Source organism: Falco peregrinus, chromosome 1 (assembly GCF_023634155.1).
Source record: "Falco peregrinus isolate bFalPer1 chromosome 1, bFalPer1.pri, whole genome shotgun sequence".
NCBI lineage: Eukaryota > Metazoa > Chordata > Aves > Falconiformes > Falconidae > Falco > Falco peregrinus.
In genome coordinates this window covers 10,840,385-10,912,473 of record NC_073721.1, presented here as the reverse complement: position 1 = coordinate 10,912,473, position 72,089 = coordinate 10,840,385, and the positions used below count along the sequence as shown (strand labels likewise).

General features: G+C 39.8%; 1 protein-coding gene across 3 annotated transcripts; it reads left to right on the top strand.

Annotated features, from left to right (window-relative positions):
• Positions 1–17,610: 17,610 nt before the first annotated feature.
• RASGEF1A (RasGEF domain family member 1A) lies at positions 17,611–71,773 on the top strand. 3 transcript variants are annotated; one of them, XM_055795950.1, is made up of 13 exons: positions 17,611–17,797; positions 47,391–47,570; positions 54,010–54,138; positions 59,436–59,573; positions 62,744–62,965; positions 63,255–63,329; positions 63,534–63,659; positions 65,444–65,546; positions 65,839–65,918; positions 66,545–66,736; positions 67,583–67,706; positions 67,936–68,008; positions 69,070–71,773. In XM_055795950.1, the coding sequence occupies exons 1-13, from the start codon at positions 17,780–17,782 to the stop codon at positions 69,092–69,094; spliced, it is 1,485 nt and encodes a 494-aa protein (XP_055651925.1). In that variant the 5' UTR covers positions 17,611–17,779; the 3' UTR covers positions 69,095–71,773. The 3 variants fall into 3 exon arrangements, with proteins under 3 accessions (XP_055651925.1, XP_055651914.1, XP_055651931.1); XM_055795939.1 differs by lacking the exon at positions 17,611–17,797 and adding an exon at positions 44,370–44,813; XM_055795956.1 differs by lacking the exon at positions 17,611–17,797 and adding an exon at positions 44,373–44,813 and having other exon boundaries at positions 63,567–63,659.
• Positions 71,774–72,089: the final 316 nt, after the last annotated feature.

The following is a 72,089-nucleotide window of genomic DNA, read 5'->3' as shown; positions in this document are numbered from 1 at the left end:
TGATCCTTCGCATTGCTATGTGTAGCAGAGAAAAAGATTTCATATATTCAACTTCATATCAACGTGACAGAAATCTTACAGAGACCGCTAAGAGCACCATGGTATGATAATCCTCAAAAGGCAAATAAGATCAGCTTCAAAGGCATTTCTCTTTCCCTGTTCGGTGACTTTTCATACACCCTAGCCTGCAACATTGCTGCACTTCTTCCCACAGACCAGCTGTGACTGAAAGATAGGTCTGTAGCCTGTCCTCCCTCACAACAGTAAAAGGCCCGCGGGGAAAAAGCAAGTCAACAAAAAGCTGATGTTTATTTCAAGTGCTCAAACTCTGTATAGTCCTTTAGGATTAACTTATCACTAGATATTTGAGCAATTGTTATTACATACATCTCAAGTTATATTTCTGAGTGACTACGGCAATCTGAACTACTTTTCAGTAGCTATCGCATCCTACTCTTTTCTCCACCTCTATTGTGATCACCATCAGCATTTCACATGTAAAACCACTGAAGTACAATTGAGATTACGGTAAGCACTATGCAGCCTTTTAAATAATGCAATTATATGTGTGTGTTTGCACACACACACACAAATCAATATCCACACAATTATAACACCACCAGCCAGACTCATCGCACACAGTAAGGCATCGTCCCAATTCAGTGGCCTGGGCAACCTCTGGTTGAATAGTAAAGCCAGGATCAAGACGATACCAGCTGCTGGTACATGGATGGAGAGACTAGTTTGTAGCAGTGTTATTTTCAATTATTATTCTACCAAAAGCATATATATTAACAACAAAGCACTGAAATACCGCACATTTTGCTTAACACATGAACATAGTACTTTTACAACAGTGCTTCCAATTCAAAGTTCTAACTCTCAGATCCTGTATCACTAAGCTGTCACAGCACTCTTACTACCAGTTGAGATATATTACCTGTTTTCATATTATTTTAGATAAACCTACTGTCCCAGCTCAGAATAGTACATGCCTAAATTCAGTGGATGTCAGTGCTTTAGATGAGTTTGTGAACTGAGACCTAAGTGAGAGAATTGACGTGTACATGTCACCTTCTGTTTTCTGAAGTACAAACTGTTTCAGCAATTACTTCTTCAGCAGGTTGAACAATGCAAAACCTACAAAATTACCGAGAGTGACCAAGAAAAATACTATTATGCGTATGTTTAAAATAAATAAATAAATAAATAAACCACACACACACAAAAACCACACAAAAAACTCCCACCAACAAACCAAAACCAAACAACTCAAAACTGTCTTGGTGGGCCAAATCAGACAGCTAATTAAAAATAAATTAAAAATAAATTAAAAATAAATTAAAAATCTCTTTATGAGCTATTCACTTTTACCTTTAAAGGTCATCATTACTCTAGCACAGAAGGAGTAAGGTTTACAGCTGATCTAGCAAATTGAAAACTTGTAACTGTCAAATTAACTTTTCTGAAACAAATTATAAAGGTGATTTTCGGAAAGAATAACATTTAAATAAATGGAGGTAAAAAACATTGCAAGCCTATCCAAATAAAAAATGCTTCTTTTCTAAGCTGACCAAAAAAAAACCAAAACCAAGACATTTAACTACATAATTACAAAAATCTGTGTCGCACAAAGAAATAAATCTAGAGGTGGACATATAGAAAATTGTACTTAGAATTGATGGAGTGTGAATTGAAGCAATGCTCCAAAAGGTCAGCAAATATGAATTTACACTCTAAAAGACAAAATCTTATTTTTAACACCAAGGACAAAATTCCTTTCTTTACACACAATATTTTAAGTAGTAGCTCTGCAAGTTCTGCAGGCTTCTACAGGCGACCCTACCTTGAACGTTTCGTGAAGCACCAGCCCATAAATGTGGGGGGGAATAACGCACAGCGGTATTCTTGCTTCCTAGCATGCTCATCATTATTTTCACAGCAGTCTGATTAATATCTGCATTTTTCTATTAACACTGAAAAATACATTAGTACCCTAGTAAGCTTCCTTAATTGTGATCCTCTGCTCTCTAGAAATTGGAATAATACTATAAAAGCTCTGCACACAAGTCATCACACACATTATTAATGGTTCTGGTTGTTATCCTTGCATAGGAAAATGCTCATCAACAGAAGACAGACTGTGATTAAATCACAGTAGAAGCCCCATTTATAGTAGGCTGATGGCATTTAGGTGGTCTTTAGCCCACAACAATCCTGCTAAATTTGTGACTTTTAACAGGATCTGTTCATGAGAGACCTGACGAAGTGTCCTTTGATATCAAAAGAAATCCTCCTACCAACTTCAAAAGGAGATCATATCCAGGAAAGCCAAATCCAAACCCAAGAGACAAAAGCTCAGAATAACTCACTAATATTTCTGAATGAGATGCTTTGTTGTCATGCTTTGTTATAGTCAGCTCTGGAAACAACAGACCTTGTCTCTTTGGTTGACAGAGCCTCCTAAAAATACAAGTTCTAAATGATGAATTGTACTTGTCTTTATTCAGGACAAGCTTTTTCACAGCAGGCTTGTAAAGAGCTAGGAAGAAAACTGATAGCAACTGTCTACAAATTAAATTCTAAAATAGAGCTGACATTAAATGACACAGATGAATTCTTTCTACAAATGTAACCCAAGAAGTCTGCATCCAGGGAATATCTTATCTTAATGTTTTTACTAAAACTAAAGCAGTCAGGGGGTCATTTATCATAATCTCTAGTCCTAAGATAAATGAAGGTTTTTATTTTGGAGGGTTGAAGAACACAGCTGATAGATAGGAGGCAGTCAGAGGACCTACCCGTTCATGACGCAGGATACCATGAAGGGGTGCAAAAAGACTCAAAGGGTTTGGCTCTTTCAAAAGCCGACAGTTGAATTTGTGATAACACTTGCAAGAAATGTAGCAGATTTCCTGGAAGCACATTCCTGCAACTGCTTGCAAGTATGCTTACTGCTAAGACAGGAATAAACTCTTCAACTTGAATGAAACAACAACAAATTTTAAATAGTTATATGCATTCTTTATAAAGCAGAACCTGAGAAAGGACATGGAGTGCAGCAACGTAGGCTTTGCACAGATGATGCAAATATGGAAAAGGAATAAAGCCCTGGATTCTGAAATTTCAGTTACACCCCTGTTTTGCTCCATGTTTTGTGCATCTTTAGGTCTGAGAAATGCAAATAGATCAGCATCAGTTTCTGTTGTTAGCCATTTTCGTCAAAGATCTTTGGATGTATTTGAGCAACAGCTGTTGAAGTGGATTGCAGACATGCTTCTTTCAGAGGCTGTTGAGCAGGCTGAAGTATATATTTGGAACAGGACTGGAACAGGGCAGTATAGCATGGCAGTTAGTATGTTGGTATAAAACCAGCAAAAGCTGTCCTGTAAACTAACTGTACTGTACCAAGGATTTGTTTTTGAAGTCTGCGTGCAAAAATCACACCAAATTTAGCATACTGGTATTCTGCATGATGTAAAGCCAAAAAATCAGTTAGCTGTAAACATCTGATGCTATCTGATGCTTGTTCAAGCTATTTAATCCTCTAATAGCTGCAGTATTCAGATGAGAAGCTCCTGAGAATCGATATGTAATTAGCTTCCCGATATTTGTGCCAATTCCATAACGTTCTGATTTGTAACCAGCAGAGAGCATGGAAGGGGAGATGCTAGATTAGTGAAGGAAGATAAATGCAGCATTTGAAACGGCGGACCCAGGAGGGACTCGCTGTATTACGTAGAAGGACACTATAGACACACACAAAAAAATTATATGGAAGTTAACTGGCCTAGCGACTAGGACACAGCAGTAGGAGTGACATCTCTTAACTACGCTCAAGCTACTCAGTCTGTCACAGAGGGCATTCTCAAATGCAGCCTTAAAAAGAGTTTCCTCCACAGGGAATCAGCATAAACAGGATCCACAATCAGCTGGATAATCATAATGGAGCCATAGTTACCAGTGGCTTGCTACTGTGTTAGCAAGCTGCCTCCGGTGGGATTATACGGGGTCTGTATTCTGCCCAGTCTACTCAGTATTTTATTAACAACATCAGCAATGACATAAATTACACGTGAGCAATTTAGGAACGTTACCAAAGTGGGAGGAGATGTACTTGGGAAGACAGCATTTAAATTCAGAGTGTTCCTGGCAAATTAGAATTTAAAAATAACTGGACAAAGTTCAAATTAGGCACGCGCACAATGAGCCCGGGGAACGGCTAGCAAACGCGCTCACACACCAGAGGAACTCAGTAAGCAGGAGGTGAAGCCGATCACAATATGAGCCAATAATATAACTCAGTATGACTGCTAAGAAATAATTTTAAGAGACGAGAAAAATGTTATACACAAGCAGTGGTAGTAACTGTTCCACTCTTTTCAAAGCTGGTGTCTCTCCAGCTGGAATATAGTGGCCAAATTTGAGCTCCAAACTTTAAAAACCCAGGAAGCACCCAGGGAAAAGCAAGAAAGATGAAAAATAATGACAAATATCCTACAGGAAAAGGCTGCAATTGCTTTGTTCACAACACACACAACTAAACCTTTCATTAAAACCTTTAAAAAGACATTTCAAAGCCATGTGCCAAGAATACTGCGCACCTTATCTTGGGTGGAATTTATGTGATATCTCAGGTCAGTTCCAGGCCCCATTTCTCTGATGTTCTTCCTGAAATATTTCCAACAAGATAAAACAAACCCCACCACTGAAAGTCTTCATTGGATAAAATAGATGTAAAAGCAGAAAGGTTTACACAATGAACTTGCAAATGATAACTACTTAATGAGATAATCCATATAATTAAGAAGAAATGAAAAACCTACTTAATCTGTACCCAATCTAAAATTAAACTGTATTAACATTCTTCTCAAGAGAAGCATGCACCATAAAATAAATAAATTTAAAAAAAAATCAGAGAACTTTACGTAAAGAGAGAAATCACTCCTAGTGTCCCTACATGCTACAGTAATCAGAGAAACGGGAAAAAAGGAAAAAGAAGGGGGGTGAGGGGGAAGAATTTACTCTAGTTCAGAGATTTAACATCCCATAATTGAGGAAAACCTCATTTTTCAGCCACAGAGAAAATAAAAAGGGTAATAATACTTCTCTTCTAAATCAGTAAGATGTGCTTTAGTATCACATAATGATGACAAGGAAGGACTTAAGATGATTCAGAAAAAATATTTTAAAATATTTTGGCACTCTGGCATTGACCTCAGTGGATGGAATTGTATTAGGCGTGTTAAATGCAGACTAATTGGGCTTTCCACAGGAGATCATACGCCTACATTAACTATCTATAAGAAATTGCAACTCACTTTCATAGGCTATGATTAATTATGAATAAGCTTTACAAAACTTTTTTTTAATGAAATCTCTTTTCAGTTCAGGGAAAGCTAAGAGGTGCTTGAAATTACTTCAGTTGTACAAACTATGCATTATCTCTACTGGAAATTTGCATGAAAAAGAATTCTCCCTCGTACCTACAAAGGAATGATGAAAGGTCAAAGAAAGAGAGACAGTATTGCTATGGGTTTCTTTGTGGGTTTTGTACCAATAAATGAGATGAATGGGTCACAGGACCGGCTGTCATGGGAGCTGGATTGTTTACCTGGCTGTGCCATTAACTCAGAATGGCACCAGACAAAAATCACTAGGCAGAGGACCCACTGCCTTATTGGAAAAATAAAGTTAGCGGTACTGCTTATGTTTTTTGAATGACGTCTGTGAAGGAAGAGTACTAAATTACTGTTATCCTGAGAGGCAAGGGGCACTCCTCCATCTTTGCACCCTATTTTGAGTAACTCATTCAACACCTGGTAGTCAGCAAACCTAGCTGCTCAAAAATAAAGTCCAGCTCCCCACAGTAAAGACCAGCTGGTGGTTGTCTGTAGAACATTTTAGAGTCCTTAGGCAAAAAACGTCTCACAAACAGTTAACACTGATTTCAAAAACAAAAGGACTTACACAAAACTCGTGTTTTGGCACGTAAGAAAAATGGTGAATGTACACAAACAGAAGGATTGGTCAAGTCCCTGAGGATATGACGGAGGCGGGGGATTAAAAACAGCATGTATCTCTGTGAGCAGGGCAGGATAAGCCAAGTGTCTCTTAGCCAGCTGGGTATATGGCAGCTGCCTCCTGGGATCTGCAGATCAAAAACGTTAGAACATGATGCTTGGCCTATGTAACTGTCACTCTGTGGGCACAATGGTAGATCAGAATACCTCTAGGGCTCTCAGGCTGGACTTTCCATGAATTACCAAGTCAGACTGCTGACAGAGAGCAAATTCCTCTGTGCCCTTCCATAGGGACACATTGACAGTGCCTGAGTGAGATTCAGGCTGCAGGTTTCTGGCAGGCGAAAGTGTGGGACACGGCTCTGACATCATCTATTTACATACGTCAAAGTGTATTTTCAGCCTCATTTTCAGCCAACACAATGATTTTAATGGAATTAACAATTAATTTGGCTGAGAATCTTGCACATTGTCACCTTCTGGACCTGAAAGTTAAAAATGAAATGTCATCTCTAATGGTGACTTTGAAGTTTACTCTTACAAAAGTTGGCATTTAGATACGCTTTAGGCTCTGATACTTTCCAGGGACTACAGTAGTGGCCTGAACTACATTATATACCTGGTACATCAGCTCATGCATTAATAAATCAATCAAGTGATGCATTTTTGGTGGCCAGCTCATCATGGCCACCAAAAGCAGCTGATCAGGTTAAATTCCTGCTAAATACCAACACTGGCTTTCGAAGCAGTGTGATCAGAACACACAGACCACTGTCATAAACCTCATGCTAAAATACCAAGCGTAAACCAACACACAGACTTATGAAAATAAACACCTAAAAAAATCAAGTGGGAAAGAAATTGCATTTCTCACCTTTATTCCTGATCAGTTCAACTTGTATTTGCTCATGTCACGCCTACACGTCTTTCCCCTGAAGCATAGATGAACATATGTCAACGACTAGATATTATGCTCCGTTAAACAAGCTCAGTGACACCTACTGGGGTGCCTGTTTGTCTCTGAACTTCACCATGCTACTGCCAGATCGAGGCCGATTCTCTTGAGCAAGGTAGAAACCTGAAGAATGGAAGGGCAAGAGGGATGTACCAGCACGGAGGTGGTCCACAGTGCTGCAAGTTGGCCTAGCTCTGAGGAGCCTTTTCCTTCTGTTGCTGTTGTTGGGAGAAGCATCCCTGGGCACCCAAGTGCTCACCACACCTGAATGCACCTCCCACATCATCAGCGGCAGGGAAAATATGTCTAAAAAGAAAAGAAAATGAAAGAAAAAGGAACAAAGCAAAACCAAACAAACAAAAACCCAAAACCTTGTAGGACAGGAAAAACTAAATGCAAAAAACTGCTAATAAGCACAGGTGACTGGTGCAGAAGGTAATTGCTACAATAGAGGAGAGACTCGGAAGTACAGGTCTTAATAATTTCCAGCACCCACCAGTGATTTTTTGCTGTGTCTCTTTGTGGTGATGACTGTCTCATTTCTGTAATTATCAAGGGTGTCTTTCTTGGTTGTGTTTTCCTTATAACAGCAAGAACATAGTGCTAATAAGAAGGTTTTCCAAGAAATAGAAATATGTGCTGACAGTTTTTCAAACTGTAAACTAGAATGAAGACGTTTGTGTTGCGAGAAAGTCAGCATCAAATCACATGCTACTCTGTCACCCACTGGTTATGAGAAAAGGAGAGTAAAGAGGTGCAGAGCTGCTTGAAGGGAAGGTGACTATTTTTTGTTTGGGTTTTTTTGAAGATAATTTTTAAAACTTTTTTTTTAAATTTTGTCAATAAAATCCCTAAGCTGCTTATAGAAACCTGTGACAGTATCCATTATACTTTTAAACAGTAGGAAAAAAAAAAAAAAAAAGCCAACATTAAACTAATTTGAAGGCAAGGTGTTGATTGTCAGAAGACGTTGTCCAATGAGTAGGAATCAGTAACCTCTCACTACCCTGAATTAGCTGCACATGATCAGTGATTTTACACTACGTGATGTAGTTCTCATGAGTTGCAGGCTATGCTCAGCACAGCATGTTTCCAATGCTTTTTCCATACTTTTATCCAGCTAAATGAGAGATGTAATATGGTGGGTCACAGAGTTTCTAATTCTCTCGTTTTTCACTCTGTGTGATGTTTTGCTCCCAAAGTGCTAGAGCTTAGCCTGCCACTCACTTGTTTGAAATAAATACGTACACAGATAGATAAAAGCACAGCAATACAGTGCGGGATACTAAAACAATCCAAAGAAGGAGATGTTACCTGAGCTTTAGCAAAGAAAACTCTATCCAGACACATAAATTGTAAGAGGCAGAGGATGTGCAGGGGATGATTTTACCAGAATTATGTGACAAAGGAACGCCAAGGCACACGCATGCAAAATATGCTCAAGCAAATGCTCAATGTGATATGACCAACCAAATGAACCCCTTAGTACTGTGAAGCCATGTGCCTTACATTTTCTTTTACTACCTTCTCCTGACATATGAGAATCGTGCTCTTTCTTCTGTATGTAGCACACAGCCATAAGATCGGAATTAGCTGGCTGAGGCTTTCGTGGTGCATTTTGTGTAGAGTGCTGTGGAATGGTGACCAAGATGTGGCTTGCTTTTTTTTTTTTTTTTTTTTTTTTTGGTGTGTCTCATTTGTCACAGCAAGCTTTAGTTATTCATTCAAGTCAATCTTCCATAGAGTGGCCTTTTGCATCACCAGGAAAACAACATGTCACTGAGAAAAACAACAACATAGTGATTCATGCTAGAAGCAGAGTTCATTGTCTGCTGGCCCTCAGCCCAGATCCTGAAGTGTCCACACTCATTTTGTAAGCCTGCATTACCATAATAGCAATATTTTATTAGCAGAGAACTTCAAACCCTTAATGTATATCCGGCTTTTCATGGCTACATAATGTATGCAAAGTCCAAGTTTTTCTTCACTTCTTTTTCAATTCAATCTAACGAAACACATCCTGGCTGCAACCCCAGCCCCCCTTCTTTCCAGAAGTGTTCTGGCACCCTCTTTCTTACTGCCTTTTTCTTGGAATAAAGCCTGTTTCTCAAACCTGTCCACCTTCTTCCACATTATCACTTTCAAACACCTTTTATAAAAATTTTCATATTGTGACTGTATGATCCATTTTGAGATCAAAGAGTTTGGAGTTGCCTGTAAACAAGAAAAATGCTGAAGATTTATATGAGAAACTGTTTGGTGCTTTCCAGGCTGGATTTTTTTCCACATGAGCTACTGGGTTTTTCCTTTCAGAATTAAGAATAGTTGCTTTTTCCACAACTTCTGCTTTGGTCACATGTGGTGACTGTCTGAGGCCTCACACTCTTCCGAGGATCCTCATTCTATTCTGGGACATGCACTGGGGGATGCCAGAAAACACAAGACTGTGGCAACAGTTAATAACTGAAAGCATCAACTCATACACTGATTGCTCTCCTTGAATGTTCTAGCTAAGAAGAACCACTTGAACATAAAGCAAGCAAAACACAGCCCCCACAGCAAGAGAAAACAAACACCACCCCCCTACATCTTAACACAACTTTTCAACCAGAGAGCGTTCAGTAACTAGAGACAAAGGATGGTTCATCATTAATGCAAATATGAAGTGATCCACTTATTTTTACAGGAAATCAATGTTCCAGTGAGTATCTGAGTATAAATATTTGTGCTAAGAAAGATGATCAAAAATGGAGATAAGGGTCCAGGAATGGAGACAGGCCACTGAAATTTTGGCTCATAACTTGCAAGTTTTGAGCCCATGCCAAGCAATCTGCTTCACCAAGGAAATCCCCAGTAAATAGCGTATTTTCTGAAAAGCATGCAGCAATTCTACAGCCAGAAGTTCCCCTTCTGACTTGCAAATAGAAATGCTCTTAAACAAAAAAAGCAGCAGAGTTAGTACAAGTACTTTAAGCCCTGCATTCAGCATCATAAAAAGTTCTACACAATGAAACAGTAAGGCATAGTGCAACCTTTGCCAACTAGTTGCCCATTTCCAGTTTGAGTTACTGAAGTAAAAGTGTTCATTAGGACACGGAGATGAAACTTGAATTAAGAAATGGAAAAATATATATTTGATCCTCCACTTCTCCAAGAATGCTTCAGAAAAACAAGAGTCAACACCAACATAGCCATGTCATTATCAAACGGAGACAAGGGAGCTAACACACTTGCTCACAAAGCAATCTACAGCAGAACCAGCAAATGGACTTTGTCCTAACTTGTGTGTCTTCAGGCACTCCAAATACTACATTGGTTTAATCAGGATTATAGTACCGGTATATAGCTAAACTGTCAGCGTGCATATATTCTTACTGCACGTTCTATAAATATAATGGGTAGCAAAACACTGAATTTCTTTGTAAAGGACCAACGTTCTGCTGTCATCTGTTGCAACAGTTCGAGAACAGGGGACTGTAGCCTTTACAGCACTGCCAATATGGGTAAAACTCTGTCATAGGTAGCACACCGTTGTTCCCTACACAGATGGCAAAAACTTTTATTGTTACCCTGAAAGCTCCTCACAAATAGCACCTGTCTAGTTATTTGTAGCATGGCTGTGCTTGGTTCATACCTGTTGGGCCCTGGCAGAGATGGGACCATGCAGATTGTGCCCTAAGGTCTGCGTCTTTATTTTACACGATGTACTTCTGAGAAGTATTCTCACTGTAATAAAGCCATTTAATACCATCTACATCAGTACGACAAGAATCTCTTCAGATTGCAGAAAAAGCTATGGGAATGGACTTGACACAGTGTCTTTGCTTAACAACAAAAGAAAATTGCTCACAGTGAAACCAATACAGAAGCAAACATTTTATTATGGTCTGTGTCTCTCCATGTTTATTAAAAATTCTGTATGTAATTGAAGCGGTATCACAGGGAGGAACAAGGGCTGGGAGTCTACGAGCAGCTTTTTGCATGAAACGAGAGTTATGGGTAAACCCAGGGGTTAAAAATAAAATAACCCAGGATGACTTTCCAAAGCACCATCAAAAGAAGCAGGATACATGTGTATAAAATAACCGACAAAGTGAGTTTTGTCCAGTATGTTCTGCCCATTTTCTAAGGGTCTAAACATTGCAATTAGCTCTACAGACCTAAGCCCCACTCTCTGGTGCAAAGCCTTGCCACAGTATTGGGCTAATGCCGCTGCACTGCTGCCATACGTAAGCGCACGCTTCTGACAGCATTGATCTGCACCACATGCGGCAGCGACCCAAGGCAGCACAGCCTGGGGTGTATCTGCCTGATTCTCCACTGCGCAGCGAAGGCGTGCTCTTAAAGACTTGTAAGGCTGGCAAAAGAAGTCATAATTCATAATGCCTGGTACGTGAGGGATAGCTAAAGGGAAATTCATCTCCATTTTAAAGGAAAAATCAAAGATAGTATCAGTCATAATCTATATGTTTTCCTGACATACTTCCAAGTCTATTGTATTTCCAAAGTTTAACTGGCAAACAAAACATAATCAAATCTAGCTTCCGTCCTGTTGTCATGATTATCAGAAAAAATGAAGAGGCTTTCTTTCAAATAGGGAAGCTGGTTTCAAGCACCAAGTTTCTCTTTCTCACCAACACTCTCTTAAACAACAACAAGTTGTATTGGGCAATCAAAGACAAACTTCAGAAAGCCACAAATCAGGCATCATGCAATGATATTCTGGGTCTTTTCTTAGAGCGCTTCCTCTTTCCTACTTTAAATAAAACTGTAAGGGAACACAGTTTTATTCACAGTAGATGAGGAAATAGTTCAAAAAGCTACTTCCTCAAAATCTTCACTACTCGATAAATGACCTAAAATAAAAAAATGTAAAAATTCTTGCATATTGAAAAATCATGACTGCACTTTTTCACTTTCCTTTTAACTATTCCAAGTTGATATTCAAAATATAAGTTTCAACATCAAAAAAATGCTTAGTCCCTGCAATGCTTGCAAATCCCTTCCTAGAGTAATAGAATAGTGGATTAATAACCACCTTTTCCAGACCAAGTAGCTACCCAACTCATACCAGACCACACCACCCAGCATTTTCTCTCATGACTAGCGTCTTCTCCCCTTTGGCAAAACAATGAAAATCCAGTAATGGCTCCTGTTCCAGGCCATTATTTCCCCAAAGCAGTCACTGTCCATGGCTCTGCCAGAGGGTCCCGTAACAGTCACTACAGCAGAGTCCCCAGTGCCTCAAAAATGCCACAGATGCAGCCAGGTGCCAGACAAGCCTAATTTCTCCATCAGCACCACAGTGCTGACACCACTGAGGTTACTCGCCTGTGGCCCAGGACTGAAACGCAGCAGGTAGCCCCGAGAGGCAGCCAGCTGAAAAGGTCTCAGCACTATTTTCCATGACTACTCGACCTCAGATGCCAGCCAACCTGCTAGACTTCCAAGAATTCATACTATGACAACTTCCTACCTGGCAAACAATATATCTTTTGCTGTCCGACTGCTCAAGGTCCTCAACTCACTGGAAATAAACTGTTAAACTCTCTGGATATCCCATTGTCCTCTTCTAAAGTTCCATCTCATTAGCAGCACAATCAATGGCACCGATGAATGATAATAACAAAGCATACCACACAAGGGGAGACATCAAGACAACTTCTAGAACCGTAATGAAGTGCAAGTCAAAAAAAAAAGCTGCTATGCAGGTGCAAAAAATTAAAATTAAATCTAAATCTATATTCACGTGTTGCAGCAGCGTTAGCACTGCTTAGATGTAACACTCCATCAAAGCTAAGCTGCAGTAATAACATTCAGAAATGGATTCTGCTGCCAAACAGCTGGAACCAATCTTCACATATGAAAAATAGAGCAGGAAAACTGTCTCCTTCCAAAGTCAGAGACTTCCAATGACAGAAGACGACTATGTCTGCATTCACAATTAAAAATATTAATCACAATCCACCCACATAAGACATGTCTTTTGTTCAACAGTGCTCTTACGGCTTTCTTGGGAAGGAAAGAAATTAAACTAAGAAATTAGTGCTTCTAATTCTAAGCCTGCAGCATATATAGGGGGTTTATATTAGGAAAAAAAACCAACTGTCTTATTCAACAGTATTATTCAACTTACTGTCCAACAATAAACAGCACTTAACACTTAAAAACTATAGTGGGGGAATTATGTTAGTATTATCATAATATCTCCACAAGCAAGATGCAGCAGAAGACACATCACTGCTGTATTCTCTAATGCCAAGTATATATTCTCCAATACCAAATTCTGCAAAACTACCCCACAAAATTCAGTGATTTCTTTGGGATTTTATTATCTTTTTGGGTTTTTTCCTCTAAACCACTGTATACAAGTAATTGGGTTGATGATGGGAAAAAAAAAAAACCACACATGAGAAGTTTTTAGTCCCACAGTAGTTTCCCCACTTCTCCAAAAATAAACATCCTATTATGTTTTTACACTTTCTGTAGGTTCCACTACATAAAATGTTGAGGGGGATGGGGGTTTCCACTTCACATACAGAGTGGTAGATTGCAGCAGCAGCGCTAGCAGGAAGCTGCTCCCTTTACAAAAAGGGAAGCTGCTGCCTGCAGGTTTTCTGAAGTCACAGCCTAGCCTAGCCCTATATGGGCACATCCACCTTCCGCCACCACCAAGCCCATTCAGTCTTTTCAAGTGTGACATGTGGTTACAAGAAGCAGAATAAGAAGTGACGGAGTAAGTGTTGATTGCACCCATGCGTATGCCTAACCCATAGTGCAGCAGCTACAAAAGGTCACATCTTGCTAATGCTGAAGGTCAAGACAAACTGCCGGGTAACTGCACGTGGATCACATTTAGGCTATGGCATTAAAAGGCTTTCTCTGATTCTCAGGAGAGATGATGTGTGTCCCACTGTAGACTTATTTGCCATCCTCACAAGTAGGCAGAGAAGCAAAAGGAGATGCCCTACAATGGGAAATCTGTACCTTTGGCATTAGAGCACTTTAGGCTTTACTGCAAAGAAGAAATCCTTACAAAAAAGCTGCATAAACATAGCTGGCTTCCCAGTAACCGTGTTTACCAATAATACCATCTAAATACAATTATATGCCTCTACTGTGTTACGTTCTGATGGCATCTGCAACAGAGCTTGGAAGGCCTGCCAGAAGGTCTTTGAATTATAAATAGAAAAGTCATCTTCACCCTCAAAGTCATTGGAGAAGCTCTCCTAAATCATGAACACGGTTATTGATTTTAAAAACAAAAAAAAAAAGCAAACAACCACTCAAAAGTCCAAATAACACCACCTTCAAACAAAAAAATATTTTCACTTCAGTTCCATGCAAAATCTGCAGCAGCATTTCTTCACTGATATTAACACGGAAAAACTTTCTGTCCTATAAAAGTAACAACGTACATCCAACTCAAAACTGCTTTTCATGTTTCTTCTTACCTCTTCTGTTTCCTTCTGTTTCTATAATGAAAATCAAAGAAATTATATTTTGCTTTGAAAATAGACAGTTACTTTGATTGAAAGTAACCCATAGGTTAATTGAGACCACAGGAGCCCTAGAAGATTTTTAAAAGTTGGTTTAAACCAAGAGACTGACCAAGCACTAACTGAAAAACAGATTCAGTGGTGACACTGAATCCCTTTGGAAAGTTCAGACTTGAAGGTACAAGCATATGAAGATTTTAGTCCTTAAATCCTTATGGCCAGGAAGTCATTATCGCCCTCATAACTGACTGTTAACCTGCTTGGTGTAAACTATTACAAAATATTTATACATTTAGCCACATACCAATTTTTTGTGCAAATAGGAGTTATTTTTTAGTCTGATTTTCAAGGGAAACAAGCTTTGTGTGCTTATTCCACTTGTCTGTCAAGCTCCTCCAATATTTAATTCCAGTGAGGAATTCAAATCTGAAAAAGGTAGAGGTTTTGGTGCTAAAGAAATACCTGCTCAGAGAAGAACGACTCAGGTTAGTGCCATCACTGAAGGAAAAGAGCTTCAGCTATAACAGAACTGTGGGGCTGGCACCAGCCAGCACACTCATAGCTCTCTTTTAATTTCATATTTAGGGGAAAAAAGAAGCCTTGAAATTACGAACACCTGCACCCAACTCAGTGGCACTAATCGCAACATAAAGTTCAGCTTAGTAATGCAGCAACAGTAAATTTTCTGTCGGAAAAAAAAAAATAATGAAAAACCCCAAGGACTACTAAAAGCCTGTGAGAGTGTTTTGAAGGTCTGTGGTGCATTATCTCTGTATTAATCATAACTACAGTGTGTCTTGAAACAGCTCAAACCTGGATCCTCTTCAACACTTTTTATCTTAGGTGTCAACAGAATGGTTGCCAGTTTCTCTATATTCTTTATTTTTATGTCACATTTAAGACAGTTTAGTAGGTATTAAACATATAAGTTTAATGATTTATCCATCATTTGGGTGAGATATAAATGTGCTGTCACTTTCCTTTATACTACCATAATACTCTCAAGAAGAAAAGAAAATGTATTATTCTTTTATCACCATAACTGCACTAAGGAAAAAAAATTCTAAATTCCAAGGCTTTTGTTAAACTGTTTTCAGCACGCAGTTTAATACCCGGTCAATTTAGCAACGCAAAAAATGTTGATATCTTACTAGGTATTGCTTCTTAATGACTTTTACAAAACTACTGTCATTGGGGGACTGGGGTGGGGTGCTTAACCTTTCCAACTCCTTTCCCATTGCCCTTGTACCTAGTATTTAAAATTCTGCCTTTTTCCCCTTTTTATAATACTGTAATTTGTGCTATTTTTGCCTTCTTATGACCCTCCCCTCTCTAAAACTATGCACGTCAAATTTTATTCTGATACTATAATGCATTTTCAGTGGAAAATAACAGTGTGTTCTGAATAGTAATCCATTGCACCCCTCATTTTAAGGGGAAGGAGGCAAGACACATGACAAAAATCATAGAGTGAAATAGCTGGAAGTCCACCCACTGGGAAAGGCTGGATGGCAGAACCACTGGGTAATGCTGCTGTAAAGAAATGCAAAGTAAGTATTATTTTACTTTTTATGATTCTTATGGGAAAGTTTCTTTTTTATTTGAAAGCACTGATGTAGGATAATTTATAGTTAGAGATTTACATTGTTCAGAAATCATACTGAGCAGCCTTAGACTTGAATAAAACTTAGTTCAGACATTAGAAGACTCTGTAAGCACGTGTGGAAATGCAGGAAAAGACAATGAACAGTGGCAACAGTTCATCTTAAAATTCAATATTTTTGATATTTGCTTTCAAAACCCTCTTACTCTCCCCCCCCAAAAAAAAAACCACACACCATCCTTTCCCTCCATTACTTCAGAGAAATCTCTGATTAAAGAGCTCATTATGTGCTCCTCAGTCATCTACTTCTCAGACCTCACCTAAAAAGACACATCACTTATAAAAGCCAAGTCCTTCCTATCCTTTACTATTGTTCATTTTGGGTGCCATGCCCCATGCAAGAACAAATTAGATGTATTCCACTAACCTCTTCCAAATGTATTTTACTAGCGGATAATCACATCCATGTCGTGTTACCTTCCTTTTCTAAACTATTCCTCCACATTTCCGCTCTGAAAATGCCAGCTCCATTTCCATAAACATACGCGATTGCTTTTTGCAACCCCCTTTATGCTTTTCTTCATTACCTTTGCCAATTGCCTAGTTTCCCTAGTCTCCTTTTTCTACATCCTTATTTAAATTTCTGTATTTTTATAGAAAACCCAATATAAAAATCACCTCACCACTGCCACGCTGTCTTCATTAACTACAAACTAACATTACCTACATGGAAAATTCCTTTTGCTTTTTCCTTATTTGCCTCTCTTAGAAGATTTCACACTGTAGACATATATGGAATAGAGAGAATTCTTTCTTCCTTATTATTTTATTTATTGAGGATATAATACCACTTGGGAAACCAATTCAGGTTTCCAACCAGAATACGTCTAGTATTTTTGCTGTATGATTTAACTGAGCTTCTGAAGAATGTTTGGTATACTGTGGACATTACTGTGCAAAAAACAAGTACAAAGAATGGTTTAATGAAAACTGACCTTTAAAAAAAAGAAGTTACAAGCTAAATTCCAGCATGTTGGTTCCTTGCTGTCAGATTTTCATAGAAAACATTGTAAACAATTTCCAGGTGACTTTGTAGGAATTTTATATTAAATATATATATATATATATATAATCAAATTAAGACATTTGAGAGATGCTCGTCTAAAAATCATACCAAATCAAAACCAGAATTTTGGAGAAATTTTAGCAGCAGTGCTAAATGCTAAAAAAGATTATTAAAGATATAAAAGATTTAAAAAGATTATTAAAAAATGCTAAAAGCTTTAGCCAGTTAGAAATGTCCAAAACCTACTTCCTTTCCTTTGCAATATCTGTACACTGGTCTTAACTAGCATGTCAATTCCTATAACCCTATATGTAGAGAAAACAGCAAAACAGCCTTGGTTTCGCTGTAGCTCAAGGAGTGGAAGTTCCCAGTCCCCGCCCGGCAGCTCAGCACATGACACCTACGTAGTGGAAGGCTGAGACTCAGAATTTCCTCTTGTGCACTACCTTCCGCAGTACTTTCAGTTTTTCTGGGGTATAATTGTAGCGGAAAACACAGGGCTCACCACAGTCCACAGCACGCTTCGCCTGAACGTAGACGTGTAAGAGGAGGTGTGAAGCAGCTCTTCGCTTCCACAGCAGCACAAAGCAGGGACGCACTCCAGCGTGCAGGGTGCCCCAGCTGTGAGAAGACATGATCCTTGAGACCTCGGTAAGTTCTGCACAGTGCTGTGCCCTGTTCCCATGCGCTACTTGTGGTTTAGGAGGCATATATGCCTCTGGGCAAACTACAGCGAGAGCATCTCTCTGCTAGGTATTGCTACTGCAGTGATGGCACAGTTCAGCCATCAAGAGACATCTAGCCATGCATGGTTCAGTCAAAGTAATTTAATACTACATTACAGAGAAAGCACATCTAAAAGTATGATGCAGTTTATAAATTCACTGTTTATTCCATGTTTTATGTCATACTTGGATCGTATATAATGAATTGGTACCATTCACAAAGAAGATTACGTGGTGGTGGCTTTATATAATGCTGTTGTGGAGAAATGGAAACAGGCTGATATTTCATGTTATTTTGGTACACATTTTTTTTTTCCTCTTGGATGGAATACTAGAAGAGACACACATCGATTTGAATGAATATTCACCACGTAAGTTGGTTTCAGTATTGCGCAGTCAGGTTTAAAGTGATTGCAGTACACCAAGAAGCCCTAAACACAGTTAACTCTCCAGGGATGTTTGAATTTGGGGTCAGCCCATCCCAGACTCAGGTGGTGCTCCCCTCGACATCAATAATCATGTTGCAGATATTTGAGTCAAAGGTCAGTATTTTGTCTCAAAGATTTTGTTCTCGGTCCCCTTTCCTCCAAGTTAATTAAACAAGCAAAGAGTAAGAACACTGAAATGTCCAGAGCAACAGGGCATTTGAATTGCAACATACACCTTCTGTTAGCTTACTCAACAGAATAAAAAAATGTTTTCTGTAAGCTTGAAAAAACAGCAGGATCTGGTATATTACAAATAAAAACAATTACAATGTGAGAATTCTTGTTTTCAGAAACATGGGATTTGCCATCTCCAGGAAATGTGGTTCAGGTGTGTTTTCAGTACAGCTTCTGCTAGATCAAAAAAGCTGTCCTGGTACTTTACAGAGAAATTAATGTTTTTGCTGCAGCAAATAAGATCCAATCCCACACTGAATTTCTCGGTCTGGTGAATTTAAGCTTTAAGTAGATTGTTAGGGACCTGATGCACATAAGCCATGCAATCCCTTGAGAAACAATTTTCAAATTAACTAATAAGATATTGCACTGCTTACAGCTTATTAGAAAGAAACAGTGAGCAGCAACAGCACATAGCCACTATGCCTGGGATTTAAAAGTTGGATTTAGCTGTCAGGTTCATAATTCTTACTGCATTGGTTATGTAAAGGAGTAGGTGAGAGGAGGGTTTAGTTTCATATTAAGGAAAGTAAAAAGGCCCTACAGAATGTAATTGCAGGATTAATAAAAAGTATAAGGCATCTTTGCCCCGCTATTTACATATCAAGGCAATTTATGGAAATCCTCATAAATAAAACTTTAAGAATTGAAAATGAAATTCAGAAAAAAATTGCTCTTAAATTACAAGCAATATAATTTTTTATATTAAAATATTATGAGTAGAGAAGAAACTGGTAATTTTTCACAAGATAATGTAAAGGTTATCTCCCCAAGGAGAAGGAGTAAGATACAAGAGCTTCTTGACCAACGTTGATAGTTAGGATAGTAACATCTCTGCAAGTTTCCAATATTGAAATGATAGTGAGGATTTCTATGCACGAAAACATTTTGATAGTAATTACCACTCATCCTGATGTGGAAAGTAAAGGCTAAAGCGACAGAGCAAGCAAATGCCTTGAGAGTAACCTGGTAGAGGTAGCATCTCGGTATGTGGAGAACACTTCAGAAGAGAGAAACTATAAAGACAACAGATAAGTCAAAACATGAATGGTCTCAATGATCTCAGCTGGGGAGAGAAACTAGAGTGATTAGAACTAAGCACAGAGACTGTTGAGTTTGGTAATGATATCTGCAATCCTGAGCGCAGAAGATGAAGTTATCATAAAAATAATCTTTAGCAAAGCTGCCATCTCAAAACTAGTATAGCACAAAAATTTGAGATTGCACACCAGAATGGAACAGTGAAGACTACCAAGATAGCAGCTAAATTTAGGACCAAGTACTAAAGGAGCAAAGTACAGGACAGAAGAAGTAAAAGTCATTTATTTTAGTCTCATAGGAATGTCATGTACTGGTGAAACAGGTGATCTAGTTATATGTGATTGCAAAAAGTGGCAATTCAAAATAAAATACAGAACCATTACAGAGGACTGAAGTGAAAGTGCTTTGCTTGGAATAACATCTAAAGCCAGTGACTACTGCTTTCCAGCTTCTGAAACCGGTTTCAGAATCTTCCCACTCTAACAGAAAAAGGTACCATCTCTTTTAATATAGATGACATTAGAGGAGCCGAAAAATGTAACGAAGTGCATAAACGGTTCACTTGAAAATGAAGGTTATTAAAGTAACTCTGTTTGATGTATAAGTAAGGACCTCTAGTTTCAACCTTTAACTGCAATTGCCATGGAGTTAGATTACTCTTTGTCACACAGCTAACCTTGCACAAGCCCTTGCACAACTTCTCTTCTATCCTAAGTAGACAGCTCAAACTCACTGTCACATCCCATTAGGAGCACAGCTGATAAAATGTTCTGGGATTCCAAGGTGACATATCCTCTTAGGTTACGTTTGTCACAATATTGATTAGATTAGGTCTGAAGCCCTTCTTTGGCCTGCTACCGACCCATCACATCTCCTGGGAAATTCTGCAGAGTAGGAAACAAAATTGAAAATGACTGGCACAATAGAGATGTTCAAGATGGTTATAGCTCATGGGACTCACATAGATGTGACAAGTGCTGATTTTTGCTAACTATGCATCCTAATCCATTAATCCCAAACTTGACAACTAAATATTATATTATCTTCTTCACAGTAGTTAGCCTTTAGGAGCTTCGTAACACGAAAATAACACATCAAATACTTTTATTTGTTTCACTGGAGTAAGTAACAGCATGGTCAAAGTACCACCTAGCCCATCTTACCCACCAAAAATTTAGAGTAAATAAAAAAGCGGGTAGGTTTGCTCCTTGTGGAGCCTCTATCAATTGTCTTCTGCGGTATGTTTGGGTTTAGATATTACACTCATGCAGAATAGCTGATGATGTTACAATTCAGAGAACTGTGTAACTGAGCTGTATGGCATTCAGCTAATTGTAGCATTCAATAGCTAAAGACCCCTATACCTGTTCTTACACTTTCAACAGGCTTTACTTATTGGCATTAAACACTTCTGCCGTAATACATGCCCTTCACTGGTGCAGCTTTTCTGTGTCACAGAACTGACAGTTCTGAAGGCACAAAGGATTACTCTGAGTTTCTAAGTATGCGTTTTTTTAGACAGAATGGAGGCTAGAAATTCCCCACCCACCCATTTTAAGTATAAGGTCATTTTTTTTTTTTCTTTCACACATGGGCTACTCTACAAATACCATCAGCAGGCACATTTGATCTACAAGGAGCCTGAGCAATAAGTTCAGTAATGTCACTCATTTTCCGTACGCCTTTACCTCCCACATACAACTCCCACTCCTCTGACAGTACCAAAACTATAGTTTGATTCTTCCTTTCTGCCAAGCATTCCCTCCTCCTCCTTATCTTCACACAGCTTTGCAAAATACAACAGCTACGCAATTAGCATCCTATAAGTAAAATAAACATTCCTATTTGCCATAGGGAAATTGTACTACATCTGTCACACTCAGTAACACCACCTGAGACAAGATGACACACTCTGTGATAGCCTAGGAACCACAAGCTCTCATAAAACATGAGCTTCCACATTAGTTTTTTTGCATGTTTTCAAGGATACAGCAACATGAAGCAGAACAAGAATTGTGTATTTCATTCCAGTTTGGCATAATAGAGCACTAGATCCTGTATTTACTTTATTTCACTGGGTGTAGAAAAAAAATGTAACAAGAAAAAAAAAAGAAAGAAAAAAGAAACCTAGGATTTTCTTCTATATAAATGTTATTACTGTTATAAACGATAACAATTAAAACAATTGTATTTGGGGTTCAATCAATTTAGGTTGAGAAACAATAAGCACAAACAGCGCTGGGTGGGCGGAGAACTCAATTAGTTCCACCACACGCACACCTGAGTCCTAAAAGCAGCATCTTTTATCCCTGGATCTTGACCAATCTCTTCTAGCCGGACGTTCGTCCTGCTCTTTCCCCACTGGGTCGTTAGGGTACGCCTTCTCCTCCTATTGGCTCTCCTTTGGCGTGCTTTTTCAAATCTCAAGGTCTTTGTCTCCTTTGGCGGGCCTTCTCCGGCATGGTTTCGGGCCTTCCCTGGTGTGGTTTCGCTTTCCTTATCTCCTTTGGAGGGCTTTTCCAAGCCTCGATTGCCTCAGGGGAAGGGGAAGCCATCACATTGTCTTAAAGGAGAACCACACATGCCCACTCACCACAACTGTGATACAGGTCCCAGATTTACACAGGGTACAACAATTACACCTATCACAGTACATTCTATTTTTGACATGAATCATGACTGCGTTTATCACATTACCTATATGTAACTATGAAAATACATATTCCAAGTTGCTACACTTTGATCCTTTTCACAACTGCTGAACTTTTCTTCAAAATTAAGTCCAAGAGCTCCTTTCACCTTGTTCTTAAATAAGTCACGCTTCTTTTCACACAGAAAAAAAGGAGTAGAATTTCTTTTAATATAATCCTAGCGTTTTGGTTTTGGTTTTTAAGAAACTTATTGTATATTACTGCAAGATTCAACAGGGTAATTAACATTCCATTGAAAAAGACTTTAAAAATGAAAGGGGAGCAAGGGAAGAACAATAACTGATTATGGAGTCAGTTTTATTAAACTTGCCTTAAATACACTCTAGGATACTTACGTTGAAAGAGATTCACCTATCTATAGCGATAAAGATTACTCCAAGCTTCAAGAAGCTCAAACAATGTATCTTCATGCTTTACAGAATCTCTTCTGTAGGTTATTACCCTGCAGACTTCAATTAAGATTGAATAACAGCCTTTACACCCAAAACCTATGGTTTGCACCTTGAGAACGTGAAAGAGCTGATGATCTTAGGATTGCTCAAGAATAGGAGATTGGGGTTTTTTATACTCTAAGGGCTGAAAAATCTGCAGGGGGAGGTTTCAGCCAGAATTAGAAGATCTTTTCCTTGGAATGGTAGACATCGTCTCCCAGAGAAAAATATCTAAAAGGTCCTTTCCTGGATTTCAAACAATATTCTCTAGTGGGTTACATCCATGCCCTTGCTCATAGCAACATTAAAATAAAAGTGGTACAAGAGCTGCACCCCTCAACACATTATAAAATAAGAAAATCCTGAGCACAGGCCAAAAGGGAAAAAAATTATTGTTCCTCAATATAATGTTCAACTGAAAAATTAAATAAGCAATTTAGTTGCACACAAATATTTTGGTTTTAAACACAGCCATTTATTTTCAACCAGAATAGATCGCACAAATCTAGAAGGACATTTGCCTTGGAACTCTGTGTTCATATTAACATGAACCTTTCCTTCTTCCTCTAAGAAAGTAATATGCAGTACCCACTTGTGGAGAAAATAACTTTTGACAAGTTTTAAATAGCTTTAATGCTTTAAGGTCAAAGATTACTGCACACCTTACTCGGTCTTGCCCCACTACTTTGTTTCTATCTCTTCACCCTCTTCTCTGCATTCCCCCTTCCAGGTACTAACTTTCCCAGCTCATCCACATCTCCCACTGTCCCCCCAGCACATACCTGCTCTCTGCCTTGTTCCCTTCTCCGTACTAATCTGGTGATGTGGCCCAGCTGTCCTTTGTAGCATTCTTAATTACATTCCTCTCCTATCAATTGCTGGCCTCTTCATTACCACTGCTGGGTTTCATTACCAGGAGTAGGATTTATTCCCATTCCCTGCTTCCCTTCACCCCCCCATCATCTTCTGGTCTAAACAAAGAGACATGTTAGACCCACACACACAAGCCTTCAAGAATCTCCAGCTCTGTCACCTGGTGGTTTGTAACTCAGAAAGAAGAAACATTGGCTGAAGGTTAAGAGTTCTTGTACTAGATAGATCACAGATTGCAACAGAAACAGACTTGACATAGCTGATTTTGTTTGATGGTTTCTAATGTCTCTTTCCACTACAACAGCAGAAAGCTAAGGCATCCTAACGCTGGCTCTCAGCTGCATGAGTTTGGTACTTTGCAAACTTCAGAAGGAGGTCACAAAAAGAAGGTGGCAATGCAAAAAGCAATCTCATTCTTTTGGATTACGCATTACTTGCTTGTGCTGGGGTGCTTTCCCCTCCCCAGTGACTCTTTCAGCCAGAGCCTAAGGTATAAATGTGTCCCCTGCCTGCACTCCCTTCTCACCTGCAGAGAAAGAGCTTGCCAGACAAATTTGAAGAGTACTGTAGAGCAGGTAAAAAGAGGTGTACAGGAACCCACTTCTTTGAAATTTCTGACATTTTGGAGGATGAAAGAAGTTTGAAATCTCCAGGGCTCCAGCCTCACAGGCACTAAAAAAAGCAACCAACCAACCAAACAAACAAAAAAAACCACAAAACCAAACAAACTAACAAAAAACCCATGAAAAAAACACCACTACGAAAAAAAAATCCTGGAAAGAAACAGAAGAAAAACTGCCTATCTCTGTATTTAGGAGTTAAATATATTTAAGTCCCTTGAGGAAGGAAATAGGTTAGGAAACTGACAGTGAAAAATAACAGATTGAAAATAAGTCTGATTTTCTGGTAGAAGTTGTAATTCTTTTTTTTAAAATGAGAAACAGTTCTTACAAAGAAATAACCTGCAGAAGCAACACCGATACAATTTAGCCACCAAAGGGCAAAAAGTTAGGAAAATACAGGCTAGGAATAGTCTGGCCAAAATTTCATTTGCTTTCAGGGACTGTACATGTTTATCATCAGCAATAGGCATCCCATTACAGCTTTTGCCACCAAGCAATAACAGAAAGGAATGTTACTTCTTTTTTTTTTTTTAATCCAAGTCATAGACTGTCTTATAACACAGAGTAACTGAATCCTAAAGCTGGTACTGTAAGCTGCTCAGTAATACACACAACCGTTTTAGCCAAACTGGATTTTTGAGAATAAACTAGAACAGCCGTTAACACCTTGAGGTGTAGCATTATTTACCTCATGTGCAGATGATGTCTGCAGAGGTAACACTGAATAACATCTGCTGCTAGCTTTGATATCATTTGAAATGAGAAGAGTAAGTCTGCACTACCTGTAGAGAAGGACCTGTAGAGAAGGGAGATGGGCAAGTTAGGACAGCAAAGCAGCAGCCAAAGCTGAGGTGGGGTACAACCAGACCCCATTTATCTCTGATTGTGCCCAGGTCCCTGGGAGCCACAGAGACTATGGACAAATTAGAGCAATTGTCCAGTTTCTCTGACTTGTGCTACGGGGCATCTGTACGTGTTTCAGGACTACAAAACAGATGGCATAGTGAAAGCTTCTACATTCTAACCAGAATCTAGTTTGGACACATTATTTTATATTACCTTCTGCCACATCTTTTGACCTTGCTTTTGCCACAGAGAAAAAAAAAAAAAAAAAAAAAAAAAAAAAGCTTTGAAAACAGTGTTTGCATACTTAAATGAGAGAAGGAACTGGTATCCCCTTACATTTTTCATTTCTGAAGGTCTTAAGGGAGGACTGAGGGTGCAGAGAAAATAAATAGCTTAAGTTTAAAGAATGGACTGTAAGCAACTAAAAGCTTTGCCTCTTGCAGAACTACAGTCAGTGTGATTAATGGTTCAGGAATTATATTAAAGTGCAATAGCTTTCCCTGTAGACTGGTGATACTCAGGAGAAAAGAGTCTCTGCTTTGAATGAGAACATGAAATTTGATTTGCGTATTCTAGAATAATAAATAATAATCTCTTAATTTAGATAGATCTCTTTACAAAAGCATCATCATCTTCCTGTTTTGATCACATATTAAGCAAGAAAAAAGGAAATAAAGAAGTCAGGCTGAGTGCATGAAAGGGGAGAACCTGCATGAAGCAGTCCTCGCTTGCAATTAATAACAACAAATTGACGGGCATTACATCTGCTCAGCACCTTCCAGTATCGTCACTCAGACCTGTGCTGTAGGAGTTGTACACACTGCTAACAGCTCCTTTCTTAAAGGCTATTTGTGCTAAAGCAAACTTGTCAGCAGACTGAGTAAAGCAGGATTTAGAGCTTCAGTCACTGCTGGGCAAAGACAACACCTCAGATGCTGTTGGGGTTGCGAGTTCACCCTAACTCCTTGGTACTTTCTCACCATTCAGACCAAGCAACAATAATCAAGCATTTGACGGCTGACCTTGATTTTAAGGGAACAGACTCTAGCAAGCTACTGCCTTGTTAAAGGATCCAGAAAATTCCATAAAAATGAAGGCTAAATACAGACTACACACGCGCGTGGATGCGAATCAGCACTAGATCAGTGCTCCAGGCGGAGATGCCCTCTCCAGGCTCTCCCCCTCACCCAGGCTTGGTACGACTGGCTCTTCCCAAAGGCTGCCTTTCCCATTCTGTTCCCATGACAGCAAGCTCCTATTTCACCACAAGTTTAGCAACTCTTTTCTGCACCATAGTCACCGATTAATGCCCTGACCCTTGACTCATTAACCTCAGCAATAACAAAACAGAAGGCAAAGGCTCACACAGCCCCAAATTTTAAATTGGTTTAAGGACAGACCTTCCTGTGTGGCAATGCTGGATTTGCAGAGTTGTTTGTGTGAATAAACACAGGCCTTCTTTACCCTCTTTAGCCTTTTCTGAAATCTAGTAGCAATATAAAAGTAAATAGGTAACTGTTCCAACACAACCTTAAATAATTCAGAGGACCACATTCTTTGCCTACCTGAAAATCCAGAGCAACCCACGTAACAGTAAACAAGCTTTTAATCGATTCTAAAACAGTAAGGATATAGAAGATAGATGACAGTATGATTTAATTTAGTTTCTATTGGGCAGAATTTAAAAGAGCTTGAACACTCCTCTCAGAAAACTGAAATAGGAGCACAAGTTTTAAATAAACTTCTTCTGGGCACAGCTGCAGAGAACAGTTCATGATCAGCAGTCCTTGAAATATTCTCATGCCATTTGCCGTGGGTGCAGCACAGTTTTAATCACTGCAAGGAGCTTCAGCTATGCCTAGGAGTTTTGTTTTTCACAGTGAGCCTAACTGGAAAAACCCTGAAAAAAAAGAAGGTCATTGCACCACAGGGGCTTGAACGATTGCTGTGCTTTACAGAGGGGGAAGATCAAACAAGGCTGCAAACTGGAAGTCAAATGCTCAGATGAAACCTGGGGCTTGGGAAGAAGGTGGCAACTGGTGAAAGGTCCAGGCCACCCCAGCTCTCCTTCCAGCCCCACGATTCATCTAGTGCGTGACCCAGGCCAGCTACTTCCACGTCTGCCTTGCTCAGCTTCTCCACATGCAACACCGCAACACCGGGAGGCCAGGGACTGCCGCCCTGATGCCTCTCTGCTGCCTTGCTTTGGCACAGCTGCACGATGGGGCCTCAAGGCACTCCTGCAAGTGCACGTGCACACACACAAATCAGTTGGTGATAGGCGTGTTGTGAGAATTAACCCAGAGTTTCAGTGCTTGTTTGAAGTACAAGGGAACACTAGCTACATTTCAAAGCAATGCTAGAGCCAAGCAACGAGAAAGGAGGAGGTTTGTGCTTTAAAAGCTTTGATTTCTTAATTTTTCAAAGGGCAGGGAGTAGCAAGCAGGACTGCGATGCTGCACAGCTGGCTGGGAAGCGTTGTGGCGCAAGGCTGGGCAGGGAGGCTGAGCTCCCCAGGCAGGCAAGAGGAGCACACCAGCCACCCCAGGAGCCTGGTTACAGGAGCAGTCGGGGGGCACACCCTGAGCACAGTCCTGGCAAGCAGCAGCTCTGCTCCCTTCCCTGGTTAGAAATGATGGCAAGGCAAGAAATGTTCGCTAGCACAAAAACAAGCCCCGAGAGCAAAAGCAAATACTTCCCCTCTGCTGCGTAGGCAGCTACGGAACGTGCCAGCAGGCACTGCCGCTGAACAGCTGGAAGAGTAGGCACAGGCAGGAGCACAAATATGTAGCCTTAAGGATATTCACCACTGACACCAGGCACAATTGATCGGCTGTTCGTGTGCCAGTGACTGAGTCACAACAAACTGGCACGCTGGTAGATTTTATAGTCGCTTGCTGCAGTGACGTGCTTTGCAATGCACCAGCATCTGAATTTACTGCTACATTACTACTGACCTCCACTTCATCTCTATATTCTGATCCAATTATTTTCAACTCTCAATTAAGTTACTTTAGGCATGGGGAAAAAAAACCCAACACTGGAAAGGGAGAAGATGGAAACATAGTTGGTCATGCCTACAATCTTACAGCTGTATCTGTGATTCTAATCACAAAGCATTCTTTTACATGATTGCCAGGGAGAGAAAGCTACTGCCAGCACTTCATACCCTGGTTTTGAGCACTCACAATATCTATTTAAATTAGCAAGCAATCAGCACCCACAGCAATTAACATCACATACACGGCACTCCAGTTGTGCATTCTCTAGTCATTCTTTTCTCCCATAGAAATCTTTATTGCACAGGGCTTGTTTTGACAAGTTATGTCTTTTTTATTCAAGAATTCTAGGTACTTTTCACTCAGATTTTCAGTTTCATTTAGTCACTATATCCTCAAGGTGTACGTACTATAAACATAAAATAATAAACAGCTCAAACACCAAAAAATTATTTCCTCTTTCTTATGTATTATGACTTTTTCTCCCAATTCCACCAGGGAAATTAACAGAAATTTTTTCACTGTCAGTTATGCCTTAGTAGAAAAAGGTAACTCCTGAAGCGGAATGGATCTAAAGACCAACAGAAGTCTAAATTTGGCCAATTTAGTCTGAATTTTGACAATAACCGTTGCATATTTTAATGAGAACTGAAACTGCCTGGTGTCAAAGACACTATCAAAACCAAAACCAGTGCTCAGCTACATTGAATCTATAAAGCATGAATTTCTTATCAATTCCTATTCCTTTTCAATTCACATTCCCACACACAAAACATTTTCCCCCTATACTTGTAACAAGCAAAGTCATTTATATTTACATATGTGATCATAGCAGGAGTGCTACCAAACATCGGTCCCTAGACCAAAGTATTACATGTGACACCATCCATAGAATAACAACTGGATACTTATTCTGTGCCAGCTTGGGAGCCATCCAGTAGAAGTCATATATGATGTCTTTCTTCACTGGTTTATACTCTCCATTGACAGTAACAATTCCTTTACCATTATAGACATAGCACAGATACAGACAATAAAAATGTTCATTTTTGAAATAATGACAAAGAATGCCTTTCTATTTCTGACAACATGTGGTATGAAAATATACAATACCTGATGTGGTGGGGTGTTGAGGTGATATTAATATTTATGATATAGAATTTAGGTTTTGGTTTTTTTTTAAAAAAAAAGCTAATAAAATCTCCCAAACCAAGCAGGTATCATGCTAGGTTAATGAGGTTTTCACCAAACCCAAGCTAAGTTTCAGGAGGTAAGGATGATTATTTTAGCATTTTAGGTGATAACATAGTTTGGACAAAGAGAGAGAACAGCAGCTGTTCAGCGGAGCTTTGCATTTGAGTTTCCAGGGCTCGTTCTAACCCCTACAAACTCAAAACAAAACTCAGCTGGTGTGAACCGAAACAAGAGGTTTGAGTGAAAAAACCGAGTGGAAACCTCTGAGCCTAAGAATCAAAACCAATGTTTGGACCTGCACTTAACACACGCCTGCAAGCCTGACACAAATGCTAGTTTTCCTCACATATAATTCTAAGCCCAACTAATTTTTTTCACTGAAACCAAGGTTTTGGGGTCCAGGGAAAGAAGGGAATTAATTTGAAATGGCATCTCCTAATGAGCAAATAAAGCTCAGGAACCTCAGGATCTACTCGTGCGAGAGCAGGAAAATTACCTTTGCATGTTTGGTTTTCAAGAGATGACGGAAAGAAAGAGAGAAATGGAAGTGTGGGTGCAGCCGAGAAATTTGAGAAATGCAAGTTGTGTGGTTCAGGCAGCGCTGAAAGATTTCAGAAGGTGAACAGATTCCTTTCTCATTAATGAAGGGGCCCTGACTCTAGATCCGCTGAACTCACTTCGAGTGGAAGGCTATTCAGCTCTCTCCTTTGATTGAAAGCATGAGCCTGTTACTTACGAGCTCTTGGTAGCTTTCCTTTTAATAGGAAGTTGGGGGAAGGGGGAAGAAGATGGCTGGAGGAGGGGAAGGAAAAGATGGGGTAGCAAAAAACACTGAATGTCAGACTTCAAGGGATTTGCAGGACATGCCTTTGGGAAAAGATTAAAAGCTTACAAGGTAAGCCATGCCTTTCATGGGCTGACTTTTCTTTCCTTGTTGTTCACCAATATGTTAAGAATAAAACTCTGCATCTTCAGTCCACCATTACCCTCCTACTTTCTCATAGACTTACCAAATCATTTATTCTACTAGCCTGGAACTAAAAAAATTGCTGATTTCCAATTTTTTTTTCTGGTGGTTATTGGTAGTATTTGAATAATGCTAAAAATATTTAAAAATAAAATCCCAATCATCTTCACTGCTGCAACAGGGAACACGCAGCTTGTTGTTGCAAATTGTACACAGCCATGAGCTCTCGTCGGCCTCTGTGTGGGCTTGAAATGTTCTTTTAGCCCTTTGTGGCTGAAAGCTGAACACAGATGATCACTAAAAGCATATGAAAGATGATGTTGGGACATTTGCCATAACTATATAGGAACACTCCTCAAAGTGATCAGAAGTGTGAACAGATTACTTAGCTCGGGTTTGAGGACTGTATTGCCAGCTAGCTGTTTCTGTTAAAGCTTAACTTTTTCTATTAAAAAAAAAAATCACCAAAAAACAACAACAACAACAACAACCCAACCACAACCCAGATGAAAAATACACTTGAAAGAAATCCACAAATTGCAAATGCCCATGATAAGTACCTGCTTGTAGGTAAAGGGCAACACAGCAACAGTGTGTCTAAGACTTGGCACGTACTTTAAAGGGACAGAATCTAAACTTCTGTTCAAACAATCTGGATATTAGAGCCTTTACTGAATTTGAAGATATTTAAGCATAAAAAAAACTTTTAAAATGTGAAATATCATTATAATTATTATAGCAGCAGAGTAAGTGCACTTCCTTTGTAAAGTCAATTGTAAAATACCAAATTTGAAAGACTTGATTGATGGTTTTAAAAGACAGACTATTATTAGTAGTTGAATTAGTATCTAAATCTTTCAAAAACAATGTAGTTACAGCAAATACTTTAAACTCGTTCCTTGTAGCCAAATTTGCTGAAGCAAGAAGGCTTTATCTGTTTCACTGTTTGGAACAATCCACAGCTGTAACTTCTGGGAACGGCTATTTTGTTCCTCAAAGGCAAACTCAGATTCTTTTATTCTACTGTGACATTCCATACAGATTCTCAGACCAGAGTTCACACACCCAACTGAGGGTACAATTTCATTTGTATTCTGAAAAATCAGGCATGAATTTACCTGTAACCTCCCCAGTTAGCACACAGCAGCACACTGACTTGCAGCATCCTCTCAGACAAGACTTTCACATAAAATCCAAACTATTAATTACCAGAACTCTCTGGCCATACAGATGCATGTGTATTCAGGATACAGCCCAAAGTCTGATAAAACCCAAGATGACACCTAATTTATGCAAATGCAAACAACATCACAGAAAAATTAGAGCTATCGCCCTCAAAACTATGCTTGGGAGCATTTGAGTGTAATGTACTTGTTAAACATCTTTCCTTTTCGGTTTTAAATACTTCATTGTTTCGGAAATCAATTGCAAAAGAACTCATTTTGGTCAAAATATAAAATCAAAGTACTAAAAAGGAATAAACAAACCCACCTAATAATTACTTTCTAAAACTACCTGGCTGCCCAACAGGCACGGTATAAATCATTCTTTGGGAGGGAGAATTTATTTATTGTTTTTTAATCAACATCACTACCATTTATTTATCAACAATATGAAAAGGAAAATTGAAAGGCACCGAAAACAACTGCTATCTATTTATAAAGCAAGAGACTAGCTTTTCCATTATAGGTACTACTCTTGCTTTTGTCTATGGATGCCTGAATCCAGTCCAAACTGTATTTTGCTAGTTTTTACCTGTTGCCAGGATAGATAGATCAACCATTTGCAGTCTGTAAGAACTTTGGTTATCTTCTAAACTGAGTAGAAATCTTGGTAGGAAACTGAAAGAGCATCTTCAAGATAAATCTAAGTACTACCTACGCATATTGACTTGGTGCGTAACTTCACTGCTGTAACATTTGGAGTGCTACAATCTCAATCTGGTGGAGCTCCTAGGTGTGTAGAATATTAATAGTCACTTTGATGGAGATAGTATAACCAGACTTAAGAAAAAACATTAACAAAATCTTTTGGGTTTTGCTCTTGCTAGGCATGTTAATGAGACAACTTCTATCTGTGTTTAAAACACAATACACATGCACAATCTGACTTTGAAAGTCAAGTGTATCATCACAATAAGGAGGAAAGGATTATAAGGAAAAACAGTAATAAAAACAGATGAGGCGATTTAGATCAGTAATGAAAACAGTGACTTGTGATTGTAGAAAAAGGCAATATGGCTTATTGCAAATTATACAGTAAAGAACTTCAGTGCTTAACATGTTAATCCAAAAAAAATAGTTTTCATCATTTTATACACTGCAAATCTCTATAAACATACGCTAGTGAAAGGCTGTTTGTAATTGCATCTAGCTTGCAGGGAGAAAAAGGCACTGTAACATTTGTGAGGTTGCATGAAGGTTTAAACAACTGTAGGTATCATGAGATAGTTGCAAAATTTCATGCAGGAATTAGGCACATGATGTACTTGAACCTGTGCAAGTTTCCTTCATTTGATGTGATCAGATTCAAACCAGCTGAAATGCAAAGCAGCTCCTGCAGCATGCTTTAACCGATCTAACCCCTGCTCTCCTCATCTTCATCAAAGTCTCAGATACTCAGCAACTCTCCTATTCCTGCAGAACAACCCACGTGTCTTACTACATTCTGTTTCTTAAGAAACAGGCATCATTTCAAGCCATAAGCTTGTTGTGCACCAAAGGCCAATTCTGCAAAGCAGGACCTTGCACACTGCATCCTCCCAAGCAGTACTCAAACCTACCCAGCAAACCCCACTACCTGAAGAACAAGCATCTTCTGACTTTTCCTGTACTCCTCACCAGTGCCACCTGAATTTGGGTTGAGTTTGGAGGGGGAAAAGAGGAAAAAGGTACGAGTAGAAGAAAAGAAAATCAAGGGTACCTAGGCTACCTGGAAGTGATGATTTCTGCATAACGGTCTTTCAGCACTTTACCTAAAACTTGCTGAAGTCACTCAGACAAGTACTGTTGCCTCCAATAAGTTTTGTTCTAAGACCCAGATCGGTGGCATTGGACATGATAACTTATGAAAGACCTTCTGCAAGACCATTATGAATTTATCATCATTTACTTTTGAAAGAAAAATGGGGAATATCACATTATCAATAGCAAAACAGTATCTCCCCACTCTTTAAAACACCTGCATACATATACCACAAGAACAATGCTGAGTGCTGATTTGATGCTCTTTGATGTGTGAACATATAAGACAATTGGAGACATTCCAAATATCTCCAGTTCAAAGTTAGGCCAAAATTAGAAACAGTTATGAATAATGTGTTAGATTTTAATAGAAACAGCAATGCTGAGCAGAATAAAGATGAGAGTTTAGCTTAGCTGTGGATACCTGAAACAGGTAAGCAACACTGCTTCCTTAAACAGACAAGCTGGAATTGCACATCCTCCAAAGTTCAATTAACAAAACATATGTCAAAACAGTTTTGTGACAGACTATAAATTGGCCTTTAGATGCAGTTATGATGTTTTCAGGATAATATAGGAAGCCAAAGTTTTTGGTGAAATTTCCTCTAACTTCAACGTGAAGCTTTTTAGGAGAAATAACCGTGTCAAAACCATTGTCATTTGCCATAGTAGCCTAGGACTTGGTTCCTGGTCAAAAGATGTATCTTGGAAGGTTCATTAGCCAACACACTAGCTCAGATCCTCAAAGGGTGCTAAGCAATCAAGCAATCTGTGTCCATTCATTTCAAAAAGCTTTCCAATTTCCTGAAAATATAGCATTTGAATTAAGGAATAAACGACTTGCAGGTAGTCATGCTTCTAGTTGGGTAAGCTGTTCTTGCTTGGATGTCTATGTTACATTCCAGAGAAAGATGTCCAGTGGGTTATATTGCCTTATATTCCTGCAATTCTACTTTACTTTGTGGATTTTGTGGGGAAAAAAAAAAAAAAAAAACAAACCACCAAACTGATCTCAGAAGATGATCATGATAGTGCAGATCATAAGAACAAGAAGATACATAAGGCTGCTTCTACTTCTTAAGATTTTTTTTGCACTCTTTTCAGAGACCTGTTTTCCGTTACATACCCAATATCTTCCCAGCCCTTTGCCACTGTGTGCAACCTGAAGTAAACCTTTCTGGTTAAGCAATGGCTGGCGCTCAGGGCTCAGTGCCTTGTTATTGACAGTTTTGACAAGGGTAACTGACAGCAGGCCAGAAATTATTTTTCATGGTTTGTGCGTGAAGTTATTTGTATTGTTATTTACAGATGCCGTTGCCAAAATCCTGTTCTGCCTTCCTTCACTGACTTCAGTTGAAGTTTGCTAGTATTTTGCAAACCATAAAAATGAAGTGACTACATTAAACAATACTCTCTAGACTTCTAGTAGCAGTAAACAAGCTTCAGCAGCAACAAAAAATTGTCTCACTCAATAGACTCACTAGGAACTACAAAACAATAGAGCACATATTTCAACAAATACACAGAACATATGTTATAGAAGTTAATTAATGTACTAGCTATTATGAATTATTATCTTTTATGTCATGCAATGCTAAGGCAATTCCAGGCTTTCATTTACTTTAGAAAATAACTACCAATAAAAAGCATTAGCATATATTATGCTTTTCATTTCTTGCTTTAAAATTAAATTCCATTTCCTAGAACCAACTGCTTCATTTGAACAAACGCCTATTTACTTGAAAAAACATGGGTGTAGGGGGGATAGGCATTTGACTTCATCTACCAGGGGCATACAGCAGGATTTTGCTCAATTTGCAACAGAGACATCTGAAATCCCAACACTTGAGTACCTCTGTAATCTCAAATTTCTCCTGCATCACCCAATTTTTATGCCAGTGAAACAGCAGATCCCATAAGAAACAGGGCAGTAGGTACCTTGTGATTTTTCTCCTTTTCTAAACTAGTCTTGCACAAAGTAGAACATAGTAAGACATTTCTCAGCCTACTTAGCGATGCAATGCAGACTGGTGTGTAATCACAGGATAATTTTGTCTGTAATGTTTAATATTATGCTCATTATTGGAACAACATAAAATGATAGAATATAGTGTCTCCAGTTAGGTAGAGAACTCTCCTGGTTAATGTACGTCTATAAAACATTTACGTTGAAAACACACAATAAAGCATTTTTAGATCTCACAGATTTAAATTATGCTAGACTTCATTAATGAATTTGAAAGATAGTTATTTAAATAGCTTAATGCATTTGCAACACTTCATGTCAACCAAGCTGTATTTTTTTTTACTTCAGGATTAGCCAGCCTGATTTCCTTTCAGTTAAATCTATAGCACAACTAACTCCCCGTGGGATGCCTTGTAAATTTAGGATTTCTAGCTCCTCTTTGCTGTGCACATGTTCCGTGGGAGCTGCTAATGACAAAAAAGGAACTTATGTAATGCTCATAAAGAATTGGTCTCCTACACAAGAAAAAAAAGTGAACCTTCTCAAAATTATCCATCAATACTACAATATTATTAAGCCATTACTATTAAATGGCTGCATTTGAGGCAAGGCGCTTTGAAGTTATTTTCCTGCATGTAGATGTTATAAAAATATAAGAGTAGTACCTGATCAAAACTCCTATATAATTAGGAAAGTTAAGGGCATTATGAATAGACTGCCCGGGAAATCTGCCATGACATAGGAGAAAGCTTTTACTTTTAAACCACCAGCTCAAATCTCAGACAGTAGGTAACTGTGTTCAGGATATATACCAGCACTGGGCAGGGGGAAGACATTCACTTTCACTCTTGCTATCCAAAGTAATTGAATTATTTTTGTTATGTGTTTTAATTTATATGTAATATGTGTGTGTATATATAAATAAGCATGAGCATGCATAATCATGCCAGTTTGTTTCGAAAGTTTACAGAGAGAAAACTAAATAACAGAGTTGGCTATATTTTCCTGGACAAGCGAAGGCCACTCTTCTGAACAGCACTTAATAATTCTTCGTTAATTTTTATCGCAGCCTTTTTTACAGATGACTATCCATTTTACAAACCCATCCTATATGTCTCTATAGCTTCTCTCCTCAAATATACCTACATCTGGACCCATTTCTGTGCTGTCTAGCTCCGGAGGAAAAAGGTAGTTAGGAAAGCAGGAAATAGGAAAGGGAAAATAGATTCAACTACAGGAGCACTCTGAATTCTGCAGAGATTACAGACTCCTGAGCTCTAGTTTCAAAAATCCTTTACCAACATGACTTTTTATTTTAGGAAGCTTTGGCATTCCCACACAAACAAAAATAATTTTTATAAAAAAGGTAAACAGAGATAAGCTTTAAAAAAAGTCTCCAAACCTGAGCTACGAGTAAAACTGGCTCTGCTCATTGTAGGCACAGCTTTTCTGCACCCAAGAAGGTAGTCTAAGGGGAAACACAAGTGAGCACCAGAAGGAACAAGCTTCCCCTGGGGAAACAGTATCAGCTTCACATTTCCCACACGTTGGTGCCTGGGGAATCCCCTTCAGATTTCCTAGCTCAGGTGACATCTGTTTCATGCCACTAGAGCAAAGCAAACAGCAGTGGTAAAGTTGAAAACCCAGACACATCAGAACATACCCAGCTCTTGAATTCACTATATTTGTTTTATACTGTTTGATTCTTCTTCAGGTGGGAAAGGGAAGAATATGAATTGTAATGGTTAAGTAAAATAAAAATAACCTCCTAAATGATCATTAATATTAGTGCAATTAACTTGAAAAAGGCAGAGAAAAGGACAACAAATTCAATATTTATTATCCTACCGACATCAAAATAACCAAGTTCCAAAAAAAAAAAAAAAAAAAAAAAAAAAAAATTCAAATAGAAATTATTGAAACTTGGTATCCTGTGATATAGCTAGGTTTCAGATGAGTGCCAGTCCTAAATGGCAAAGCCAAAGATGTTCAAGGTACACTGTTTTCTCCATCATCAGTTATTTGAATTGTGACTTGATCAATACAGAGCACAGGGAACATGAAAGCTCCAGAGGACACTAAATTCTTTTTTATTTGTAGTTCACTTACATTTATTTCCTTATACAGATATTGTCATAAAGGGCTGGGCTAAAGTAGCTCAATCATGTTAATCCTTTGACTGATTTATGTTTTGCTTTAGCAAAGCAGAAAACTAATTAATTTTTCAGTTAGTTTCAGAAACATACAGGTAACTCACTGACTTGTTGTTGTTACTGTCACCATTTATGCGTATATAGCAGGGAGTTTGTTCACCTGCAGATTAGTCCTCAGCTTAATCCAGTGCAAAGTTGGCTATATACATATAGAGTCATAATATTTAGTGTTTCATGTTCAACAGTTTATGCTTGGTAATCTGAGGCTGTGTCCTAGGATATAAGATAAAACAAATACACATCAGACATCATCCTATATTCTGTCCTACTCAGCATCAACTCAATATACATTTACATTTGTGTATATATATTCATATATTGTATTATTTATACAATTATAGACATACGTGTATATATACAGTACGTGTATGTTGTATAATGTATATACACTTATATACTGTAGAGGTAGGCATACAAATGTATATATAACTGTATATATTTTCAATATAAATGTATATACAATATACATTTGTTTATTCACTCTGTGATACAATGGTGCAAGTCCTTCCCAAGTAGCTCAAACTATGCTGAAACATTGTAGCTGATGGTCTCATCTACACGCACATTTCGAAGTAGGCTTGGAGGCTTATCATCCCTCTGCTCACTACCTCTTGTTATTCATCAAAATGCTTTAAAAAATACATCAATTTTTGAATACTTAATTTGGTGACTCCTTGCTAAAATTAAACCATATTTAACTTCATTTTCTCAACATTCCTCCATATTTTTCGCTCAAGATATTAAGGCTATCATATCTTGATTTCTATTCCAAATACAGTCAGTAGAATTAAACCAACCAGCTGTTAACTGCCCTGTAAACCGAGCAGATTTTAGCCTGCTATAAAACTTTCTTAATAATTGCTGCTGAACTTGGCTGTGTCAGCAAAAAGAATCCAAGCAATAGATGTGTACAGGAACTGAATTACTTGCAGTAATTCAGGTAAGACAGACACATCACAGGTTTAACAAATTTGTTTGTATACTAGTGCAGCTGCAAGTGAGTTACTGCAAATGAGCTCAGCATTTCTCACCATCAGCTGTAAAATAACATTTGTAAAACCAAAGAGATTGAAAACAAGGAGGAAAAAAAAAAAAGGAAAAAAAAGAAAGAAAGAAAGAAATGGATTCCATCACTGACCTTAATGTATCTTCAAAAATACCTGTGGGAATGCTTAACAATGTTGTTGTCATAGTTTCTGCTAAAGCAAAAAGGTTGACCAGTCAGACTGGCAATTTTGATCTGCTAATTGTGATGCCCTGAGGCTTATAACACTGAAAATAAACCTATTTTTTGTTGAGCTGGTTAAAAGAAATAGCAACCCACGTGCATTTACAAAAATACCATATCAAGAAGATTGACATCAGCAGACACGCAGATTTTTCTTCCCCTGGGCACCAAATTGCTGATGTATGTACATGCTCCCTTCTTGGCATAATTGATTTTCACTTTCTGCAAGGTGGCATATTCTTGGAATAGCTGGTGTCAAAGCAAGCACGAATATGCAAGTGAAGGACACACTAGCGGGGATAAGACCAGAACCCCTTCATCTTGAACCCAGGCTTGAACCCAATTTAAAAGAGTATCAGTTCCTTTTAAATATTCAGCTTAAAAAGACCCTAAATAAAATTAACAAAATGACTGCATATTACATTAACATACCTCTGTTCTTCCACATTATATTCAAAATCAGACTGAATCACAAACATTGAAACTAGCTTTTCAATGATTTTTTTTCTGCCCTTTTTTTGGAAAACAGGACATGAGAAACAGTGAGCAGACTCCATCTCCAGAAACATATAACACGTATAAGAATGGAATGAATCTAAAACTATAGTAGAAGCAGCTGTTTAACTACAGCCTGATTGCCTGAATTGTCATTTATGCATGACAAGTTGTAGCAGTTCCTTTAAGCAGAACAGGCTAAGCCAGTGATCTCTTCCCAAGATCTTTTCATTTCATTCACTCTGACTAGCTCTCCTACACATTTAAATGATCTGAGGTCCTCAGACCCCTGTAAGATGTTACATCATTGATTCAAATGAGGAGTACCCTTTTTATTTCGTTTTTTTTAAAATAATAATAAAAAAAAAACAAACAAAAAAAAAACCAACCCAGACACACAACACCCAAAGCTAATTTGTCCACAACAATAGAGAATATAATAAGGACATCCACAGTCTACTGCAGTGCTGTTTCCCAACTGGATTACCTTAAATCTTAATTACTAGGCAACATCACTCCTAAAAATTACAGAATTCTGTGACCAAATTATCCATGAAAATCAGGAACAAATCTGACTACAAGTGAACTTCAGGCAGCTGTGCCAAAAAAACCCCATTAAAATCTCAGTCGCTAACTAACAGCCACAACACCAGTATCATAGGCAACTTGTGTCAGATTATGCTAAATCTCTTATTTTGGCAAAGACACAAAAACCTGAGGATTAGCACCACATCCTCTCTAAATCCTGGGGAAGGGCTTTCCCTTCAATCCAAGGGGGAGCTACAGTACTGAACATCAGTGAAAAATCAGTTTCACACTGCTCAGCAGTTATCATCAGTGGTGTCAGAGGGCTGACCACATGCCAGTGAAAACATAGCTTGCTCCAGAGATACGTAACGGAATTTTCACAAGTAATTCTCCCTTTCAGGTAGAACTGAAAACAGACATAGTGGTGAACCACATCTTAAGTCGTTCTTGTATTTTCAGCTTGGTTTGCTCTGAAAATTGCTGGATATCTCAGTGGTAGACCTGGTCAAGACCTCATCAGCAAAACATTTTAAAAATGGAAAATGCCATTTTCAAACTACAACATTCATTGGCTCTGACATAACTATTAAGTGGAAAGATCTATCGTGTCCCAGGTCAGAGACAGCAGCAAAGGCATGGTCAATAATAAACACAGACTGATGATTAGTGCATTTAACCTTACTTCAAGTCTCAAGCTTAAAAAGCTTTACTCAGTTCAGAACCACGATTTGAAACTCTTTTCTCCCACTCCCATCTGCTGACAAGTTATTAATGTGCCACCATGTTATTCTGTGGCATGAATCTCTGAAATTTAGAAATCTTCATAGTAATCTGAAAGCGGTTTGAGAACAGCTTTCAAATCTTAAAATTTGTATGCAACAAGGAAGCCTTGAACATCTGTGCAGCCCTACAAATAAAACCAAAAACCTAACATCCCCTAAAGATATTTCTCTGAGGCTTTAAAGCTCTACATTCTACTCCTTAAAGTAGAAATTCTTACAAATGATCCATACTAGCTTGTGTCCATGCAAAAGCTTCATCTGAGGCCACTGTTGTTACTATTTGTGGAGTTAAATGGCATTTCCTGGACAAATTATTTATTTCAGGTCCAGATAATAATAGTCCGGTCTGTAACCAAGGCCATCAATCAATAAAATCCATGAATATAATTTGCAATTTTAATTCCCATTTTGTTATATAATCAACACTATGAGGAATGCCAAACACAATCAAGTTCACTTTCCAAGCTGACTCCTCTGCTTTTCTCCCTCTTTGCTGCAGATACTGGGACTTTAAATCATGTTGACATACTCTGTTAAATGAAACCAAATGTTAATAATAACCAGGTCTATGTGGAAGGTGATCAACAAGTGATTTGAGTAGCTTGACAACGGAAGCTCCTAAGACAGCATTTTTAGGAGAGTTCCTTTATACTTGCAGTTTTTAGCATCAGGTCAGCATTGATGACATCTGTAATTACTTGCTTTTCTTAAGTACAGTTACAATTCAAAACATACACACAAGCACATTTGAGTAAGTTGTATCCAAAACGTTGTTTTCTAAGACCAGTGGAAAAATCTCATTTCTTCCTCCCTGACTCTTACATCTCTCTCAAATTGATTTCTCCTTCACTTTCATCCATTTTTCTTTGCTAATATTCCTTAGTTTTACCAAGTTTTTGGCCAGCAACTTTCCACTTAAGAGGAGATGTAAATGTATGAGGAAATTAAATTCAAACACAGTAAAGCAAAAACTTACTGTCCAAATATAAAAACATACACAGTAAGTGCAAAAGCATGAAAACATCCTTATCAACATCTCACAGATGAATACTGAGGCACAGTGGGATTAAACAATTTGTCCAGCAAGTCTGTAGCGCAGGCAGGAATAGAACCCAGACACTGCAAAAGCCAATCCAATTCATTAATCCTAAGATAACAGAACATGTTATACTGATGTATAGCCAGTATAAGAGAGGCTGAAGCAACCTTCAAGACTGAGACAGTCATGACGTGACTGCTGCTGACTCACTCTGCAGCAAGATCCTCCTCTGACCAGCTTGATTGAACCACAGCAGTGTTGCCTCAAAAGAAAGCTACAGAACAAGTACAAGCTCTGCTGATTAAACTTGCTCTAGGGTCCACCCACCAGTAAATGTGGCAATGGCTAATGAAAACCTCTCCAAAGTGCAAGCAATTTGTTGAGGAAGAGAACTTACATAACTGCAAAAACAATTGGACCTTAAAGAGTTTCTGTATCAACAGATTTCAACACTCGAAATATAGATAGCTAAATGTCATCATCCACACTCTACAGAAAGAGAAATGGAAATAAAAGGGTAACATGATTCATCTGTTATAGCAACTGAATTCAGGTTTTTAGCTTCTTTGACTTTTAAAGTCAAAAAAGGCAAAAAGTTGCCTTTCCAACAAAATTGCAACACTACTAAATACAGCAAACCCAAAACTAAGCATCATGTATGCTAGAAAAGAAAAGAAATCCATTTCCCTGAATTTGCATTCTTTAATGCACACCCCATCATTTATATATACATACGTAGGTATGTATATAAACGATATATATGCATACCCCTCTGCTTATACATGCATACAAAAAAAAAATCTAAATAGAACATGCTGGACTGCAGAATGAAGAACTATGGAAAACACTTTGATATGGTGCCAATAAGCACAACATAAGGAACTGTAGAGAACAGGGTAAGTCTCAGCCATTTGCCTCTGCGTAGATTACTTTGGGTTTTTTAATCCAACTATGGCAAGAATCAGTTCCTATGCCATCTGTATTCTGAGGAAGAAGTACAGTCCATCAGCTATTTCAAACCTTGGTCGAAACCCTAGATCTCCTCACGGTGCTTATTGTGCAGTGGTATAACAGGCCTTTACATACAGAGCAGAGTGCAGGTATATGGCTCTGGGTGGAAAGCATCCCTAACTATTATAGTTTTCCTTAATTCTATTAGAATGTTTCTGAAGTCCTAGGTTTCTTAGTTCCAGTAACAGGATAGATCTAATTACTGACATCAAAAAAACCAAAAACCCAAACAAACAAAAAGATCAGGGATTGTTTTTACAACAGATTGGATCTGTGGCTAGAGCTCAATTACCTATGTATGTTTTGCTAAGATTAATGGACATATACTTCTACAAGTCTCAGCAAATGTTTGAGTAAGGTGGGAAAACAGATTAGTACAGAAACAGAATGAGATCTGATACTTGTTTTTCATGCACACTTAATCTGTAGGCTTGCTGGTGGTGTTCTTAGCAGCAAACGTTAGATGAGTTATTAAGAGGTGTTTGTAGCCTTGAGAAAGGAATATTATTATATTTATTATACAGTGTTAGGCCATGAATTCCTACCTCCTGCTTTCGATAACCCTACAAAGATCTTAAAGATGTCTGAACAAGACTCAACAACACTTGTCCCTCACGCTCCCCTAGCGTTACACACTAACGTCCCAATAGGGTACTGCAGCAGGTCGGACCACGGCTGGATTCAGAGCTCATGCCTCCTGGGACTTCCTTGGTACCCAAGGCAGGCAGCATGCTCTAACTGGGGAGAGCCTCAGAGCAAATGGGTATCAGATCTGCTACAACACCTGCACGCTCAAAAGGTTGTAGTGCACAGCTGAGATATGGGAGTGAGATTAAGAGCAAAGCAGATTTAGCAGGGATGAAAAGGACCGACTTTTTGAGCTGTCATTTAAGAGAAAAAGCTCACTTAAGATCAGGAAAATAAACTCTCTAGCTGATCTGTCAAGATGATCAAGAAATGATGAAGGAATTTAGTAGGCAAACAGTAAAGATTATGAGTAGCTACAAATCTTTTTAAAATTACTGCGTGTTTAGGATGGATGACAGTGCTTGTCTTCACACGGTGAGCAAATACAAATGTATTTCTTCTTATGCTCTAGAGTATGTGCATGTTCCCAAATTGGTTTGCCCTGCCCACCTACCTAGACTGGCATATTTACTTCCAAAAAGGCTTTTCCCACATTAATCACCATGGAAACCAGCAAAGCCTTCTGCTGCATATTCAGAGCCATTAAATCAATAAGTTTAATAAAAAAATAAAATTAATGAATGCCTGGAGACAGCAGGACAAATACTAAAACATAACAATTGAAGTAAAATGAGAAAAATATGCAGGAAGGCTGCAAATGCGAGGGGGTTTGTGGGACACGCAGATGTACCCACCGGGCGTTTCCATGGGAGACCAGGCTCTAGATACACACCTGAGCCTGCATGTGGGACAACAGGGCTGGTCCAGCGCCAGCCCCAGGGTCCAGGACCAGCCCAGATGACTGTGCTCGGGCTATTTGAAAAGAGAAACAACTCCAGCAGAAAGAAGAATATAAACAATTATTAGCAGGGAGGGTTGGGCGGCATCCCTCAGTAATTACAGCGGGTGCTGCCACGGGTGCCGGCACAAACAGTTTAACAGGGTGAATCGTGTCCCGAACCTCTTGGGCCACGTCTCCCGCCCAGCCTCGCACGAGGCCATGCCGCATGAGGAGCGTGGCCCTCAGGACCCGCTGGCTGCCTGCCCCACGGCGGCCTGCCCCACGGCACGCTGCCCGGGTCCCTCCGGCATGGCAGGGGGGGCCCCACGGCAGGTGGAATAGCGCACACAGGCGAGGAGCTTTTGGAAATTCACGGAGCGCTTGGGGCATAAAAAGCGAGCAGGCTGGCCACTTAAGAAAAAAAAAAAACAAAACAAAAACAAACCAAAGGAAAAAAAAAACCCAAAAAACAAACCAACCAAACAAAAAAAACCCAAACCAAAACCCAAGCAAACAGAAACAATACAAATAAAAAATAAACAAACAAACCAACCAAAACCAACCAACCCCCCCTGAAATATCAAGTGTTTTAAAAATAACAAGCCGCCCTTGCTACAAGCAGCAGCCCCCGGAGCAGCGCTGGCCCCGCTCCCCTCGCCCCGGCGGGGACGCCCCCCGCAGGCACGCGCCCCCCGCGCCGTTGCCCCGGCTCCGTTTGAACCGGCCACGCTCGCGCGCAGCCAACGGGGCGCCGCGCTGGGCCGTGACGTCACGGGCGGCGGGCGCGGGGCGGGCCGGCGGGCGGCAGCGCGGGCACGGGCGGGCAGAGCTGTCACAGCCGCGGGGCCGCCGGCGCTGCCGCCCTGCCCACGCGCATGTACACGTCGCCCAGGAAAATGAGGGTAAGCGCGGGGGGTCGGTCGGTCGCTGCCGCCGCGACACACGCGCACCCCACCCGGCGTGCGCAGGCACCGCGGGGGGGGGGGGGGGGGGGGGAACACGGACACGGGGAGCGCGCGGCAGAACCCCGGGGTGGCGGCGGTGCGGTGCGGTGCGGGGGAGCCCCCGTCGCGGTCCGAAGGACGGGCGGGCTCGCCTCACAACTTCCCTGCGGCGGGGCCGGGGAGCGGCCGGCGGGGGATGCCCGGCGCCGCGGGCACGGCTGGGCACCGCCGCCGGGGGGGGGGCAGGTGCTGCCTGAGGGCGCCGCCGCCGAGTAGCCGGGGTCTCTGCCGGTGCGGAGGGTCCCCAAGACACGCGGGGGTTCGCAGGGGCCGGAGCGCTGCGGCTGCCGCCGGCGGTGCTGAGCGCCCACCCCCGGGGGGCTGCGCATCCCCGGCGCGGGGGGGACCCGGGGGCAACGGGGGGGGTCGGCACCGGCGGGGAGCGCTGCGGCTGCTCCCAGCAGGGTCTTGAAAGGAGACCCGGTGCGCCCGTGAGCCGCTCACAGGAGTTCAAACACTCGGCGGCCCCGGCGGGGTGAAGCACCGTTTCAGCGGGGGCTCCGCCGGCCGCTGTCCTCCCCGAGAGCCCGGCGCAGCTCCCCGTTAGGAGCCGGGAGCGCCCGTCACAGCCCGTCCAGCCCGGGAAGCGGCTTTATCGCTATGGCCCTTAAAAGGGAAAAAAACCCCAAATTACTGGCGAGTTACATAGTGTGCATAGCAAAGCTGGCGGCTTCGTGTGCGCCAGCGGCTCGTCACGGCGCCGCGCAGCTCAGGCCTGACAGATAGGTCTGTGAGGTACGGAGTAGCCTCAACGCCAGTTCGTGCGGCATTGTCATTTTTCATTGCTTTTGATACACTATTAGATCCTGCGTTTTCTGTTTTACGTGACTCTATGTCATGAACTTCTGAAACTGAACTCTGCTCCTCAGAACAGCCTCCTTGGTCACCGTGAAACAGCTGATACAATTTAACTTAACAGGGAATTACGCTTCCCTTGTATCTGTATAACATACTAACACAAAGTTCTGCTGGTTAAAGCCACAAGCAGTTCTGTTTACCAGCCTGACGTGTAACTAAGCCTGTCACCTTGATGAGCAAGTACTGTTAATGCTGGCATTTTTTCCGTACCAGCACACCTAGGATTCATCTGAGCTTAAAACCAGAAAAAAAATGTGTATCCCCGGTTGTAAACATGAACAATGACTTTTGCAACTTTGAGAGGAAGACGTGCCTTGTGTTAAAAGAATACAAAGTACCGGTTTGTTCTGCAATTGTTTCAAGTGCTGCCTAAAAATATTAAAAAAAAAAAAAAAAAAACAACCAAAAAACCCCAAACCTACAAAACCCCTTACAGCATTTAAGATTTTCAGTTCTTAAACTAGTTTTTGAAAAATTACTGAACAGAAAGAAAGGACTTTTGTGTAAGACATGCGTGCTGATAGGACCAGCTGTCAAGTTTAAAGGTAGTGGTACCGGCCTAATCTGTTTTCATCTACACAAGTGCGTTCCAGAGCACGACAATGTTTGTTGCATAGAGGGTGAGACAGCAGCTAAAGCATCACGGCTGCCTTCTCTTCCCTGCACCTTCTGAGCAGTCTTAACTGTTTCAGCAGCAAGGGGGGACTGTTTTGATACTGATGCAGAATAGTATTTTCAACCTTGGCAAGCAGTAGTAAATTGTTTTGTTTAGCCTTCTGCATATATTTAAACTGTAGCCAGTTTAAAACAACCAACCCACCCCCACAGTTTACTCACAGTTGGTAACTAGGGTATTACTGAGAGCTTGTGGCCAAGGGAAGGGAGGTGGAAACCCCAAACCTTTGCGTGGTTTTTGTGTTGCTAGAGCAGGTTTGTTTCTTAAGCAAAAATCTCCAAAGAGACTGTTATTGGCGTTGTATATTATATGTCACAGCATTCGGTTCCACCCAGTTCATGGTTTTGTGTACCAAAAAAAAGGCGGTTTTGTTCAGATGGTATGTCCCCCACTGTTAGCAGTGGCATCTGTGTGCAGGAGATGCACTTCTATCGAGACCTGGATTACGTCTAGCTACAGAAGCAGTAAAGGATTTATCATCACAAGTGAAGTATTTTAGCCAAAGATCTGACTTCAAAAAGAGTAAAAAGAGGGACATTACAGCACAGTATTTGTTTGCTTGTTCAGTAAAGCACTGCTTCACTATCTCAGAGAGCATTTTGCATTTTCATCCTGGTATGATTTTATGCATTAAAAGCCAGGGGAAAACGGACAAGAAAGGAGAAATCAAGTACAGCGAAGAAAATTCTTTCAGCTTCTGCATCTACAGCCTTGGTGACATAGCTTAAAGTGCACTTCAAACCCCAAGCCAGCTTACAGATGTGTGACTGCTCGGGTTCAGAACTCAGTTCAAATACCCAAGCTGCGTTCAGTCAAATATGTAATTGTGTTTAATGTATGCCTCTGTAAAACCCACACATAAGACATCCTGAAAGAAAGCTTAACCCTCTCTTTTTTTTTTTTTTTTTTTCTTTACTTTTATTTTCTCTCCACTTCTACAGGAAACTATGCCCCAGACGCCAATATTTTCCAGCATGCTTGGTTCCAGTTGTAGTGGGCAAGTGCAGCCAGATATGGGAGAAAGGTGTGTGGACCCTGTTTATCAGGATGGGAACCTTGTTTCTGGATCACTGGAGGCCTTGATAGAGCGCCTGGTGCCCACTATGGACTATTATCCAGATGTAAGTAGCCACTGAAGGGTTGGTTTTTTCTTCCCATGGTGGTTTTCCTGCATTAGTATCTGGATTGGTGCTTCCTCAAGAAATTCTACTTCCATCTGATTCAGGAATGAAACATGCATTCATTTTGCTTGCAATATTCATTCACTGAAGATGTTGCTCGATGGGGGTGCTCTCCTTTCTGTTTTTAAACGAGAACACTTGTTAGAAAGGTGAAGCCCTGTTGAACCCAAACGGGTGCCTTAAGAACCAATTAAAAGCAGCATTCGCCACAGAATTTTCAATCCCTCTTAAGCTGCTTTAGCTCTAATGCAGCCAAGATTAACTACTAACCAGCTTCTACCTAGGGAAGCAGACCCAAAATCAGCTCTAGTATTATTATTTTTTCCCCTCAATTTTCTATGCATCTCCTAGTTAGGCCATCAGAAAAAAAAAAAGGAAAAAAAAAGCCCCCAAAATAGATTTTAATTAAAATGCTTTCTTTCTCAAGACATTTTAATGGGCCAGTACTGTAATAATATATGTTCTCAAGCCTGAAAATGATTTTGCAACTGATTAAACATCCTCAGTGTAGTCCTCTGAAGTAAATACTACTTGTAACTCCAGGGCATGCAATAAGATTCTGAACCTAGGATATTATTAAGAGATCACTTTATCACTTGAAATTACCCCTTGTACCCATTAATGAAAGATGTTATTTAAACAAGTTGCCAAAGATCAGAGAGGCTGTATACTATATTCTGTCTGAGCTCTGAAAAAGTGGCAGCTATGGCAGAAACATCCCAGGTCTTTGTGAAGACTAGCAACGGGGTGGGAAATTGCAATTGCTATTAACTTGTATCTTGAACTTAATGTTTGCAGTAGTGGGCTGTGCTGTATCTTGCTGTATGTTTCCCACTAATTCATGTGGAACTTCTTACTGTGGTTTCACATCAGTCATGATAAAGTTGCTCCGAGCTCCCACGCATACACCACCCATCTTCATGATCGCCATGCACAAAAAAGGGACTCCCCCATATGACAGTTCAGTGGGTAGAAGCAGCAGAATTGCCAACGATCATCAGTGGAAGATCAAGAAAAGCAAACCCAGGATGTTTTAATATTCCAGTTCAAAAGTAATCCTAAACCTTGCATTGAAGTACAGCTAACATACAACTGCACTACCTTTGACAGATGTTTAGTACCAAGTCCTTTCTAAGGGACAGGGATAACCATCATTAGACATTAAAGCTCTGCTCCCTGCCCCCAAATACACCTTGTAGAACAGACGCGCAGAGGAAAGCAGCAGGTAGGGCTGTTGCGGCGTACCAGTGGAATAGCTTTAGGCTACTGTAGTTAAGGCTTCCACGGAGTCATTTCCTTGGCTTTTGTGTGACACTAGAATATAGTTACTTGCTGCCTGGATTGCTGAACTATAGCTAATTTTTTGCAGCAGCTGCTAACACACATCACACATCCCTTATTGTAACTTGTAACCTGCTATTCTGTTTATAACACAGCTACTCTGAAAATGGTTCCATAAAGTGAGCATAAATTAAGGGGTCTACAGCTTGCTTCGGAACTAGCTGCTAGTTTCCACGGCGCCATCCTATACCCCGTGCGAGGGAGCACTACAAACCGAGCGGTCATGGACCCTGCCCTGGGAAGCTGCAGTTTAAATAGACAGTGAGCTGACAGCTGAGAGCTATGCAACAGAAACAATCAAGGGAACTCCAGGGAAAAAGAGATGGAAAACAGCATTAAATCAAATTCATCTCCTCTACAGCAGGACACGTTCTTTCAGTTAAATCAGATCACCCAATTTAGCTGAAAGGATTAATTATAAAATAAGTAGATAAATAAGCTTTGAACAACAAAGAATGAACTGGATTTGAGTCATCTTCAGATCAGAGTTTTCTATTGCGGTTCAGTTGTGTGTTTATACTTTATTTCATGCTCATTTCTATTTTTAGGAAGATTGACACAGAGGGTTAGAGTGATAACCATTTACACTGATATCCTGTCAGAAGAGTCACCAACACTATGTTCAAGAGAAAGGTATAAACACCTCTCAGTCTTGGGACTCTGCCTGTACATGCAAAGAAGGGGAGTAAGGCATCACCACTTAATTGGCACCAAGAGAAGCGATCGGTAACATTAGCAGAGATAACCTTAGTTTCAGTGATCTATCTATAAGTCGCAGTACTAATCCAAACATTTGGATGTGACAACAACACTTAGAAGGCCTTTCTGTCTGTGTGGACATTAAGCTAAAGATCACAGCAACCTTCTGGACAGGGAAGAAGAAAAAAAAAAAAGAAAGAAAAAGAGGGTGGGGGAGAAAGCAAACACAGAGTATCTTTCTGTGCTGGTTGCAAAGGCAAATTTGCCATGTTGGCAGAACATGAGACAGGCAAGGGAGGACAGGGAAGATAAGGGCCTACGTTTGTGCACTGCTCTTTTGAGGCTTGTTTGTGTACAGGGACTTGTTCAGCACATAGGAAAATGTATACTCATGAGACGGAGGAGTTCGGAAGGTTAGGAATGGAATGTACCAGTCTGCAACCCTTGTGCCCAAGCAAGAAAATGTTTCAAGAAAATATTTCATAAACAAGAAGTTACAGAATGAGCAGTAAGCACACAAAGAAAATATTTTTTTTTCCCCCTCCTTGAGAAGACATCAGTGCATTCTTGGGTCAGAGAGTAACAATTCCTTCTTTAGTCTTGTGCACTTGCAACTTTTTTTTTTTTTCTTAAATATAATTCAGCTCATCTCTTAGCAACAACTTTAGGCATTAAAGGAATCTGGCTTCTTATTCTCTTGTAAGCACAAGCCCCTTTTGTGTCAGCTTACGTTGTTCCAAGTGCAGAAAGGATTTTTTTTTTCCTCCTCCCCTCCCAAATACCTGTCACTTTTGTAGGATAAATGGAGCTTAACTTTCAATCTCATAGCTTATGAAAGCATATTTTAATCGTTCCTTGTCAAACCAGCTAGCTTCATAGCTAAATTTCCTTCTCCAAACCATCGTCTGCATGATTAGGGGACGGCCTATGCGACAGTGTAGGTTTTTTACAGTTATAACATTTAGCATGTATGTGTATCGCAGTACAGGTGCAATAAGTCACAGAAATCCTTGATTTAGATAAGGCATGTGACATTAGTATGCAATATTTCTTATCCAAAACAACTGCGTTGCTAACCCCTGAGACTTACTGCTAAGCTGAAATGTATGGCTTCATTCAGCCACAATTTTCTTTATTGGATAGGGAGCGGCTGTTAGCAGAGAGGCAAGGAGATGGGGGGGGGGGTCAACACTACTGTCAGACCTATCATTTTTAATTTGGTTCTTAATTGCATTATTCCTTGTTTATAAGCAATAAAAGCATCAAAACACACCACACCGCCCCCCAATTAGATACCAGTATCTCGTAAACCAGCGTATCTTGATTGACCATAATGGAACAATTTCGTTTTCCAAAGTACCGAACCTAGTTCCAGTTAAGTGACTTTGAAAACAAACAAATAAACAGAATAACAATGCAGCAGATGGGTTCCAGAAGTAACAGTCATTTGTTTCTAAAACCTAGTAGTCCAGTGTTGCCTGGAAAAGCATTGCATTGGTCCAGTACCGATACTACTGATTACAGAGGCACATCAGGAAGCCTGAAACTGCGAGTATGTACTTTTATGGTCATGTATCTTCCTGCATTTTGCCAGTCTGGCACTTTTCTGAACATCACATAAAACATTATCAAAGAAACCAAATAAAAGCACAGGTCATCCAGGTCACACTTTTCTTACAGTATAACAATAGGGAAACAATACTCTGAGTGGGCCTTTCTCAGAGTCACTCTGGATAAAACACTGTCCCACACCACACAAACTTCCACCAAGGAGACCAACACTGGAATTAGTACGAGAAGCAAAATTACACCTTTCCTTAAAAAAATGTGTTCCAGCTTATCAGAGGAAAGGTCACTGGCAGGGCAGTGTGGCTCAAGTTGTGGTTCCCTGCTAGTCAATTACTTAACTCCCCCCAAAAAACGTGGCGAAGGGATGTGAGAGGTGCTTCATGTTTCCAGAACAGAAATTTTCACACAATCCAGTGACAGCTGACATACGCAGCAGCTAAATTCCTTTCCCTCATAATCCAGACTCATAGTTTTAAGTTCAGGGACAACACTGATAGACATGAACACAGAAGCTGTCTCCAAAAAGTAACAGGGCATAACCAGCCATAGTTTAAAACACAAACAAAATAATCTCACAACCCAACACTATTCTTTTGCTTTCATTCTGAATGAGGAGTGTGCCAGTTTAGGGATCGTGCTCACATACGTAAGAATAAAAGATCTGATGTGTTTTCCCATAACACAACCAAGTCCCCTTTTGTGAATCAGGTTAGCTCTTCAGCCTCGTTCTAGTGCCCATAACACACCGCACACACTACTATAGATTTTTATAAGGCTTCTCCAAAGCTGACACTATGTCATCAACCGTTTCCAGATGCAGGTGTAAGAGCTGCATTGAATATCTTTTTTAAATTAATGAACTTCAAGTTTTTTGTCATTGTAAATGTAAATATAAATGCTGAAATTCTGGAGACATACATAAACAAAATACCAAACAGAAGCCCATTTTCTTAAGTTTTCCCAGTGTTCACTTGTGTGGGATGTTTGCAACCATGCCATCAAGAAGAGAAGCCACACTGTCGGTATCCCGCCGCTGCCCTGGCCACCTGCTCAAAGTCACCAAGAGCCCAATTGTTAGGTGGCCCCAGCTGTCCATCTTCTGTAGGCATCAGTGGAAGCACCACTCAAGAACCTGACCCAAACTGTCCATCCAGTTAACCCTTCTCCTCTCTTCTTCTATTCATAAACAACAGGCAAGGCAAAGACTATGGATTATCCCCAGGTTTGATTGTACAGAATTAGTGCTATTGCTAATTTAATACATGAACCACCGTGCTAATAAGAGCTTCAAATCAGAATGAGCATTTCAAATATCTGTGCTGTGTCACACTTCACTCTGTTCTTTCATTAGCTCAGGACAGAGTTGGATGCTAAGTAGATATATATATATATCCTTAATCTATTACACTCACTTCCAGAACCCTGTGACTTCTAGTTAATTTGTGTTTTTTTTAAAAAAAGAACCACCAAAAACCACATTCCTTTTTACCCTTCTGATATTTAGTGGAGTTTAGTGCTAAATTTATATTATAGAGCACACTGAGTACTTTAGAAGTAGAAACATTTTTCATTAATAGCACGTTGTGTTGTGATTAGAGAGATAAACCCCATAACCTTTTTTGGAGTCCTAAAGATACCATTATTATTTTACGATGGGCGTTTGTTAGAGACTGCAAGCAGCAGAATTCGGTAGATTAGCCAGATATAGCTGATACTAGAGATGCCACATTTTAGACAACTGGTCTCAGGTTTTTAGATGTCTCAATTTACTTGCCCTGTCCAAAGCGGTAGATGCGCACATTGACTGTTTATATGCACACTTGGCTATGGCCTACCACATCGCATTTCTAAAACCACAGTGTGAAGTAACAGTGCACACTGCAAACGTAACAAAGGTTAATTGAAATCCATTGTCAGGAAGATCCCCTGCTATTTCCTAACTCCATATTTTGTCACAAAGCCTAGAGGAAAAACAGAAGTGCTTATGAGATGCTACTGTCATTACTGCAGCAATCACATTCAAACGCAGAAGGCAAGTTTCAAACACTGAACCAAGACTAAGACATGAAGGCATTCTCACCTCGACTAAACTGTCCAGAGTACGATTCAGAATGGGATGCATTACAGCTTTTAAAATACAAACGGAGAGGCTATTTCTTGTGAGAAATAATAATTGTTGGCATTTATTAGCAGTGTTTTTACTCACAAGACTGTGAAACAGGCCCCAAATAAGTAAAGTCGAGCTTAAAACTAAATTATTGTCATATGGCCCCAATCTAAGCTAAAGCTTGTGTCAGTGATTGTGGGAAAAAGGAACAAAAAAACCCTGTACATAAAGAAATTACAGCTGTGGTTTGGAATACACATGAAGTGGTTTTCTGCAGCTCAGTGAAAAACAATCACTCTTAAAGAAACAAAGCAGCAGAAATAGTAGTGCTGGAGAGGCGTGACGCCCTGCATTGGGCATATTTCATTTGTCTTTTTGGTGAGTGATGACTAGTTTAGCATATTAAGTTTGGCATTTTAAAGGGAAGTGATTTGGCAATGTGAAAACACCACATTAACAGCCTTGAAACCTACAGCATTTCCTTTTAACACAGCTAGAAAAGACCACCACGTCTCTGGAGACAGGAAAAATTATAAAATGTCTTAAGTGAATAGAAGTTACATTTGTGGTTTATGGAATAGTTTTTTCAAAAGGAAGACTTTTTTTTTTTTTCCCTAAAGTTATTCACTTTTTTTTTTTTTTTTTCTCTCTCTATTTCCACAGAGGACTTACATCTTCACTTTCCTGTTGAGCTCTCGAGTCTTCATTCACCCACACGAGCTCCTGGCTAAAGTGGGGCAGATCTGCATTAAACAGAAGCAGCAGCTAGAAGCGGGGACTGAGGCAGAAAAGGTAAATGAACCATTATGTCCTTCAACTAGCTGCGCTACTGCCATTTATTTCCCACTTCCTCCTTCCCATTGTAAGTCTAAATAGATTGATAAAGAATAAATTGAAGTTGTAATTGGCATGTGTTACTGGATGCTCTCTTATTTGGGTCTTTTCCCTTGAAGTACCATTGCTGCTGTGCTAGCCACAGACACAGGGTATGTACTACCTTACCAGTCAGATACAGCGGCTGGAAATAAAACTTTGCTTATGAGCTGCAGCTCAGTGCGGTGCACCGGAGCAATGCGGATCTGCCATGAAACCTGCCCAGCAAGTCGCTTTGCGCTTTCAGGCTTTCATCAAGTTAGGTCATCCTTGAATCCGATTCCCCTTTCTCCAGTCACCCTTACCATCCCCATCCTATTAGGGTTGAGTGCTTTGCTGTAGGTTACTGGTGGGGTGTAACAGCAAATCAGGACGTTCTCTCTCACAAAAATTAAGGGGTGCACTACTGAAAATGGTAGCCTGTGCTGACTGACACATGTGACCACGTGGTTTTACAACAAACAATTAAGCCAAACTGAGTCAGTTTGTGATCTGCACTTGAATCCATCTAAGTCTTACCATTGTGGAAAGTGGTATTGAAGGACTTTTGACTGAAATTCAAGTACCAGAATAGTCCAAGCTGGGATGCAAATAAGAACATCAGAAAAAAGGATGAAATCAGCAAGTATTTAAAGACCTAAATTGTTCAGATCCTGGGCACATTTTGGATCCGTTCTTCTATGGTGAGGAGTTACTTACATTCCTAATCTCAGCATGTTGATAGTCCCATCTCGCTTTCTCTTTGTTGCATCAGGACTCAAGTGGGGAGCACAAAAGGTAACCCTGTGGTTTGGTAATACAGGGGTTTTGACAGCAATGCTGACCCCTAAGGGCTTCTTTCTCCTGTACTGTTCCTGGGGTGCAGTCTCTTATTATAGCACAAAATGACTCCCCAGGAAAAACTAACCACTTGGTGCAAAATTACTTTCATCCAGGTCAGTCCCCCAGTCTACTCACCAAATAGCTATACAACTCATCCTGTAGGTGCTGGGGAGTTCAAGGGGTCAGGGAAAGCAGGTGCAAGAACTGCTGCATCCAGCTTTACACACAGAGGTGATAACCATTCCCATGGCCACTGCTGAACTAGCTTGTGACTGAGCAACCTCAAACCGGTGCTCTGTAAATCGCAGTGGTTCCTCAGCAACACCTAACTGAACAACAGAGGTAGGGGCTTGTAAGAGATGCTGGGACCACCCACAACATGGATTGAGTAAAGCTGATCTATAGACATATGAAGACAACGACTGCTGTAAGTAGCTAGTGTCAAAATACATGCATGAAATACTTGGATTTAAAAATAAGATGTAAAAATATACGATGTAACTTTTGTGGATAACAATACACTTAGGAGATTTTTAAATGAAAACAGTACCTGGGGACTAAATCATCTGGCTGTTAAAACACGAGATATTCGCTCTAAAGTAGCATTATTCTGGCTTTTCAGCATATGTGTTAAAAAAGATGATATCATGGCTTCCACACTGAAATGAAATAGCATTACATCCTAACAACAGGATATAAAATATAGAAGCTCATATTCTAAACACCCACGCTCTCACACCTTGTGCTGACAGTTTGGAAACGGGCCTACAGGTAAACCAACAAGCAGCAGGGTGACAATAAAACATGAGTGTTTCGGAGGCTGCTTTAACGTACATGCTTTGCTGGTTGCTTTTCCTACTATGCCCCTTGATCCCTGCCTACCCCCTTAATATAAACTGTAATTTTTTCCCCACCCACTAAACACAAAATTGTTGGAAAACACCACAAACTTTTGACATCCCTCTCAACAAATGACTCTACTCTACAGGCCTCTACTGCAAGCACCTGAACGTTTTACAGAACAGTTTGGCCACTAGCATTTGTTTTTCTATCTGGCCACAAATAAAAACTCAATTTACACGCAGCATAGGAATTCTCAACTCAAGACACTGTGAATTCACAGTCATAACCCATTAACGTATCATCAGGTACCAACACCTTCTAATTAAGCGGCTCCGTAGCGAGAAATAGCTGGCAAAAGCAGTTAAAGCAGCTCTGATCATTTCTGATAGTTTGCTTATGCAAATCTTTTAAGACGAGAAGCTGGCTGACTTGTTGCCTGAATAGCGTGCGAGCCGAAAAAGTGGCAAGGAGCCAGGTTTTGAGGTTACACACCACAATACTTATCATTTCTTTGTTTTTGACATTACTGGCTAGCTGGCTAGCCAAAAACTCCTATAGCAAACAACGCAGAGAAAAGTGGATTAAAAAGCGAAACAGTCAGGGACGCCTTGGAGCCTGCTCAGAGTCCTTTTGGACACTCACAAAAGGGGGGGCTGTATTATTACATCAATTATAATATACAGGGCAGTATTTAAGCTTGACCATAAAGGATAAGATTTAACTCTCTGTAAGTGCATTAGTGATTTGAAAGACCCAAACAAGATTGTCACAGAAAAAAACCACTTGTATAGTATTATTCAGTGGAAAAAACTGTTGTTAAAATTGTGGCGCGTTATTTCTGCAGCTTGGGGGTGTTTTTTAAATCAAGAGTTTAAAAAGTAATAAAGATAAGTTCATTTCTGTTAAGCTTGTCTTGTCTGTCTTGGAATGCGTAAGTCGCTTCAAAAATAATGAGTTCTCTTTGGTTTTTGTCACCAGTAAGTTCTCCTTTTTAAAACCAAAAATCACAATACCCTTAACCAGGTCGCTGTCATTTTTCCTACAAGCACATACTGCTTTTCCCTTTCCTGCAAGCACATACTGCTATTGCCTCCGTCCTGCTTGGTAGCTGTTTCTCAGTCCTGCCTGTCTTGTCTCATGCAGAACAGGACTGATCCACAGTACTTAAATTAATAGAGATATTTTTCTTCTCAAAGAAATATTTATGGGAGAAGCATTGCCATAAACTCCAGAGAACTCCGTGTCAGGCCTCACAAGGGCAGGTTTACATCTGGAGTAGGACTACGGTAGGTCGGTAGGTTTATTGCAGCCATGACAAAAAGGAAAATGTGTGCTGCTACCCACCTACATGTGTGATTTCTATCTAGGTTGTCACAAATTATGTGCATCAAGCCTGTCACACCGCTTTGGGTTTCATCAAGGTGCTCATGAAACAGGAATCTCATGTTCACTGTATCGCTGGTTTTTAGCGTTGTTCTTAGGAGGCATACCTTATTTCCATGAGCATTAAAAGCCTCTGACAAAACACTAAGCTCTTTTACACCTGAAGAGTAATTACATGAAGAGTGATGTGGTTTGCAGTTTGTCTTGCAACAGATGCCTAGCTTTCAGTCATGAAGGAAGCAAACCCTAACAACTTGAGTAGATACATGAGATGAGAAGTCAGTGTCCATATGGAGATGCTGCCATGGCCTAAGGAAAGATTTTTGGAACCTTTCCTGCCCCCATCCCTCCTTTTCCAGCTTCAAAAGTTAAGAAAGGATAGTCAGGATAATTAATACAAATAATAATTTAAAAAACCAACCAGTTTTGTTTACCACAAGGTGCTACAGGAGTAGGCACGTACCTGTTAAGTTTAATTGAACGGAAGGGCACCAGCTGGCTAATTAATTTTCTATCACCACCTACAGATTATTCTTTTAATAATGTCAGGCTCCATGCATTTCCTAGCAAAGCAGCATAAATTGTCTTTTCCCCAAGGCAGATGACAAAAGGAGTTTGGAGGACAGACAACTGCAAATCTGGAGCTCTGTCCTACACTGTCTAGAAATACATTGAAGTTGGGCTCTGCAGTGGCACTAGCAGAGATTGCTTTGCAGGAACGCCTACTACTGGCAAAGAGAACGGGGATGTTTTCTTTTTGCCCTCACCATCCAACTATTCTGTGCTTGTCTCACTAGCAGGATCAGTTAAATGCTGTCAATAAAAACAGCTAGGAGAAGCAAGCTAGCAGAGTGAGGTTTGCAGCTCTGAAAGAAAAGCAAAATGTTCCCTTCAGACTTACAAGGAGCACCGGCTCATTTTCAGACTGAGGATTCAAGGGTGCATGGTTTAACTTCAAAGTTTTTATTAATAATCCTTATTAATACTTCCACTGGCTACATACCAGTGAGATGTTAAAAAAAAGGGGGGGGGAAGGGTTGCGGGGGAAGCTTAGATTATTTAATCAAAACCAAAAAAAGTCAACCAAACGGGGACACACTATGATCAGAGGATGTTTTGTCAGGAGTTCCTACCAATTCTTGGAAGACCTTCTCTTTTTGTCTTAAAAGAAAATACACTGATTTCCTGTGGCGAAGCCACATGCTAAGTCACCTTCTGTAACCCCTAAGATGCTGACGGGGAGTGCGGTGCAGAAAGCATGCTGTCTGTGGGGAGCAGGAACTGCTGTAGCTTACACAGGCGGGGAGGTAAACACAAATGAAAACTTCCTCTTCTTCCTCCACGCGTCACAAGTTGGGTGGGAGGGTAGATATAACCTGAATTAAGTTTTGAGTCTCCTTGTTCATTAAAAGCGTTCTTAGCACTCACACTCCCAATTTTACAAGTGTGCTCCCTTGGACTTACTGATGCCGCTGCCTGTTGCTATCAGTGGAGTAATGGGAATCCAGTTCAGGTCTAACTGATGAAAAGCCTTAGAAGATTCACAGGTGACAGGAGAACTTTGACAATAGCTCTCCCTCCCCTTTCTGTGGTTGATAGCTTTTTGAGAAAGAGCCAATACTTTTTATTTTTGAAATCTGTTTTGATTTAGATGTCATAGAGAGAACACACACATCTTCCCTGTTATTCTTTTATTTTAATAACACAGCTCAATCTGGAGGGCCCGATAAATTCTATAGAAAAAAAATGTCTTTGTGAACGCTTCTCATGAAAGATGCTTGGTAGAGTGCTGCAGTTTGTATGCATTTGAATCCAAACGATAAGGTACTGCTGCCTCAGGTGGCATAAGTCAGCTTAAGTCCCATTGACTTCAATCAAATAAGTCACTTAAACTATTCTGTCGTCTTCCTGGCTTTATACCACTAACCTTGAAAATATCTTCAAAGTGTTTGGTAAGAGACATTACCAAGCTATCACAAAAGGAAGCTAAATCATACTATTTGGGAAGCTGGCTCACAGCTAAATACGTTCTTTTTTATCCCCTTCACCTACTACTAATGCAAAGTGTTTTCAAGGGTGTCTCTAGTTTTATGTGAGCCCTCATCAGCTAATTTACTCTGCAGTCAGGAAGATCTGTGGTCCGTAATCAACTCGTTGTTTCTTTCTAGGCAAAGCTAAAATCCTTCGCTGCCAAAATCATTCAGCTCCTGAAGGAATGGACTGAAACTTTCCCCTATGATTTCCAAGATGAGAAATCCATGAAAGAGTTGAAGGAGATTGCTCACAGGATCACCCAGTGTGATGAGGTAGGGGTCGGGGAAGGGGGGGAGAAAAAACATTTAGTAGTAAAGCAGTATTTGTCAGCCTTTATATATAGTTTATCATATTGTATACCGACCCTTGCTCCCGCACGCAGTATTTTCTAAATGGACTACAGCAGCTGTTGCTAAGCTGTCAGTGTAACTGCAGGACATGGGCTGAGTGATGAACTTAATGGTGCATTAACAGAAACTGCCTACGTGCAATCATCAAGTGCAAGAGGAAGAGACAAAGCAGTCATGACGATATGAAAAATGGATGGGGTGCAGAAGGGGCTAGCTCTGCTAGCTAGTCAATCACCAGTCTTACAGCTCTGAGTTTCTAGCATATGAAGAAAACTAGACCTCAAAAAGACTTTTCTAAAGCAAACGGATAAAGCAAATTCAAATAAAACAAGGGCTGTTAGTTTTCTGTTTGGTTTTTGTTTTGTGCGTTACTGGTTTGTTTGGGTTTTTTTCCTCTGAACTGAAACCCTACCCTTTTTTCCTCGTGGAGAAAGTGACTGCAACTATAGGCTTCCTTCTGTCCGCTGGTAATCAAGAACTGCAAGGGAATTAATTGTAAAGCATTTGTATGAATGTGAAGGCTTACTTCTACAGAAGTAGAAGCTTCTCCTCGTTTTTAAACCCACAACTTCAAGATGTTTTCTGAGAACAATTAGCAGGAAGTGGGAAGACAACTTTATTATGTGTTTTTGTTGATTCAGGTCTAAGAAAAATGAAGAACAGGTTTGACGGCACTGCATGAATCGGTGATAGGACACAATACAATTAGGTGTTACTGAGTTGTCAAAAGGAAGTATGTCACTTGTTGCATCAGCGAAGCTGTTTACCTGGATGCTACTATGAAAATGTCAGTGCCTTAGTAGGAGGGGAAAAGGAAACGGGATCATAACATGCCTTCTATTCCCTTTGTTAGACAAGGGCAAAGACGTGTATGTTGGCAGAGATACTACTGCGAAGGCAGACTCAGCAGAGGTTGTATTTGGCATCTGTATCTTAGTATTTAATTTGTCTGTTACTTTGAACTAGAACAAAGTCGTGGCCTTACTTTCTCTTCCCCTTCCCTCCCACTCTGTTATGTATGAATATATTGTCGTTTGAGAAAAACACATCTTCATGAAATGGCTTAGTGCTCTTGTGTCCGAGAAATCTGATGGCATCCGTTAATTACAGCATCACTGTCTTTCTCCCCTTAACAAGGCTAAGAGTCAAGTTTGATCCGTGAAGAGCTATGCCACATCTGACCCCTAGGAAACCTGATTTGACACTGACAGAAAGCAGCTCTTGCTCTCAGTATTTGTTACCACAAGAAATTACCCATACTGTGCTTCAGCTAGGGATTACTGTAATGGTTTGGGGGGTTATTTCGTATTTTAAAAACTTTTCTAAATCCCCTTTGGACACTACTCTCCATAAATAAGATAGAGAAAGTCAAATGAGAACTCTCACAAAGCAGTTAGGTGCTTGTCCTAGTAGCACCGGACAGCACGCCAAATAGCTATAGCTACAACCAGGACTGTCCCCAAGCGGAGTACAAATGTCTTGTTTAAACTCAAACAAGGACAAATTATTGTACACTCATTAACTTATTTTCTGACAAGAAAATTTAAGGTAAGACTAAGAAAGAAAGGAAGCTGCCAAAATTCTAAGGGCATTTGTATTAAGTCTCTAATAAATTCACAGTAGCTGAAGCAAGCCATAGGTTTTGACATCACTGCAGTTTCTTTGTTCACTGTCACATAATACCTGCAACACTCCCACCTGCCTTCAAGTTTGGTTCTCTCTGACCCGTATCTAGAAACTCGGTTTCCTCCCAGACACACGAGTAAACTGGGCATAGCAGCTGAAGTCAAACAATTTCTAATTGCAAGTTCAGTGTACCAGAGAGCAAAATTAGCATTTTATATTAGTCCACTCACCCTTGCCATTTCTGAATATTTGTAGCACAGTATCAGAAATGGCTCCAGCCAGCTACTGTTCAGCAGTAACCCACTTGCCTCAAGATGAGCTACACTGCCCTCAGCTTTTTATTTGATTTCTCCTGGGAGTCAGATCATTGCCTTGTAAAGCAACATTCTGACACTATTATTGCTTAATTACAGCGGGCAATATACAAGTATTTGGTAGTCATTGTGTCTCACATTGCTATGGAATTTCAGTCACTGCATATTAGTGGTTTGAACAATCATAGATTCATTGCAGTTCTTTCTAGTTCATCCAGTTGGCTGGCAGAAACCAGCACAGCAGGTTGTAAACTTAACTGTTCACCTTGTGTCTAACTTCACGCGAAATAATTTGCATGAAAGCAAGATAATAGTTGTGTAGGAAAGAGGAGATGGACTGACTGTCTTTGGTAGAGTTGTTTTTTTCAGCAGCATGAAGAAGATGCTCAGAGAACCTGGGTCATTTCAAGAAGTAACAGGAGGGATGGAGAAGTAGGAAAGCAATCAAGTTCGCACTTCAGGGTTGATCTCATAGTGCAATGCCTATAGGACACAATCAATCAATGGCAGAAAGAATTCAGCTTGCTGTAGTTGTCAAAACACTGAGCAGATGAATTATATTTCTTAGCTTTACCAGTACGTATCCTTACAGATCCTATGTTTAAAATCTGCATCTGATGAACAGAAATGCATTTTACTTGTCCAAGAACACGAAGTATACTGGGCTTTTACCGAAGTCTTTGGATGCTGTAGTTGTTCAAAGTCAAGCCAAGGTATATTCCTGGACATAATGTGAATTTCCTGGATTCTGCCTGGGCTAGATCATCAGCGAGTCTGATCAGAATGAGAAGAGAGCATTTTGGCACTTGGTACACATGGATCCAAGAAGCCTTGGACAAGCAACTCAACCACCTTTCGGTATATCCGCTTTTAAGCCGCTCACATGGGTGCCTTTGAAAGGGGTACTAGCCAAAAAATGCTGCAAGGAGCAGACCAGCCAGGCAAGTGGAACAGAGCCGGGAAGGCAGGCTGCCCTAATGATGCCATCAGGGAGCTGTGCGGGCAGTCAGGACAAGTTCGTTTGTCACGGGATGGTCAGCTCAGATAAGACAAAAGAAAATGAGTAATAGGCATTTATTTTTCCCAGTCAGAAATTCTTTAGCAATCTGTGTCTGCGAGAGCTAGAGGTCATTGTTTCTGCTTTTTGCTTAGGAAAATGGAACAGTGAAAAAGATCATTAGCCAGATGACACAGAATCTCCTGATGGCCCTCTCCACACGGAGCCAGTACCAGGAAATCAGAGAGAAATTCCGGCAACCTGTTACCGACAAAGGCACCATCCTCAAAACCAAGCCACAGTCAACTCAGAAGGACATCCTGAGCGTGTGCTGTGACCCTCTGATCCTGGCACAGCAGCTGACCTATATCGAACTGGTGAGATGCTAGTTTGTGTTAATTATTTTCCATTTATTAAATATTAATATACTTACCAACATGAATATTGCCACGGCTTCACTGAAAGCCTCCAATGTTTTAACCAAATAACAACCAAAGTAACAAACAAGACCAATTAGGCACAGCGATTAAAAACACCTCACGCACCTACACTGTCGGAAGATGAAAGTTACCAAAACATTCTCCTAACTTTGGCTTTATTGATGTGTTTTTCATTGACATCCCTGTTCGTCTGCACAGTGACAATCTCTCATCTCTCCAAACACAGGAAAGAGTGAGCAACATTTACCCAGAGGATCTGATGCAGATTGTCAGCCACATGGACTCCATGGATAATCACAAGGTACAAGAAGGGGTACGGAGGGAAAAAGAAATAAAAAGAATAACCAGGGTAAAGAACCTCCATAATTCGAGTATACCCTGTGCAAAAAAGGCTGACATTTTCTAACCTTGTTTAAGCTCTTGCCTTAAAAAAGGCCCAACAAGATTTTATCAAGACATGAAAATAAACTTAATCCTTTGTTATGCTGACTTTATCACGACACAGGATAGGATTAACATGTGGCTGGTTCCCTTACAGTGCCGAGGCGATGTGACCAAAACCTATAACTTGGAGGCCTATGACAACTGGTTCAATTGTCTCAGCATGCTGGTGGCTACAGAGATTTGTCGGGTAAGTACTCACAGGAAACCAGACAGCAAAGTGATCCTGGCCTTAAGAACAAAAGGCAGGCAGTGGTCCGATAGAGATTTAAACATTAGCACTGCAATTAAAGATAATGGCATTACTCAAGCATTACATTATTTGCATGCTTGTATGATTAAGAGTTCACGGCTGTGTTTGGCTTTGCATATATTGTCGAATCCTGTGCAGCTTCCCTAGCAGCATTAGTCATACAATAAATGGAACTTGTATGGAGTTTGAGTTATGAGCTCTTTTGGATGTTTCTTTTGTTTTAAAATCCATAAATTCTCAAAAGAGACTCATCTTTGAGCAAAGATTTACCAATAAGCAGCTGTCCTTCCACTGCATTTAGAGATTGTTAGCACTGTCACCTATTTGGTTTTGTTGTAGAAAAATCAGAAATAAACTTTCTTCAGAAGTGTGGAAAGAAAGTAGACTACTGGAGAGGTTTTTTTTTTTTTTAAAAAAAAAAAAAGAGGGAGAACAGCCTGATTAGAAATTAAAATAACTTCTGTAATATAATAAATAAAGAAATTGAAGTTATACTGCCCCAGAAACTTTTTTTCTTTTTTTTTTTTTTTTTTTTTCTTTTTTCATGCATATGTCAATCCTTCTAGTTTCCTATTCACATGCACCAATTCTAGCAAGTAGGAAATTTTCTCTCTATTTCTTTTTGGTCAGTAGTCCTTCTGTGGAAATCCAGATGCCTCCTGCACTTTCATGAAGTCAGATATATCAGTCCTAATCTCTTTAAGATTTCCTGCTCTCACAGAAACTTATTACAAAAACACACCAAGACATCTTCCAGAGCTGTCTGGTATGGCTAATACATTTAGTAAACTAGCCAAACAAAAGAGCTAAGCCAGGCCATTGACTACTGGACCGTTTTCTTTTGATATGACACAAACTGAAGTATTTAGGTAAGAGATGTTTGTTTGGTTTGGTTTTTTTTTTAAAAAAGAAAAAGGGCACTCCCTTGTGAAGTAGTCTGCAGTCACCCCTCAGAAGCCATTTTTAGATAAGCCAGACCAAAGATCTAAATATGGGGAAGATTTTGGTGAATGAATGTAATCTAGGGGGAAAAAAAAAAATATATATATAGAGAGAGAGAGAGAGGGAGAAAGATTGATGGTTTTTAGAAACAAAGTCTGGAGACAGTGCTGGATATTAATTTTGCATTTCCATTTTTAAAGGAATCTGCAAAGCGGATATTCAGCATCACTTGCTAGATCCTTCACGTTTGCATGGGTGGGAATCTGTATAGTTGATCAGCACTACCTGCTCTCAAGAGGTCATTTCAGAATATACACAGTAAAAAGAACAATTGCCAGTCTTGATCTTCTCATTCTCGCATTCAGGGTACATGCCCCTGGTCTTAAGTCTTTCCTCCCTTCTTCAGAGGTTGACATTTTTTGCATATATTCTTCCTTCATGTTATCTCCCTCTTCCAGTAACAGGAAATTGCTGAAAGCATCCCGCTTGTTTATACAAGATTCCCTAAGACATTGAACGTCACGTATAAACAAAAATGTATGTTCCCCCACAACTAGACAAATAATTGATAGTAGTAGCCCCAAATACTTCTGTTATTTTATTAAAAATTAATCTTAACAGAATATCCCAAGGCCTGTATCATCATGAGATTTAGCTGGATAAGAGTCTTAAAACATCTAGTCAATCAATCTGTTACAATGCCTTTCACAGAACATCCCATCCAAAAATTCAGGCCATCCCCTCCGTCTTAACAGATCACGAGTTTGGGTTTTTTTCAGGTTGTAAAGAAAAAGCAGCGTACAAGAATGGTGGAGTTCTTCATTGATGTGGCAAGAGAATGCTTCAATATTGGAAACTTCAACTCAATGATGGCTATTATCTGTGAGTATCCTTAACACAGATGACAGAAGACACTCCATTTCACAACCTGACAGGCAAGACTCATACTTGCCCGAAATTGGCCGACCACACCAGCACACACGCTTCTACCGGGGCAGAACGTACCAGCAACAGATTAACGTGCAGGCGGGTGAATGTTATCTACAACTTTTGTCTGTCGGGCTGAACTGCCTTCCGAGATGCATAGTGCTCATGAACACACACAATGTTACGTAGCCCTACATTTTTTTTCAACTCAGTTATTTCTTTCTTTGTCTCTTCACCCTCCGTTCAGCTGGCATGAATCTGAGTCCTGTGGCACGGCTAAAGAAAACTTGGTCCAAGGTCAAAACAGCCAAATTTGATGTTTTAGAGGTATGTATAAATTTTAGACCTTATATAGGAGTCCCCCAAATAGTTTTATCCAAACCTTTGCTGTGACAATATCAGAGACCAGAGAGGCGACTCTGTTAGCGGTCACCAACATATAAACATTAGGGAGAGTATTTCCTGAATCTCAATCTCCCTACTTGCCTGCAAAGAAAAGTGGATGCAAGTTTTCTTTAGGTTGTTTCTTTCTAATGTATTTTTTCCATTCAACATCAAGGTAGTTTTCACCCAAGCAAATGCTGTTTTGCTACCCTAAAACTAATTGGAGTACTCCATCTAGCGGAGACCTGAATGAAAACAAAACTTCATCGGAATAGTCATCAGAAAGATTGGTGACAGCAAGTTAGAATGTTGGGGGGGTTGCAACAGTCATTTATTATTTCCTTTCCGTCTTCAATTAACCATTGAAGCAAAGCACAGATGTAAAGCCAGTACAGAACCCTCCTCTCAAACAAGACCTGATCAGTGTAAGGTGCTCCGTCTTGGAAGTTCTAAAAGAGGCCCAACGGATTCATAAAGAATGAACTCTCTGATAGTTAGATCAAAGCTTTCTGTTTTTAGGAAAACATATTACTTGACTGCCTTTTTTCCCCCCCCCGTCATAAAAACAGCATCACATGGATCCATCCAGCAACTTTTGTAATTACCGCACAGCCCTGCAAGGAGCTGCACAGCGATCTCAGACTGCCAACAGCAATCGAGAGAAAATAGTCATCCCAGTCTTCAACCTGTTTATTAAAGACATCTACTTTCTGCACAAAATACACACGAACCGCTTGCCCAACGGGCAGATAAACTTCAAGGTAGGACTTTGCTATTACAGAAATTGTGATGCTAGTTAAACATTGAACATTACAAACATTTGCCGGTTCTGATTTAGACAGAAAGAGGTATCATTATCCAGGGGAAATGACGTCACCCATTTCTGTGAAAGCTAGTGTTTGCCATCGCCATCTTTATATTACATATCCAGCAAATCCACAACTGCATATACAGAAGAGAATCACATAAAACTTCTGGAATGTAATTGCCTTCAGTTAGACGGTTATTTATAAAGTCTACTGAAACAGAGGTTATTTTTTATATTTTTTCATGGGACAGATGCGCTAAAAAAACGTAAAACTCAGATAAGCAGAACTCATTGGAGTAACGTTAATTTGTTACCAAAACCGATGCATGAAAAGATTGAGAAGATAATAAAAAATTTCAGAAGCCAAACCCCCAGCATTAAAAATTAGTTAAGTAATACAGAGATAGTCCACTGTTAGCTAATTGGAATGGGAATTTTTTTAAGGAACATTGTACTCATCCAACATTTAAAGTAAAGAACTTGAAATTAAGCAGCATAAGAATTTTAGTGTACCAGGTATGATGGCAGACAAAAAATTTGCTACTCCTTAGCCCTGCACCCTGCCTTATGTTCAGAAGAAATCAGGGAAAGAGACTAACAGATGAGGAACTAGGAGCAAAAACGGGAGATGAAGGAGCAGTAAGAAGAAAGGCTAACAAGGACGAAGGCTACGTAAGGGATATTAAGAGAAGCAGCACGAATACGAACAAGTACGAGAGGCTTAGAAATTGAAAAAAACATCATATTTGAAAGAAGGCAAATATGACTTTAATAATATTCCTTTAATTACCTCATGCAGAAATTCTGGGAAATTTCAAGACAGATTCATGATTTCCTGACATGGAAGCAGGTTGAGTGCCCTTTTGAAAAAGACAAAAAGATCCAGAGCTATCTACTCACAGCACCCATTTATAGTGAAGAAGGTAAAATCCTTTATTGAACGTTCTAGCGAGTCTTCTTGTTGAAATGCAGACAGAATATGCAGATGGAAAAAAAAGCAAAAAAAAAATATTTATAAGTATTGCTTCTGTATCGGCTTCTGATGAGAATAAACTTCATTATAAGTCTGCTAAGTTACAGCTGCTATATTGCACTTTATTTTTTTCCAGTTAAAGAACCCATGTATCTAATTGTTCTAATTTTATTTACTAGCTCTGTTCATTGCATCCTTTGAGAGTGAAGGTCCAGAAAACCACATGGAAAAAGACAGCTGGAAAACACTCAGGTACGAAGCTTCCTCAGAACATGACTCTTTTTGCAGACCTACGCAGGCACGTGATCAGTAGCTTCCTCCCTCCTCTTTGCATACTTGCTTAGGACCATTTTGGCCCAAATAGAATCAATTTTTCTTCTTCAAAATCCAAATTTGAAAAACATTCAGTAGGGCTTGGATTTTGATACAGCTTTTCCAGCCAGATCAGTTCAGGCTGTGAGACTACTGCTGGGACTACGAAAGGGAATATGCTTTGCTACAGACGTAGATTCTTTTACTGTTATTTGATAGCCTAGACAGTTTTCAGACACACTTTTCTCAGGAAAACAAATATATAGATATACTAAGAAGGCGCTATCATTTATTATACCTATGCACTTCCAAATCTTATAAAAGGATGAAAGTTTATACCAATATTCTTAATTTTCAGCCTGCTCTTAAGGGAGAAAGCCTCAGTGACTCCTCCTCCCTCCGAGAGGGGGGAGCACCTCTTCCATGTACATGATGAGATCGATTAATTCAACTGGGATTTCTTCTAATACTGAGGCCGCTGCAGAAAGAGAGATTTAGACCTTTGTAAATCACGTTAAACACTTAGATTTGCCATATCTTTACCAGATAAAAGAGTGAATGAAGCCTATGTGTCCTGAGCTGCAGCTGAGCTACATTATGACTGTATTGTCCCTGATGGGACGCCGTTTCCCAGTGAACCCAATGACTTTTAGGAAGCCCACGTAAGCTTTTGGCTTGTAACAACCATCAATGTACCTTGTGTTAAATCCTAGGCTATTCAGCAAGCAATAGTTTAGGGTGACAGAGAAACACACATTAATTTGCTTCAGCACACCTTAAGTACCTGAAGTAGTGTTACAAAAATTGAATTTTCATTTTAAGTCAGCACCTTTATTGGAATTTGTAGATGCATCCCAGTTTATAGCGGCTGAAAAACCTATCCCTGAAGCAAGGCTTCCAGCTAACAATGCGAGAGAGATCTACTGCCAACCTCCACCAAAACTGTAAAACTTTTTTTATTACAATAGAAGAGATAATTGTTTTATTAATTCTTATTCTAGGACAACTCTGCTTAATAGAGCCTGAGGATTTTGGATCTGATCCGCAGACTTTGAAGCACATTGAATGAACACGTTTTTACAACCTGAAAGACTTGGACTGAGCTAAGAAAGACCTCACTGGCTGAGGTCTGTTTTGTATATACAGTAACTTTTATGAAATAAAATGTGGTAAATATTTCACATGTCAACCTTAAGGCACTTAAGTGAAGGGTTTTGGTTTTTTATTTTAAATATAAGGGCAGGGCCCTGTTCTCAGAGATGAAATGTGTTGCGGGAGATGGTATCCCTGGGGAAATCTTATTCTATCAGCATCCAAATTTTTAATTTTTTATTACTTCCACCAAAATAAAAATTAAAACACACATCCCAACTAAAGCCAGTGTTCAGGTTAAATACTCCATTGGACCGGTATCCTACAGAACACTCAACTTGTCTCTCTAGCTTTGAAGCGAAGGGTCTCCTTCAAATCGGCGATGCCACCCACACGTGTTAGCGAGTGTTTGTAGAGTCAAGGCCTTAGACAGCTGCAGTAAGCGCGTTCCTCTCCTACATCAGAAAATAGTGCCTTACAAGGTACTGATACCGTTTAGTGTACCTTCTATTACGCTGGACTGGAAGTAAAGAAAATAAAAATATGGATGTCTCAAAACCAGCTACAATGTACTTTTTAAATAAAACGGAGAATATGGCACATGAAGTAGAGTATACCTGCCTGTAACATTGATGGTGCAGCAAACATATTTTTGTTACACGATTTGAAGAGGTAAGATGGGGTAACTGCTGGGGGATGTGCGTTTGTGTGTGAGTATGTGTGCGTGCACGTGTGAAGATGCACACATGTCTAAGTTTTAATACTTCTGGGAACTATCCTTTAAATTCTGGCTGTCAGAGTAGTTTGTGTTTTCCTTTCTTAAAATCAGGGATTTTTTTTGTTGTTTTGTTTAAGAGAAGGATGTCTAACCTAGATTATCTCTGCAAAACAGGCTCAATATGTTTTTTTGGAAAATAAAAATCATATTTGAGCTAGGGAGAGGGAAGTAAACTCAGATGTCCGATTTGAAGTTAAGGCTAAGACTTCTGAGGAAGCTTAAGAAGAGTTCATTACAACTGAACTGGCCATTTAATTCTCTTGGTTCCTTTGAAAACGCTAGTCTGCACTTACAGACAATTAAAGCAAAGACCAACTGGTGATGCAAGCTTCTTCTAGTATTTTGAAAGCCACGGTTAACTGTCTGGGCCAGAACCCGTTGAAATCTAAGGGGAAAACACCAGAAGAAATTGGTCAAACCTTTGAACCCAGGTCAGTACCAAAATTAGAGGTGATCTGTAAACCTGCTGGTGCTTACCATTTCTAATTTCTCCTTTTAGTCTTGAGTTCATACCTAATTTGGCTATCCAAACGAGCACCTGAGGAGCTTCTGTTAAGACTCAAGGTATTCATTTCCAGGAAAAAAAAAACCACCCCAAACCATACTTCAAGACTTATTGCAGAGATCAGGTGAGAAAGTAAGAATGAAAAAAAAAAAAAGACTTGGATTAAAACCTCTTTCATCTAATGAACAAATTATTACCCGTGAATATCTGCTGTCCTTTCCAGTTGCTGTTCTCTTCAGGGTTGAGGACTGGATATTTGTAAAGATAATGACTTGAGCCAGACAGTTAGATAATTATTTTTTTTAGTATTTTACTTTTTATACAGGGCCCTTGAGTTTACAGAGGTTACAGCCTCCCTTCTAGAGCCTTGCAGAGGACCTCTGCACAAGCTTCTTTAAAAATTATCAACTTTAAGTTAGATGGTGGGTTTTTTTCTTATTCTGCCTTCTGTTGAAGAAGGGGCAAGACTTGCTGGACCGAGGGTCTGCTTTATTCCAGTCCAGTAGACTCTTCTCGCTGAGTGCCTACAACCAAGAGCAGTGCCACCGTTTCATGTAGCATCTGCGATCACTTAGTAGATATTATTTATTGTATTTGCCCTGCAGTATGGTGAAAAATTAAAGAGCCTTCCCTCTCTCCCTGTTCCATTCCCCCCCTTGCCAAATACTTAAAATTAGAAGAGTAAGTTGGGGTAAGGGAGGGAGAAAAATCAACATTTTGCTATTCCCATAGCATTGACGTCAAAGAGAAAAAGCAAGTTACGCCACAAAGGAGGAAGTAGAAGAATACTAACTGTTAACAAAAACAGCCCAGAAAGGGGGAAGGAATAATTCTTATGATCTGCTGCTATTTTTCCTGTGCTGAAGTACTGACCTTCAGCCATGGATTAGAGTAAGAATATTTATACTGTATTATTACAGTGTTTTGCACTTTCAGAGATGTTCTAGCTAGTAACATTGTCGGACACTATAAGAAGGATTGTATATCAGCTTTGTTTATGTAATTGAAATTTAAAAGGGATGCTTAAAATTTAAGAAAAAATATATATTTGAAATGCAATTTTAGAACACTTTCTGTAAATGTATAGAAAAGCTTTCACATGAATGTGCACTTCACCAGTCAATCAGTCCTCGTATATACTTGAAATCAATGCAGTATCCACATTGGTTCCTTTTCTTTTTCCTCCCTCAGTTTGATACATTCCTTAAATACTGTGTTTTGCTATTCTGAGCTGAAATGCTAAATATAAAGCTGTACCATAAAGCAGGATATTCCGTGTTTGACTGGATGTGCTTGCATTAATAAAAAAAAAAAAAAAAAAAGAAAATAACTGGCTTAACTTTTTCCATGGTTATTTTGCACTTGCATACTGATCAAGCCACAAACCAGCAGCAACTAAGCTATAGTCCCAGTGAGCCAACTTGTTACTGACTTAGAAAGATGCCTTTGTTGGAAGACCGTTAAATATTTCATAAAGTAAGAGCAACACTAAGCCAACAACATGCTGCCACTTCTAACGTGCTCTCTGTAATAGTATTTTTTGTATTTGATACCGGGTCTCTGCTACAGCATATTTTTATTTTCGCAGTGAAAGCGATTAACAGTTTCACTGTGTAGAAATATTTTGTGTGTCCCAAGAGGTTTTT

What these genes read in the sequence shown, in the direction of transcription:
- RASGEF1A (XM_055795939.1), top strand. Translation starts at nt 44,787, where the DNA reads ATGTACACGTCGCCCAGGAAAATGAGG. An exon ending in GGATCACCCAGTGTGATGAG is followed by an intron (nt 59,574 to 62,743) that starts GTAGGGGTCGGG and finishes CTTTTTGCTTAG; the next exon opens with GAAAATGGAACAGTGAAAAA. An exon ending in ACGGGCAGATAAACTTCAAG is followed by an intron (nt 66,737 to 67,582) that starts GTAGGACTTTGC and finishes TACCTCATGCAG; the next exon opens with AAATTCTGGGAAATTTCAAG.